The 66,208-nt window shown below is 32.9% G+C and overlaps 3 protein-coding genes across 3 annotated transcripts; all 3 read left to right on the top strand.

Annotated features, from left to right (window-relative positions):
- The first annotated feature begins 12,720 nt into the window (after nucleotides 1–12,720).
- On the top strand, nucleotides 12,721–16,115 carry LOC148788580 (beta-glucosidase 24-like). The gene is made up of 13 exons (XM_088878944.1): nucleotides 12,721–12,895; nucleotides 12,989–13,058; nucleotides 13,157–13,215; nucleotides 13,315–13,390; nucleotides 13,458–13,535; nucleotides 13,640–13,727; nucleotides 13,809–14,172; nucleotides 14,247–14,365; nucleotides 14,438–14,649; nucleotides 14,748–14,782; nucleotides 15,027–15,135; nucleotides 15,246–15,354; nucleotides 15,673–16,115. Exons 1-13 carry the CDS (start codon nucleotides 12,773–12,775, stop codon nucleotides 15,929–15,931), a joined length of 1,701 nt encoding a protein of 566 aa, XP_088735070.1. The 5' UTR covers nucleotides 12,721–12,772; the 3' UTR covers nucleotides 15,932–16,115.
- A 27,530-nt stretch (nucleotides 16,116–43,645) lies between these two features.
- LOC148788579 (oleuropein beta-glucosidase-like) lies at nucleotides 43,646–46,829 on the top strand. Its single transcript, XM_088878986.1, has 12 exons — nucleotides 43,646–43,789; nucleotides 43,891–43,960; nucleotides 44,068–44,126; nucleotides 44,226–44,301; nucleotides 44,399–44,476; nucleotides 44,582–44,669; nucleotides 44,751–44,866; nucleotides 44,918–45,111; nucleotides 45,197–45,315; nucleotides 45,389–45,588; nucleotides 46,237–46,345; nucleotides 46,568–46,829. Exons 1-12 carry the CDS (start codon nucleotides 43,667–43,669, stop codon nucleotides 46,827–46,829), a joined length of 1,494 nt encoding a protein of 497 aa, XP_088735112.1. The 5' UTR covers nucleotides 43,646–43,666.
- Nucleotides 46,830–61,018: 14,189 nt separating this feature from the next.
- On the top strand, nucleotides 61,019–64,413 carry LOC105155311 (beta-glucosidase 24-like). The gene is made up of 13 exons (XM_088878909.1): nucleotides 61,019–61,193; nucleotides 61,287–61,356; nucleotides 61,455–61,513; nucleotides 61,613–61,688; nucleotides 61,756–61,833; nucleotides 61,938–62,025; nucleotides 62,107–62,470; nucleotides 62,545–62,663; nucleotides 62,736–62,947; nucleotides 63,046–63,080; nucleotides 63,325–63,433; nucleotides 63,544–63,652; nucleotides 63,971–64,413. Exons 1-13 carry the CDS (start codon nucleotides 61,071–61,073, stop codon nucleotides 64,227–64,229), a joined length of 1,701 nt encoding a protein of 566 aa, XP_088735035.1. The 5' UTR covers nucleotides 61,019–61,070; the 3' UTR covers nucleotides 64,230–64,413.
- The last annotated feature ends 1,795 nt before the right edge of the window (nucleotides 64,414–66,208 follow it).

Here is a 66,208-nt window from a genome sequence, read left to right as displayed (position 1 = left end):
TTAATTTGACAAAAAAATTATATATACGATCCTAGCCGGATCTCCGTTAGCACCAAAGCGTTAGGGGAGGCGGCATAGCTGAGATAAGTTGCTTCTCCCCCTAGAGTGTAGCGGGAGAAGGAAGGAGTGATCCTCGGGTGAGGAGCACGACAGACTGATGAAGTAAGGCTGTTCCGCGCGCGCGCGTGTATTCCTTGAATTATAATCGCGGCCTCCCTCTTACCAGAATCCTAAAACAATACTAATTGCCTAGACCCTCCCTGTCTTATATGTAGCTATTGAGCTCTGAGCCCTGTAGCTATTGAGCCCTTGCTGCCCTTATCCCTGTTGTTGTCCTTGTTTTTCTCTACTATATCTCAAGAAGAAGCATGAATATCCCGTATGGAGCCATTTTCTTCATCCAACGTACCCTATCCTAGATAGAGCGATATGCAGCGAGCCCCTCACCCCTTACTATCATAGCTCCGTGAATACCAATCATAGCCGTCTCGTCAAGTATTGATGCTATCGTTTTATGGGGGATATACATAATTATAAAATAAAATTATTATTTTATAAAATTTCAATAAAAAAAAAACTCAACCTCCACCCCTTCCCGAGGCGCCCGCCCTTATAGAAGGTGGCAACGGCACCCCCTTTTGAGGGTAGAAAGGCGTCGTCAACGCCCTTTTCTTGGGAGGCGAGCGCGGACTAGGGTGGAGGTAGGAGGTATGGGGGTTAGTATTTTTATTATCAAATATATTATATAAAATATTAATTTAATTTTTTGAAATCTATAACTGTCCACAAAATAATAGTTTTGGTTTTTTATAATTAATATGTTTATATATATTTTTTGTTGTGTCTATAATATATTTAAATTGACTTTTTATCTGTGCTTTCTTTTGTTTCTTTTGAAATCCATATATTGAGCTATATATTTTAGTCTAATTTATAATATATTAGAAAGTGTATGAGATTATTAATTGGGAAAAGTATTATTTTAGTCTGCTAAATATGTCTAATTTTAATTTTAGTTGAATAATTATGTCCATTTTTGTTTAGGTCCAGTAACTTACGAAATTGCTTACTTTTAGTCCTCTGACAGATTTTCGGACAATTTTACCCCTATGAGTGCATATGGACTAAAACTGCCTTTCAAAAGTTGCATAGGGGTAAAATTGTCTGAAAATCTACCAGAGGATTAAAAGTAAGCAATTTCGTAAGTTACTGGATCTAAACAAAAATGGACATAGTTATCCAATTGAAATTAAAATTAGGCATACTTAACGGACTAAAATAATACTTTCCCCTTATTTATTATATGTATGCAAAATTGTCATGTTACAAAAACTAGTATAAGATAAATTTAAAGTCTGTTTTTATGTAATTTGATATTTTTTTATATATAAGTGGTTATGTGGTAGAGAAGAGATAAAATAATTGTCCAGTAAGTATAAAACCCTAAAACAAAAAAGTATTTTCTCCTTTTTTTCATGTCATTGATTATGTGCCAGGAATTTTTTCATATCAATGTTTATGTGGCAGATGAATGGTAAAAGAATGCTCAATGAACTTTTCGCCCAATTAGAAATCATAGATTTGGCCACTTCAGTAAAGTAGTCTGGCCATTTTTTAAGATTTGATTGACGCAGTCCTACAATCACCTAAAAAAATATAATTCCAAGGTATTAATTGTCACCCCTACCTTTACGGTCCTTATTTTGCTACTACCCCTCATATACGGGATATTGAATGCAATTAACTCCAAATTTAAATATCTATGTATGTATGAATATATAAAATCTGTTAATAATGCAAAGATGCCAATGAATATATGTGCTCTTAATTAATTGGCCACGTTTTAATTCATATGCATAAACTATTTAGTAACCTGCAATAATTAAAACACATGTAAAATAATGGGAGATTCTTAGACAACAAACTTTAAAATATTAGTCATATTATGGTCGAAAATAATTTTCATATGCAACTTTCTGCAAGTAGCAATTCTTTTTTGCTTAATATTGTTGGTGAGCTAATTATTTCATGTCTTTTGGCTATATTAATTAATGACAAAGTCAATGCGTTCTGAATTCTTGGCCTCATACATGAGGATTCCACAAGATTAAGATCTGAATTCACACTTAATATAAAAAGAAAGGGTGAATTGCAATTATCTATGTGTGATACAGAAAATAGGTAAATAGTTCCTTGTGAAAAAAATAACACAAATTTATCCCCCTCAATTTTAAGAAGATGTGCAAAACAGCCCCTTCATGTAGGCGTTGTGCATCACGTGTATTGGGTGCGATTCAGATCTAATAAACAAATAATACTTATTTACTTATCAATTTTCTCTTGTGCATGCAAACTGAGGAAGACCCTCCCCCCCCCCCCCGTTCACAGTTGAGGATGCTATGGGGTTCGCCGCCCAGTTCATCTTATTCTTGGAGGATTCGTGCTGGAGGTCCTCACTGGCCCAATACGCCTTGAGTAACAGTCAGATCTCGTTGACCAGTCATAGTGGCCTGACTAGGTTGGACCGGGCGAAGGAGAAGGTCTTCTGGATGTACTTCCCAGCCCACATGTGGAAGACCCAAAATATGGACTCATTGTCACAGTTCCACTAGTAGGTCATCTGCAGTAATAAGATTAAATAAAATATTAATAAAATAAATTAAACAATTAGATTATATATGAGATAAAAATAAATTAATTTAAAACTAATTACTTTCATGCTCTCGAACTAGAAATGCTGGTGTTCTGGCGGTACCTGCCTCAGACACGGTCATGGGTGGGGGAAATCTCCCCACACAACCGCATTGACCAGCTCGTGGAATCGCCGATCAGACCTTAATTTAATTTGATATTAAATAATTAATAATAAAATAATTAGTTAACAAACTTACCTCGCGTCATCGAGATTGATGTACTAACGTGTTGATGGTGGGGGGTTTGATGGTGGTGGTGGTGGAGCAGTCGCAGGTGTGGCAGTCTGCTGTATCGCATCATCCACAACCGTACATGTGGCTCCAAATGCATCAGCATCATTTGGCCGCGGGCGTGGGACGGTGCGGGTGGTCGAGGGGATGCTTCCCCAACCGTAGAAGCATCTGATGGTGCTACTAGACATTATCTACACAAATTAGTTAAAAGTATTAGTCTAAATTGTTAGGATTTTTACATTAATATGTTAATAAAAAAGAATATACTAATTCTTTTTATTATTATGTAAAAATGTTCATATTGAGAAAATTGGTCTAAATGTAATTATATACATTATTATGTAAAAATGTTAGTATATATTGGAAATATTGTTCTAATTTATTTTAATTTTTTTATTATTACGTAAAGATATTAATATTGACAAAATTTATCTAAATTTATTTTGTGATGATTAATTTAAAGTATTATGTAAAAATGTATTATTGAAAATATTGTTCTAATTTATTTTGTAGCAGTTGTCATTGCAAAAAATGGATTGCACTTTCGCAACGGATGTTTGTCGCAAATGTCGTTGCACTGAAATAAGATATTGCTCTGAAATTGCTACAAAATTTGCAAGAAAAATATTATCACCTAAAAAAATTAGAAATCATAGATTTGGCCACCTCAGCAAAGTAGTCTGGCCAATTTTTAAGATTTGGTGGCCGAAGTCCACCTAAAAAAATATAATTCTAAGGTATTAATTGTCACCCCTACATCTATTGTCCTTATTTTGCCACTATCCCTCATATACGGGATATTGAATGCAATTAACTCCAAATTTAAATATCTATGTATGTATGAATATATAAAATCTGTTAATAATGTAAAGATGCCAATCAATATATGTGCTCTTAATTAATTGGCCACGCTTTAATTCATATGCATAAACTATATAGGAACCTGCCATAATTAAAACACATGTAAGATAATGGGAGATTCTTAGACAAGAAACTTTAAAATATTAATCATATGATGGTCGAAAATATTGTTCATATGCAACTTTCTGCAAGTAGCAATTCTTTTTAGCTTAATATTGTTGTTGAGCTAATTATCACATGTCTTTGGCTATATTAATTAATGACAAAGTCAAAGCGTTCTGAATTCTTGGCCTCGTAGATGAGGATTCCACAAGATTAAGATCTGAATTCACACTTAATATAAAAAGGAAGGGTGAATTACAATTTATCTGTGTGATACAGAAAATAGGTAAATAATTCCTTGTGAAAAAAATAACACAAATTTATCCACCTCAATAATGGGAGATTCCTAGACAAGAAACTTTAAAATATTAATCATATGATGGTCGAAAATATTTTTCATATGCAACTTTCTGCAAGTAGCAATTCTTTTTTGCTAAATATAATTGAGCTATAATTATCACATGTCTTTTGGCTATATAGTTCATGAAAAAGTCAACGCGTTCTGAATTCTTGGCCTCGTAGATGAGGATTCCACGGGATTAAGATCTGAATTCACACTCTTTCATAATATAAAAAAAAAAAGGGCGAATTGCAATTTACCTATGTGTGTGATACAGAAAATAGGTAAATAGTTCCTGGTGAAAAAAATTACATCAATTTACCCTCTTCAATTTTAAGAAGATATGCAAAACATCCCCATTCATGCAGGCATTGTGCATCACGTGTATCGGTGTGATTTTGTTTTATATTTTTAGCTATAAAATGACTATTCAGATATAATAAATAGATCAATAGTATATATCTTTTCTAATTTAAACCAACTATTTATATTTGATATACAAATCAATTATGTTGTGTTACCACTAGTTATCGAACTAAACAAACAATTACGGATTTGAAAGTTCAATTGGCTAGGCAAATATTCTTGACAATAAATCAGATTATTTGTAATAAAAGCACAGAGAACAACACAAATACCAATATGAATAAAAGTAGAAAGCATAAATTAGATCTCACAACCCGTTGGATTTAAGCGTTCACCAAGTCTTCAACCGGAATGAGAGATTTAGCTAGACATGCTCATGGAAGAACGCATGAAAAGCAAAATAATATAAAAACGTAGAGAAATAGAAGAGTTCAAAAGTTGTCCTTTAAAGTGAATTACATCACCTATTTATAATAGCAAGATGCCTAGTTCTACTAGGATTAGAAGTAGATTCCTAGTTGAACTAAAAGACTTATAGAGATAAAATCCTAATCCTAGTTAAACTCTTCCTTCATCAGAGGTAGCCCAAGCAGCTCCAAACTCTTGCCAAAAATTGAGTTTGAGTCTTGTTTAAATTTCCATTTTGGTGCTTTTCTTCATTTTCCATTCCTTTTGTCCTAATGCTGCAAAATAATATTTAATTAGGAGCATTTGGTCACAAAATAGGATAAAATATTATATAAAATAAGCACAAAATGCGATCCTATCAATTAGCCTTAAGCCGATGACAGATGCTTCTAAGGTTAATAATAACGAAGCGATATTCTAAGCTAAAGTTCAAATCAGCGGCTCTAGAAACTACAGGAAAAGGGTCTCATACGGCAATCCATTTTATCAAGCTGTAAAGACCAGACATTATTCAAAATGAAATCAAAACAAATTGTTTAAATTATCTTGAAGTTTTTTGCTAATTATATCTGTCTATAATTGTATAGGAAAAAATTCAAAAGTTGAATGATGATTGTCTATTACTTCTGAACATCTGCCAGAGTCATCATTAAACACTTCGGTTAATGATCTAATGTTGTTGTTGGAGGCAATTGGAGGAGTAAAGAGAAGCAGAATTTGGGGTATGAGCTCCTAGACAAGATTATCCACTTCTCTTACATCGATTACCACTAGCACTCTCAATCTAGTGCCGGAACACGATGGATCAGAGTTAGTGCACAAGTAGCTTCTTGGAAACAAGATAACGGTCGGGAAATCAAGTACACACGAAAATAGTTGCAAATACTAAATATGAATTCGCAAATAAATATAATATGACGTTGTAAGATGCGAATGAATCAGAAGATGACTCCAGTGACAATGATCCACCATCCCGATCTGGTCAACAACCTTTAGATGATTGTAAAAATGATGATGACCCCCCATATTGAATATTGGATATTAAAAACAAAAAATTTATTTAGTGGACATGTATTGAATTATGTTTTTATATTTTATTCAGATTAAATATTTTGTTATGTTTGAATTTTATAAATTGTTAATTCTAAATTAAATATAATCTAAATTTAAAAAACTATGCATAAAAATTTTGAAACTAAAAATATTGTAAATGAAAATTATGAATTTTATTGCAAAATTTTATAATAAACATTTGCAACGGATTCTAGCAATAAATATCGTTGCAAAATCTGCAACGAACTGAAGTTTCTTAACATGTCGTTGCATAATTTGCAGCAGCTGTCGTTGCAAAAAATGCATTGCAGTTTTGCAACGGATGTTAGATGCAAATGTCGTTGCACTGAGATAACATTGCTCCGAAATTGCTGCAAATTTTGCAACAGAAATAATATCACAAAGTTGTTGCAAATATGTATTAAATTATGCTGCAAATATCATTGCAAAATTCGTTAAAAGTAAAATTTTGGATAATTTGCAATGAAATTTTGCAACAATCAATTATCTTGTGGCTAAATTTGCCACGGATGGAGAAACTGGTGCAACTATAGCTGTAGCTATAGCAAGGAAATCACCCATTTTATCGTTACTATATAATTTAATTAAGCAACAATACATATAATTACATATTTAGTTAAATATAACAAATCTAATGATTTAATTAACCAACTATATCATTTTCATATCAAATGTGATGTTTAATTGAACATTAATATAAATTGCCAAAAGCATAAAATATTTCGGTTAAATAATACATCGCTCAATATAAACTATATTTAATAAAAGGACTAATTAAATAATATAATTTTATAAATTATTCACAACGAGATGGATTGGGAACAAATGCGTGCAAGACAACAATCCTAACAAAGAAATTCTTCTATACAATCAGATGTGCCGGTATCGAGTTGTTAAGAATAATTGTATACTTTATGGTATTTTTTACAACTACAAAAAAATTGCGACTCGTTATATTATTATTAATATATTTAAAAAATTTATATTAATATAATTTTTTTATAATAAAAAAATTAATAACTCTAGAAAATGGCCATTGAATTTTTATTTTTTCTCAAATAAAAAAAAGCACCGCGAAACGAAATTGCGGTGCCTCTAAATTTTTTTTTTTTTAATAAAAATGGCAGGCACCGCGGTTGCAAATCGCGATTCCGCCTAATTTTTTAAGAAATTCACAGCAGCGTTACTTTTGTAATTTTGTTTTTTTTTTATATTATTTAAATAATTACCCCTTTTTTATTCTCTACATATATGACTAAGGGAGTTTATAAAATAGTCACAGAAGCTCATCAATAACTGTTGGTTTCAATATTTGCAATCCATCGTATCTCATTATTGGACTTGGATTTATACCATATCAAAATTGGTTTTGATTTAAATTTTGCATTTCTATATAAATATATAGGGGTTTAGTGTAATTTACCTCTATGATATTGTAAATAAACAAATAACTCCTATGAAAAAAAGGACAAAATGCATAAAACCCCCTTGTGTTTTAAAAAGTATGTAAAAAACAGTTTAAAATTTAATGGTTGAGATTAATAATAATAATATATTATTAAATATATAATATATTATTTTAACATATATATTAATTTTTTTTAAATATATAATAATAATATATTTTTAAAATTTTAAATTATTTATATATAATATAAGTTAAATAATTTGTTGAATCTAAATCTTTTATTTTTTTAAAATCTAATAGTTGAGATTAATTAATTAGATCTAACGATCAATATTTAATAAAAAAAGATCCAACGGTTATTAAAATAAAAAAATATATATATTAAATATAATAAAGCATTTGCCCTTTAGTCGTCAGGGTTTGCAAATATTGCTGGAAAAATATATATATTAAATATAATTTTTGACCTGTTAAGTTCTCCTAAACCATGGAATACTACTGCTGGAAAATAGCACCAATATGCTTACAAGACATTCCCACTTTTGGCATTTCGGGTAATGAAATTGACATATATGATGTCTAAACCTAATCTTTTCGAGTTATTATCATACTAATTAATTATCACGAATAATGTATTTAATATTGCAATTCAAAAAATGAATACAGAAGTTTGTGTCAGTCGTAGTGTTTTACAAATGAGCTATCTTTCTGTTTTCATCAAAAGATTTATTTTCAAGATCAATTTCCCCAATTTTAAAAAAACAATATATTTATATATATATACATATATAAGTAATTAGTTGTGGAAGGCCAAATTTTAATGATTGAAAATAATAATTACTATATGATTGTTTTTGAAATAGTTGTCATGCCACCCTAAATAATTAGTATATGTGCTATTAATTAACTGACGACGTTTTACATGAGCAGTGACTATATAGTAAAATATAATGACTAAAAAACAGATAAGATAATGGGAGATTCTTAGTCAAAACTCTTGAAATCCTCCCATAAAAATGACAGCCAACGAATTCCTGCCCCAGCCCATAAAAATAACAATTTTTTCTTGGCCTTGGAGATGAGGATTCCACGAAACGATGATCTGATCAATTCACACCTCTGTCATGTGATATATATAAAAAGTGTTTAGGGTTGTGTGTTTGCAGCAACAGTGTGATGATCATGTGATTATTTATGTAATATATTCTAATGAATTTATAGTAACAATTATGATGTATTTACAAAATCATGCATACATCAAGAATACATCTTCGATTTATGTGTCGTTGTGTTCTGTGTACAAGAATATGTATGTTGATTGGGGTTGAGTTTCTTACCCATTTTAGTTCTGATTTGATAATGATTTTATTATGGTCTGATGATGATCTGACAATTTCTTGGAGTATAGGTCCACATGATTACTTCGATCTAAATGAATAGATTGACCTGTACACAAAATGTTAGGCTCGCTAGGGTAGCCTTCAGCTAATATTGAGGTCAAGAATATTGGTCAAAGAGTACGATCTGATAGTAATAAGATGTATACCTTATGCAATGGATAAACTGAAATACTATGTGTCAAAATTATATGGGCCACGTATTGTTTAAATAGCCATCGATGGGTTGAAGATATATAATTAATAATTTGGGTCCTCGAGTCATGCAGGTCGGGTCGTTCAATAAGACGCGAACTTTTTCGGACTTATTTATATTATTTTTCCTATCATATGTTGATTAAATAGATAAAATGAAAAAATAGTGTTGTTCTGTGTTAATGGTGATAGAGGTTAAAATCTATACAAATTACATACCTCGTAAATTCTAGATTCAATTGTAACATATATATTACGGTTATATACTACAAAATATTGTTTCACAGTAAATTATTTAGCATAAATTAATCTACACATATCTCATATATATAAAAATATATGGCTTAAATGCAGTTTTTTGTGATATATTTTTTATTTTTTAACGTTTTAGTCATTTATCTTTTTAGATGGCATATAATTTTTGTTATTTTTTATTTTTCTCAATTTTATTCCTTTAGTCGCCAGGGTATGTAATATTATTGGGGTTTTTGTTTCCATTGGTCAGTCTACCATAATGTGAACAAATTTTCATCATGTATCTTTTGCATTTTGACATTTTAGTTCTTTATCTTTCTAGGTGTACAAGCAAATAGCTTTATAACTTTTAATTTATTGCGATTATGGTCCATTAAATTGACTAATGGGAACAAAAGTCCCAGATTTTTTTAAAAAGAAAAAACATGTGCAAAAAGGAGCTATTACTGTCCAGACAAAAGGAGGTAAGACCAATATCATCAAATATATTTTCTATGTACTAGAACTAACTCAAAATTTATTGAGTGTGGGGCAACTATTGAAGAAAAATTATAAGGTAAGTCCCAATTTTAAAGTTATGTGCTCAACACATGTACTTTTTAATAAAAAATAACCAAAAAAACCCTTCAAACTTTCTATGCCTAATAAAAAACAAATTCGAACATTTTTTAATTTTAAAAATAAAGCATTGTTCATATTATACATAAATGTACACTTTAAAATCAGATTAAAATTACAAATTATATTTTTTTTTAAATTGGACATTTTGCTGACTATATATGTTTTAAAAATATTTTGCCACCTAAACATTAACTTGACAAAAAAGATTGTATATAAATATATATAATTATAAAATAAAATTATTATATCATAAAATTTCAAAAAAGAAAAAAAAACCCAACTCCTACCCCCTCCCTTGACGCCGGTCCCCTCCGTCCCCGCATAGAAGGCGGCAACGGCGCCCCCTTTTAAGGATAGAAAGGTATCGTCGTCGCCCTTTTCTTGGAGGGCGAGCGTGGGCTAGGGTCGGGGGTGGCGGTGGGATTGTGGGTGGGGTAGGTGGTGTGGGGGTTTGTATTTTTATTTACATATATATTATATAAAATATTAATTTAATTTTTAAAATCTATAATTATCTATAATTTATAATAGAGATAAAAGTATGTGAGACGATTATTTATTATATGCATGCAAAATTATCATGTTACAAAAACTAGTATAAGATAAATTCAAAGTTTATTGTAATTTGACCTTTTTTTATATATAAGTGGTTATGTAGCAGAGAAGAGAAAAAATAATTATTCAATAAGTATAAAACCCTAAAATAAAAAAGTATTTTCTCGTTCTTTTTTTTTTTTTCTGTCATTGATTATGTGGTAGGAATTTTTCCATGTCAGTGTTTATGTGGCGGATAAATAGTAAAAGAATGCCCAATCAACTTTTCGCCCAATTAGAAAATTATAGATTGGCCACCTCAGCAAAGTCTGGCCACTTTTTAAGATTTGGTGGCCGAATATAATTGTCACCCCTACATCTACGATCCTTATTTTGCTACTACTCCTTATATGCAGGACGTGAAATGCAATTAACTCCAAATTTAAATATCAATGTATGTATGAATATATAAAATCTGTTAATAATGCAAAGATGCCAATCAATATATGTGCTCTTAATTAATTGGCAACGTTTTAATTCATATGCATAAACTATATATATAGTAACCTGCAATAATTAAAACAAATGTAAAATAATGGGAGATTCTTAGACAACAAACTTTAAAATATTAGTCATATGATGCACGAGAATATTTTTCAAAAAAACATTCTTAGTCAACACTCTTGAAATCCTCCCATAAAAATGACAATTTCTTGGCCTTGGAGATGAGGATTCCAGAAATGAAGATCTGATCAATTCACACCTCTGTCGTATAACATATATAAAAAGTGTTTAGGGCTGTGTGTTTGCAGCAACAGTGTGATGATCTTGTAATCATTTATGTAATATATTTTAATGAATTTATAGTAACAATTATGATGTATTTACAAAACCATGCATACATCAAGAATAAATCTTGGATTTAAGTGTCATTGTGTTTTGTGTACAAGAATATGTGTGCTGATTTGGGTGGAGGTTCTCAATGATTTTATGTGACTATATGTTAAAAAAGTCTAACAAATGGGATTAAATTGAAAATAAGCTTAATATATGGGACGAAAAATGCAATTCCATATGATTGGTTCAATCTGAATAAATAAGATTGGCCTGCACACAAAATATTAGACTCGTTAGGGTGGCCTCCAGCTAAGATCTTTAAATAGTTAAGTTAGTATTGAGGTCTAGAATAATAGTCGCAGAATGCGATTTGATAGTAATAAGATGCATACCTTGTGCAATGGCTAAATTAGTATTTATAGATACTTATGTTCAGAATCATATGGGCTATTGGATGGATTAAAGATCTATAATTAATAATTCGGATCACCGAGTTAAATAGGTTGAATCGCTGAAAAAGACTCGAACTCATTGACTGTTTAAACTTTTTCTCATTTCTGGGGACAAATGTATTGTTTCACACTTAATGTATTTACCCTATCATATGTAGATTAACAAATAGATAAAATGAAAAAAATAGTGAAGTCCTGTGTTAATGGTGATAGAGGTTAAAATCTATATACATTACATAATAGATTCAATTGTTACATATATATTACGAATATATATTACAAGATACTGTTTTACAATAAATTATTCAGCATAAAATAATCTACGCGTATCTCGCACATTTAAAATATATTGCTTAAATGCATTTTTTGTAATATATTTTGCGTTCTAATAATATTTTAGTCCTTTATCTTTCTAAAGCAGTAAATAGATTTTGTAATTTTTTTAATTTTTTGAAATTTTAATCCTTTAGTCGCCAAGGTTTGTAAATATTGCTGGAATTTTAATTTGGGACTTTTGTTTCCTTTGGTCAATCTAGTATAATGGAAACGAATTTTCATTATGTAAGTATTTGGCGTTTTAATCCTTTATCTTTCTAGGATATTAATAAAAAGGTTTTGTAACTTTTAATTTATTGCGATTATAGTCCATTAAATTGACCGACAGGAACAAAAGTCCCAAATTTACAAAAAAAAAAAAAAAAAAAAGAGTTTGATCCTCATCGTTACAGTAATAAAGAAACTTTTATTTCAAAAACTGGATACACATAAGGATTAAAAATAATAAGTTTCTTGAAGAAAGAGAGTACCTAAATTGTTAAAGATTCATATGGCAGCATATAATTAAACAACTCTAGCATGCAGGCGAGTTAAGTTCCTCTAGCATGCACCGGCTATAAATAGCAGCATCTGCTCTTCATTTTACATCAAGCCATACATAGTTCCTCCAGCTACCAGTAAAGAATTTCTCAGTCTCTTTGATTACTTTGAGAATCAGAATGCAGGCTAAAAACGGCACTGTTAACTCTGCACCAAACAAAAACCTTAAAGATAGCAGCTATATATCCCGCAATGATTTCCCTGAAGGTTTTATCTTTGGAATCGGTACATCTGCTTATCAGGTAGTTAATTTTCATGCAATTACAAGAATAATTACCTGTCGAACACTACTATCTTTAGTTAATCAATTTTGATGTTACATATTCATTTTTCAGGTCGAAGGAGCTGCAGCCGAAGGTGGTAGGGGTATAAGTGTGTGGGATGACATCGCTTTGAGGACTCCAGGTGATCCCCACTCTTTAATTTACTAAATTTTTTAAAATTTTAAGTATGTATATATTTCTGATTGCAATTACAATAATTGGATTTAATGTGGGCGGCAGGTATGATTGCGGATGGATCTAATGGAAATGTTGCTTGTGATGTGTACCATAAATATAAGGTAATAAAATGTTTATATTTTATCAATTTATTTTTGCAATTGTCTCTAGATAAATACATTAATGCATGTTTATTTTAATGTTGCATGCACATATTGCAGGATGATATTAGGTTGATGAAGCAAATGGGTTTTGATTCCTATAGATTTTCGATTTCATGGCCAAGAGTTTTGCCAGGTAAGTACTTTGGGTATGGTAGAGTTATACGTTTCTATTAACTCTATTAATTAATAATCTATAATAGGTGGAAGAACTTTCGCTGGAATCAATCAGGAAGGAATCGATTACTATAATGACGTTATCGACACTGTCATCGCCAATGGTTGAAATGCAACTCTACATATCTCCACGCTTTCTGTATCGTTTCTTATTTTCTCAAGTATTATAATGACGAAATATTAACATGAATTATATCACTTTGGTAAGGCATGACACCGTTTGTAACTCTCTTTCACTGGGATCTTCCAAATTGCTTACAACTGGAGTATGGTGGCATGTTAAGCGACCAAATAGTGTAAGTGACTATATTCGATTTTTGTTTCTTATGATGTTTTAAAAATGATATGTACTTAGTTTATATTTCAATGATGTGCAGGAAAGATTTTGTTGAGTTCGCAGAGCTATGCTTTCAAGAATTCGGTAATCGGGTGAAATTTTGGACAACATTCAACGAGCCATGGAGCTACGTAGTTCATGGATATACGCCTGGGGATGACTTCAGTGAAGACGACACTACAGGCGACAACTCAACAACCGTTCAACGTTCATCTCAAAGAGCTCGGATGCACCTTCCTCCTAATAGACTTTCTAGAAGAATAAGACGATTTGACTCCACAATCGAAACCACTAGGGACACTTGGTTCCCTGTGAATGATCCGGCCACAGATGCATATACTGCAGCAAGAAATTTGCTTCTTTGCCACTCAGCAGCAGTCCAATCGTATAGACAGAAATTTCAGGTATAAAACTTTTAATATGAATGAGAGTAATAGATAATTAGCCAACATTTTAATTTCAATTTCATTGTTTGCAGATGTATCAAAACGGCAAAATAGGAATAGTTCTCAACTCCAATTATCATTATGCTTTCGACAGTACTTCACAGGATGACCAAGATGCTGTTCAAAGAGCCTTTGATTTTATGTTAGGCTGGTAAGTCTGTATAAATCAAACATATATAGAGTCGTTGTGCACAAACACGTTGACTTCATTGTTTTGGTTCAGGTTTTTGGAACCTGTAATATATGGTCAATTTCCAGCAAGTATGTTGCAATACGCTGCGGGCAATATTGTGCCTTTCTCAGATGAGGAAAAGAAAGGGCTCGCGGGCTCGGTTGATTGGGTGGGTTTAAATTACTACACATCAGATTTTGTTGCAAATGAGCCGAACCCTCCAGGTGTAGGCTATCCTGCAGATCAACACTGTGTCTATAGTTGTAAGTTATTTATTCAAAACATTATATTTGAACCTCTTACATACATAAAATTGACGTACATCTTACTTATATAAAATATTCTTTTTATTTTCATGTAGATTATGATAAAAATGGTGAAGCAATCGGGATACCTGTAAGAGTTCTACTTCACTTATCTATGCAATTTTGAAATTAGGAATTATTATATATAGGCTATTATTTAGCCATCGCAAATATATTAGCTACCCTCGCAAAAATCACGGTCGACAACTGTTGCAGGGCCTTGATTAGATGACTATTTGCTACGACTATTTATTTGTTACCATGAGAATTAGCTATAATTAAATGTTATATTTCTTTTATTTATAATCTTACTTTTCTTTCTCATTTCTTAATAGACTGCTTCGTCATGGTTGTGGATAGTTCCAAAGGGACTATATGATCACTTGCAATATCTACAGAATAAATATCAGGAAGACATGCCTCCTCTATACATTACTGAAAATGGTAGTATTTCAGTTCATTATATGCTGATTTATGGATTATTTTGGTAGTTCAAGGGTTATAATTATGAGATTTCTTACAAATGTTCCCAACCGTTTGGCGCACATATATAGGGGTTGCTGAGAACAATAACTTCAGGCTCACAGCCAAACAGGCCTGCGTCGACCCAATAAGGATTCAGTATCATGCAGAACATCTTGCCTATCTTCTACTAGCAATAAAGTAAGTCTTAAGACAACCTCATTAACTTTACCTTAAATTCAGAAATTTACACCAATATTACACTTTGCTAATTAATGATTATGACATAGTAGTAGTGACTACGATAACAAACCAATTATTTTTGTTGTTACTTTGATTGTTACCGTATATGTATCACATATAATATACGTTAGTCTCAATTTTAATTAAGAGCAACGTTCTGTCACTAAACTTTGTTACTATTGAGACAATAAATTCGTTATTATGATAAAATAAAAATTTATCAGTGATACTATTAAAATTGGGTTTTTCTTTGTTGATCTTTCTCTTCTTTTGTAGGGAATTGAACTTTGATGTAAGGGGTTATTTTGCTTGGTCATATTGCGATAATTTCGAGTGGACCTCCGGATATCAATCAAGATTTGGTATAATCTACATTGACTATGTCAATAGCTTGACACGATACATGAAAAATTCAGCTTTCTGGTTTACCAAGTTTTTAAAGCCCAGCTCGGCGACACCAACTTCAGATAAGAGACAAGTTGAAACGGGTGTGGAGCGTGCATCTAAGAAAAGGAGAGCTACATCGAACGTTTGAAGATGTGGAATGATGCATTAAGTACTTTTCTTTTGGATTCGATGACTGAATAAATATAGAATGGAAGCGATGTTGCGCATCCATACCTGTAATGTTGTTAGTTTTGTGTGTCATTTGTATGGACTATGTGTTATTTCTCTTGCTACTTATCTTTTTTATCGGAAAAATGGAATAAGAATTTACTCTCAAATTGTTTTTTGAGTGTTTCATTTTAATTTTATAAGTACTTCTAGGAATGACTAATAAGGTGCACACGCATTGCACGTGGACAAGTAATATATATTTTAATTGTTTTTGTTGATTTTTTGAAAATGTAATTATAAAACTATAAACATATTACAATTTTTAATTGTTCTGAAAAATATAATTAAAAATAATTATTTATTGTGTATTATATATAATGATTATATGTCTTATAATTACTACAACTATTAGATTGTTATTTTAGGATATGTAATCTGTATTTTTTACTTCACATTTGACAGCACCTAACGGATTTCAGCACCTGCCGTTAAGTTTTAACGGAAATCCCCAATCGGTACTGAAATTGAAAAAAAAATCCACTTACGGGACCAAATGTGGGACTAAAATTAGAATCGGGTCCACTTATGGGACCAAAAATGTAATTTACCCTTCAAACATATATACAGTTAATTAACTGACCCTTGTAACTATGAAAATTTATACTAAATTCTTCCTTACTCCTACGATAAATAATTTTTGACCTATATTTGCAGGTATTACACTATCAATATATTCAAATAATATAATTATAATTTATACAAAAAATAAATATTTTTTCTCCATTGTTCAAGGAAAAGAAAGATAACTAATATGATGTCATTGATGCCACTAAAAGATGTATAAAACCTTAAATTTGTAAAAAGTCTTTAACTTACAACATAAGTGATTTATTTTGTTCTCATTTGTCAATAACCTATTTTACTCTTTAAATTGTTTGCTTTACATTTCTCTTTAATCGAATTTAACATGACAAGTGATCTAACTAATTATCATTTAATTTATATCTATGCTTAAACAACATGCTAGAAATCTTCTAAATGCACTGAATCCTTAATTTTCATGACTTTTTGTAGTTGTTTTGTATTATATCATGAGGGTATTTTTTGATCAAATAAGTAATTTATATTATGAACATAATATAAAAAAAAATTAATAAACAAGTATATTGTGAAAGGGATTAATAGCAGTAAATACGAATAATGTAAAAAATAATTAATAAGAACAAATATCTATGCTGTGAAAGTAATTAATAAAAGTAAATAAAATTGTAATGTGAAAGTAGTAGAAATTAATACTTTTACAGATATAGATATAGATATATATATAAAGACATACATATCAAAAGATTACATCTAACTCCTTTTCAAAATATTATTTAATCACACTTTTCTAGAAACTTTCAAAATTGAACCTCTTTTATAAATGCTCGATTCACAATTGCAATCCTGTTATTTGGATTTTACATCGAAAATATTAATATCTTCGAATTTTCAATGCTACAGCTCATTGTTTGATGGTCGTTATATTATATTGACCAATTTGTCATCAAAAACAATTTTGAAACTTGTAGGGGTAATCAAAACGGTGTAAGTATATTACTTGTCTTGGACTTATAACCATTTAAAATGGAAAAAAAATCATTTCTTAATATTTTAGTAATTACATACAAGGTGACAGCGCTGTCCAAATCAGAACGAGCAATTTCGGAATCAAGAAAATATTTGGCATCACCAATATCTTTAATGCTGGATAAGTCATCCAAGTGCTTCTTCACATCCTAGATCAAAGCAAGAAAAGTTCCAAAAATGAGAACATCGTGCACCCGATGGCTTTCTTCCCAAAGGGATATCAGGCAACTCCCAAGTTCCGTTGTGTTTCAGAGCATGAACTTCCACATTCATGGCTTGTTTCCACTCATCTTGTGTGAACACTTGAGCGTAGGTTCTGAGTTCCTATATTGTAGAAAAAACAGTCACAAAAGCAGTATCTGTAAGAGTAAAATATGAACTAGGAATGATATGTTTATCACTGGTGTTGGAGTTACAAATAAAATCAACCATCCAGGCTGTAGGATGAGATGTACTGTGAAACGTACGAGGAAAGCTGGGAAGTAGTGCAGGATCAAGTGAAGGAGAAGCCGGAGGAGGAAGTATAGTATTTGTCTCAAGAGAAGGAGCATCAGGAGCTGCACGAATCGTCAACAATTGGGACAATTAACAGCACAGGGCGAGGAGGAGTATTTGTAGTATGAATAGATTTGTAAGGAAATGTGTCTTCATGAAATTTGACGTCCCTAGATATAAGAACTGTTTTCCTGGAGAGATCATAGAGTTTATAGGCCTTTTAGCTTGGTGCATAACCAAGCATGATAAACTTAAAAGCTCGAACATCAAACTTGGACTTGTTGGGACTGACGTTGGAGGCAAAACAGAGACATCCAAAAACTCGCATATGAGCATAGGAAGGAGGCTTTCGATAGAGTAATTTATGGGGTGATTTCCAGACATAGACCGGGGATGGTGATCTATTGATGACGTATGTGGCTATAAGTCTGCCCAAAAACATCTAGGCAAGTGAGACTCAAACATGAGGGACCAAACCTGAAAAAGGTGTTCATGTTTCCGTACCACAACCCTATTCTGTTAGCGGGTGTAGACACATAAGTGTATAATTCCATGAGTTATGGAAAAGGATTGACAAGCATCACCAAGAACTTAGACCCTTTGTCTGTGCTAATAGTTTTAATTTTATTGAATTGAGATAGAACCTGTGAATGGAAGGAAGAAAGAATACATGTGGTTTGAGATTTATGCATCATAAGAAATATTCAAGTGGCTCTACAGAAATCATCCACTATAGTCAGTACAAAGTCACAACCAGATTGGGAGGGCTGTTTTAATGACTCTAGATATCAATATGCAAGAGAACATATATAGCAACCAAGTGCTTTGGCTTATTGCAAATGCTAGTCTTTGCATCTTAGGTAACAAACACGTTTGAGAAAAAGTCATCAATGAGCTATGATGATTCGTTCACTACGGGGTGAAGGGCCCTAGGTAGGTTGGTTTTCACTATTGTTGGACCGCTTTAAAATCCCTAGACATGCTAGTCTTTGCATTTTAGGTAACAAACACGTTTGTATACACTGAATTGTGTATACAATAGTGCAAGTCAATTGCATAAATGTGTTTTTTTACATCAGACAAAGCATATCCTAATCTCTTGTGAACAAGAGATGCAGTATTCATTATAGAAAAGCAAACCGAATTAAAGGAAATGCTAAGCCCGCATAATTGTGTTGTTGGAGAAAAAGAGTATTGACTATCTAAGATGTATAGCTTTCCTATTTTATTGTCTATTGTCAAGACGACTTTAGTCTTCAAGTCCTACAACAGGCACAAAGAGTCAAGAAATCTGAAAAAACATGCAAGGGCCTACAGAGTTGGCTGACAGAGAGTAAATTATGGTGCAAGTTGGGAAGGTATAGGACTTGAATGAGTGTGAGTGAGTCTGTGGAACTAAATAGAGCCACATTGAGTAATCTTATTTTTAGAAGATACTATGATCATACTTATCCTAAAATATGTATTTTCGTTAGTTAAATTTCTAGCAAAATTAATAAAAAATAAATCATGCTAAATTCATCGACGAGTTAAATAAAAATTTCTCACGTCTTTCTTGTGTTAAATTTCTAGCAAAATCAACAAAAAAGGAAATCATGCTAAAGTCATCAATGAGCTATGATGATTCGTTCACTACGGGGTGCAGGGCCTTACGTAGGTTGGTTTTCACTATTGTTGGGCCGCTTTTTAAAATCCATAGACATGCTTTTGTGTTATGGCTGGCGATTCTTGGTAGACTCTCTACTATGGATGAGCCTTGGTTGGCACATCTTAATAGTTCCTGCGTACTTTGTCCTGATGGTGCTGATGAGACCCATGATCATCTTTTTTTTTTCACTACACTTATTCGTGTGGCTACTTGAGGGTGATTCGACGCACACTTCAGTTTAATGGCCAAACCGAGCTTGGGCTACTGACGTCTTATGGGCTGCTCGTAGATGGAGAGGCAAACACTATGTTTTTACAGCCTACCGTGCTCTTTTGGCCTCGTGTGTGTACCATATTTGGTGTGAGCACAACATTAGGCGATTTGATGGAGTACATAGAGATACACGCACTGTGGGTGCACTGATGGTTCGAGATGTGCAGCAGAGAATTCTTAGTGTAGAATTACCTACTGCTATTAGTACTTGTGCGATTTATCACTTATGGCGGATTCCTTGACCTGTCGAGTAAAACCGCTTAAATTAGGCAAGTTGTATTGTACTATTATACTGTTTTTTTTATTTAATGAAAATTACCTTTAAAAAAAAATTAATTGCCAACGGAGATTAGGAACAAATTCTTCTATTTTACATGAAATTTTTATTGTTTCTAGTGACATTATTTCTTGTAGCGTCGAGTATGTTGTAGTGCTAAAATTACAAATGAGCTATGTTTCTTTCTTTTTGCATAACTGTAGTTCTTATTATTCTCGATAAAATATATTTTAAAAGAATCGTGTGATTTAGAAAATTGCAAAATATATATCTATATATATATTTATTGTGTTAATACAATCTTCCTTTACTACTTTTAAATTTTTAATTTTATTTTTTCGTCCCCCCCCCCCTCCCTCTCCATCCCACTGGCCACCATCATCTTCCTCTCTCCTCTCTCTTTCCAGATTAGAATTTTTAATTTTGGAAAATATAATTAATAAATAATTTTTTAGGAAACAAATTTAATAATTGAATCTTTTAGTAATTAAAAGATCCAAATCAGCATTTGTACTCCTAACTAACACCAAAGAGATCTAGTTTAATTGGTGAAATTGAGGTCCCATAATCCTAGAGGTCATGAGTCCAAACCCTATATGCGTGGGATATTGTCTACTGCATAATAAGAATTGTTGCTACTGTAATAATAGGTAGTATTTGTTAGATATTGATGTCGACAGAAATGATTGTAATTATAATCAATTTATTTTGATTAATAATAGTTCATCGCTCTTACTCCAAAAAAATAAATAAATAAATAAGAGACAATGTTTCAATCAATACGCATGAACTTTATAGTAATTAACATATAAAAATTAAAATACACATAAAATAATAGGAGATTCTTAGACAGCACTCTTGAAATTCTCCTAATTATACAGGTTATTCTTAGGGTTTAAATCCATTTTGACCCTCTGTGATATATAAAAATATCAACAATCTCCCTATAAAACTATTCATATAAAAAATCACCCCCATGTTACGAATAAATAATTACACCGCCTCCTGGTCAATTTGAGCCTATTTTTTTAGAAACAATGACTAAAATACCCCTTTTAGTCAAATGATCAAACTAGACCTATTAATATATAATTATTTTAATTTATAATATATATAATTTAATACTATTAAAATATATTTATAATATATATAATTAACATATAAAAATTAATAAGAGACAATGTTTCAATCAATACGCATGAACTTTATAGTAATTAACATATAAAAATTAAAATACACATAAAATAATAGGAGATTCTTAGACAGCACTCTTGAAATTCTCCTAATTATACAGGATATTCTTAGGGTTTAAATCCATTTTGACCCTCTGTGATATATAAAAATATCAACAATCTCCCTATAAAACTATTCATATAAAAAATCACCCCCATGTTACGAATAAATAATTACACCGCCTCCTGGTTAATTTGAGCCTATTTTTTTAGAAACAATGACTAAAATACCCCTTTTAGTCAAATGATCAAACTAGATCTATTAATATATAATTATTTTAATTTATAATATATATAATTTAATACTATTAAAATATATTTATAATATATATAATTATAATTTATAAAAAAAAAAAATAATAATTATAAACCCCAACCCCAAACTCACCCCCCCCCCCCCCAACCCTGTCTTCTTCCCCACTTTCCCCTCGCCCCCTTCTTCACCCCCACCACTCTCACCTCCAACCCCTCCCCCCTACCCCCTCCCCTACCCTCCCCCACCACCCTGAATGGTGGGGGACGCGGAAGATTTGGGCGACGGGCGCGGCACCCTCCTCTTCAGCAGTGAAGCCGCCGCCGCTGCAATTTTTTTTTATAATTTATTGTAAATAATATTTTATTAATAATAAAAATATATAATATTTTAATTAGATAATTATTTAAAAAATAATTAAATAATTATTAAAAAATAATATTTTAAATAGTTATTATAAAAATAATATTTTATTATTAATAAATATATAATATTATATATTAACTGTAAGAGAAGAACAAAATGTTAAAAGAAAAGGGTACTTTCATAGAAAAATCGCAGTCAAAGCGCGTGTGATCCAAATTTTGTACGGAGGGGTTATTTTAAACTTTATTTTATATCACAGGGGGTGGTATTTGATACTTTAATTTTCATATGGGGCTTTTTGAACATTTCTATTATCATAGGGGGTCTATGAATTTTTTCCTTATTCTTAGACATAAAACAATGATTTCTGCAAATGGCAATTAATTATTCATAATAAATCCGAATGACTGTTTGTGACTCATTTTTCGATGGGTAAATTTTTTTAAAACATAAATTTTAAATTTTATTAATAGTTTATAACTAAATTGTATTTTAAAATGTAAATGTTAGTCGCATTCAATTGGAAAATCTCAATTTTAAAGATTATGTGTTCGACACATTCATTTTTTCAATAAAAAAAGACCAAAATATCTTTAATACCCTTCACATTTTCTATGCCTGATAAAAAACAAATTCGAAAATTCTTCAATTTTCAAAAAATAAAGCATTGTTCGTATTATACATAAATGTACACTTTAAAATCAGATTAAAATTACAAATTACAAAATTTTTAAATTGGACATTTTGCCGACTAGATATGTTTTAAAAATATTTTTCCACCTAACCATTAATTTGATAAAAAAATTATATATAAATATATACATAATTATAAAACTAAATTATTATTTTATAAAAAAAATTTAAATAAAAAGCCCCAACCCCTACCCAGCACCCGTCCCCCATAGATGGTGGCGACGGCACCCCCTTTTGAAGGTAGAAAGGCGTCGTCAACTCCCTTTTCTTGGGAGGCGAGCATGGACTAGGATGGGGTAGGAGGAATATGGGGGTTAGTATTTTGATTTACATATATATTATATAAAATATTAATTTAATTTTTAAAATCTATAATTATTTATACAATAATAATTTTATTTTTTATAATTTATGGATTTATATATATTTTTTTGTTGTATCGATAATATATTTAAGTTCACCTTTTGTCTTTACTTTCTTTTGTTTCTTTCGAAGTTGATATATTGAGCTATATATTTTAGTCTAATTTATAATACATTAAAAAGTGTATGAGATTATTTATTATATGCATTCAAAGTTTGTTTTTATGTAATTTGACATTTTTTTAACTATAAGTGGTTATGTGGTAGACAAGAGATAAAATAATTGTCCAGTAAGTATAAAACCTTAAAACAAAAAAGTATTTTCTCCTTTTTTTCATGTGATTGATTATGTGCAAGGAATTTTTTCATATCAATCAACTTTTCGCCCAATTAGAAATCATAGATTTGGCCACCTCAGCAAAGTTGTCTGGCCATTTTTTAAGATTTGGTGGCCGAAGTCCTACAATCACCTAAAAAAATATAACTCTAAGGTATTAACTGTCACCCTACTTCTACGGTCCATATTTTGCCACTATCCGTCATATACGGGATATTGAATATAATTATCTCCAAATTTAAATATCTATGTATGTATGAATATATAAAATCTGTTAATAATGTAAAGATGCCAATCAATATATGCGCTCTTAATTAATTGGCCACGCTTTAATTCATATGCATAAACTATATAGTAACCTGCAATAATTAAAACACATGTACGATCACGGGAGATTCTTAGACAAGAAACTTTAAAATATTAATCATATGATGGTCGAAAATATTGTTCATATGCAACTTTCTGCAAGTGGCAATTCTTTTTAGCTTAATATTGTTGTTGAGCTAATTATCACATGTCTTTTGGCTATTTTAATTCATGACAAAGTCAACTTGTTCTGAATTCTTGGCCTCGTAGACGAGGATTCCACGAGATTAAGATCTGAATTCATACTTCTTTCATAATATATATAAAATTTACCCATGTGTGTGATACGAAAAATAGACAAATAATTTCTTGTAAAAAAAATACAAATCTACTCCCCTCAACTTTAAGAAGATGTGCAAAACACCCCCTTTCATGCAGGCGTTGTGCATCACGTGTATCGGTTGTGATTTTGCTTCATATTTTTAGCTATAAAATGACTATCCAGATCTAATAAACAGACCAATAATCTATATATTTTCTAATTTAAACCAGCTATCTATATTTGATATACAAATCAATGGCTTACATCCATTTGAATTAGATCAATACGTTAAATTTATCCAAGTTACAAAAATAAATTGATTAAAAGTGTTACAAAATCATTTTAAATTGTACTTCATGTTGTAATACATTTTCTAACTGTCATCTTTTCGACATTTTTTGTCACATATAGGTACGGTCAACTCAAGACGGTCCCTAATTCTAATATTGTATTCCATATAAAGTTCCAACTATTTATCGTTATTATTTTGGAACGGTATTTGGATCGAATTTTGTAACTGTTTGTTTGGAACTCATGTTGGAACGATTTGGCCATTCCAAAATTATAACCCAAAAAAAATATAAATCACGGCGTTACCTTTCGATATCCACTCCTTATGTGTTCCAAAGACCGTTCTAATATGGAACGGGTTTTGGAACGGTTGTCCCGACCATGCCAAAAATCCCACCTTTTTGTAGTAAATGAAGCAATTTACCTCCCTAGACAGGTAGGTAAATTATTTTATTGTAAGACCATAACGGGATAAATTGCTACATGTTAAAATATACAGAGGGAGAAATTGTTAATTTTTTTGCATAAAGGGATAATTTGCTCATTTCTAATATCATAGAGTTACTTGCATTTTTCTATATATATATTTAAGTAATTAGTTGTGACAGGCCAATTTTAATGATTTGAAAATAATAATTACTATATGATTATTTTTGAAATAGTTGTCATACCATATCAAATCTTTTAATAATTGAAAAATCCCTAATTAAGTAGTAACGTGCTATTAATTAACTGACAACGTTTTAAATGATCATTAACTATATAGTAAAACATAATAATTAAAAAACAGATAAGAAAATGGGAGATTCTTAGTCAGTACTCTTGAAATCCTCCCATAAAAATGACAGTCAACGAATTCCTGCCCCAGCCCATAAAAACGACAATTTATTGGCCTTGGAGATGAGGATTCCACGAAATGAAGATCTGATCAATTCACACCTCTGTCATATAATATATATACAATGTGTTTAGGGTTCTGTATTTGCAGCAACAGTGTGATGATCATTTATGTAATATATTTTAATGAACTTATAGTAACAATTATGATGTATTTACAAAATCATGCATAGATCAAGAATGAATCTTCGATTTATGTGTACAAGAATGTTTATGTCGATTTGGGTCGAGGTTGTTGACATGCAGATTCAGTCGTCATCTTCAAGTTCTTCACAGCTTGATTCTAGTTCTGAAAATAACATTCAAGGTGCTGCTGGAGTTGCCATTCAAGCTGCTGCCAATGTTGGAATTTTGGATAAAGGGTAGAAAATCGCATTTATGCGTTGAATGCGTGCCTACGTCTTTTGCTCTGTTTTCTGTTAAGTTTTGTACAGTCAGCGCTAGTCAGCGCTGACGTCATTTATTCGCAACACGATTGGGCCACACAAGCTGCCAAGTCGGTTGTTAGTTAGTTGGACAGTTAGGAAGCAGAACTGTATATTTAAACAGAGTTCCTCTTCTTCGTTAAGGACAGTAACAGAACAAAATTCAGAAATGAAACTCATGGCTCTGCTTCCGAATTTGTGCGATCAATTGTCCAAGTTTGTGTTTTTATCGATCTGTAAAATCTTCATGGTATCAGAGCCTGATGCCGGTCGTGGAAACGTTCCATCAATGAATGCAAGCTTCATCTTGCATCCAAGAGCTACATAGACAGCTCTACTCCACGTCAAGTAGTTAGTGCCATTCAGAGGCGATGAAGTGAGTACAAAACTTGAATTATCTGAGGGATGGAGATATAGAACTTCCCTCTCATACTGATCTGTTTCCACCGATGATGAATCTGCCATAACTTCGATTTGCAATTACGGCAAAATATAGAAATGTGATAGTACCTGTGATGTATCAAGAGACCTTCAAGAAGAAGAAGTCCGGCAATGAAGATTTTACAGATCGATAAAAACACAAACTTGGACAATTGATCGCACAAATTCGGAAGCAGAGCCATGAGTTTCATTTCTGAATTTTGTTCTGTTACAGTCCTTAACGAAGAAGAGAAACTCTGTTTAAATATACAGTTCTGCTTCCTAACTGTCCAACTAACTAACAACCGACTTGGCAGCTTGTGTGGCCCAATCGTGTTGCGAATAAATGACGTCAGCGCTGACTAGCGCTGACTGTACAAAACTTAACAGAAAACAGAGCAAAAGACGTAGGCACGCCTTCAACGCATAAATGCGATTTTCTACCCTTTATCCAAAATTCCAACATTGGCAGCAGCTTGAATGGCAACTCCAGCAGCACCTTGAATGTTATTTTCAGAACTAGAATCAAGCTGTGAAGAACTTGAAGATGACGACTGAATCTGCATGTCAACAGCCCCCCCACAAGTGGGACTGGGGGCAAAGCACACAAGGCCCAACTTGGAGACAAACGAGCCAAAAAGTTTAAGGGAAACAGCTTTAGTAAAAACATCTGCAACTTGATCGAGACTTCGAACCAGAACTGGATTGATGAATCCATCCTTATAAGCATCGCGCACAATGTGACAATCAATCTCGATGTGCTTCGTTCGCTCGTGAAACACCGGATTAGCCAAGATATGAACGGCGGCCTTATTGTCACAAAAAAGAGAAACAGGTAAGTTAAGTGAAACACCAAAATCAGCAAGCAGATAAGATATCCAACGTAATTCACAGACTGTTGCAGCCAAACTCCGATATTCAGCTTCCGCAGTTGATCGGGACACTGTTGATTGTTTCTTGGTCTTCCAAGAAATAAGAGCCGGTCCAAGAAAGACGCAGAAGCCAGTTAAAGAGCGTCTAGAGTCGGGACATGAGGCCCAATCCGCATCGCAAAAAGCTTGAAGGTCAAGAGAGTTAGCAGCGGGAAGAAATAAACCGAGGGAGGGGCAACCCTTCAAGTAGCGTACCACATGGATTGCAGCCTTCCAATGAGCTTCGCAAGGTTGATGGAGATACTGACTCAATTGCTGGACAGAGTAGGATATGTCCGGCCTCGTGAAGCTGAGGTAAAGCAAGCGACCAATCAACCTCCTGTACGAGTCAGAAGTAGGAAGCAAGGGACCAGTGTCCGAGCTCAATTTTAGGCCCGGTGGCAGAGGCGTAGGAGCAGCCTTGGCATCCATTAAACCAGTGTCAGCTAGTATGTCCATAACATACTTGGTTTGAGCCAGATAAATCCCTTGAGAGCTGCGTGCAATTTCTAAACCCAGAAAATAACGAGCACGGCCAATGTCCTTTATAGTGAAAAGTTTATGCAGGTAAGCCTTCACTTTCTGAATTTCATCTATGTCGGCTCCTGCAAGAAGTATGTCATCGACATACACAAGAAGCGAGATCATACCATTAGCAGAGTGTAAGAAGAACAAACAATGGTCATGTGCGCTTTGTTTAAAGCCAAATTGCTGCAATTTAAGTGTCAGTTCAACATTCCACTGGCGTGAAGCCTGCTTCAAGCCATACAAGGACCGTTCAAGTTTACAAACAACACCCGGATTCACCTTATACCCGGCAGGAGGTATCATGTAAATATCCTCTTCTAAATACCCGTGAAGGAAGGCGTTATTAACGTCTAGTTGTTCAAGAGCCCATCCACGAGCTGCAGCCAAAGTAAAAAACAGACGCACAGTTACCGCCTTTGCCACAGGCGAAAAACTCTCCGTATAGTCAATCCCCTCGATTTGATTGAATCCTTTGGCGACGAGACGTGCCTTATACCTTTCAATACTACCATCAGCCCTCAATTTAATTTTGTAAACCCATTTAGACCCTATAGGTCGTTTCCCAGCCGGTAAACTTGTTAATTTCCACGTCTGATTCTGCTCCAGAGCTTGCAGTTCGGCATCCATTGCTGCTTTCCACTCTGGATGCTTGACAGCCTCAGCAAAGGAATGAGGCTCACGTATAGTAGTTAGTGCAGCTACAAATGAAGTGTAACTGGGAGAAGTTGGCTGCAAGGAAGAGGAATCATGCTGACATACGAAATCATCGAGCCATAAAGGTTTTCGAATGGCTCTAGTAGACCTGCGAAGAGAAATGCGAGTGTTTGAAGAAGTACCAGCCTGTTGAAGTTCACTGGTTGTTGCAGGTGCTGTACTAGAGGATGTAGGCGAAGCAACTGGGCTTGGAATGAGAAGTTCAGTATCTTTATCATCAACTCCAGCAGTGACTGTGGGAAGAGGGCAGTGTACATCATCTGCAGCTTGTTCTTGAGCAAAAGGAAAGCTGAATTCATTGAAGATAACATCTCTGGATGTAAATAAAGTGTGGTCCTCCAAATCGTATACTTTATACCCTTTCTGTGTTAGTGAATAACCCAGAAACACGCATCTATGAGCCCTCTTATCGAACTTTGTTTTGTGTGGATTGGTGTTTGTAGCGAAGCAGAGACAACCGAAGACTTTCAGATGACTGTATGTAGGTACACGCCCAAATAGTACTTCAAAAGGAGTCCGCCAATTTAAGACATGTGTAGGAGTTCTATTCATAATGTAGGTCGCGGCCAACACGGATTCTCCCCAAAACCGAAGGGGAAGAGCAGACTGAAACATCAATGCTCGGGCAATGTTAAGCATTTGTCTATGTTTTCGCTCGATTCTGCCGTTTTGTTGGGGTGTGTAGACACAAGACGTCTGATGTATAATGCCCAATTTTTGACATAAGGTTTGACAGTGTATGTTCAAGAACTCTGACCCATTATCCGAACGAAACACTTTGATCTTGGCTCCAAATTGCGTTTCAACCATCGCTGCAAAAGTCTGTAAGTTAGAGACAACTTGATCCTTGTGTTTGATAAGGTACGTCCACAAGGATCGACTGTAATCATCAAGAACAGTCAAGACATAATGGCATCCTGTCAAACTAGGCGTCTTGTATGGACCCCAAACATCCAAATGCACCAATTCAAAAAGTGAAGTAGTGTGCGAGTCACTAGACTTGAAGGAAATTCTGCATTGCTTTGCTTTTGGACAAATTCCACACTTCAATTCCAATGGAACATTTGAAAGTTTACATTCAGGAATGTGCTTAATAGCATCCATAGAGGCATGCCCCAATCTAGCATGCCACAATTCATCATTACATCCACCAAGAGTAGTACAAGAAGTGTGAAAATTCTTGCTGAAAACATTTAAAGTTGCAGAAACAGAGGTTCTCAGAATGTACAACCTCTTGTTCAAAAATCCTTTAGCCAGCACCTTCTTAGTCACCTGGTCCTGCAATACGCGTCCAAATTGATTGAACGTACACATGCAGTGATTCTCATTGCAAAGTTGACTCATAGAAAGAAGATTGACAGAAAAATTGGGAATATAAAGCACTGACTGAAGCTTAATCTCATCTGTCAACTTCACCGTCCCAACATAAGCAGCTGCCTTTTTTGATCCATCAGGAAGATGGATGAAATGTGTATGAGTAGGAGCAGAGTATGATTCAAAGTTTGACAAGTGTGCGCATATATGATTCGTAGCACCGGAATCAAGTATCCAATCATTCACGCATAGTGCATTAGAAACAAATGTGTTACCTGCGAATTCCTCGTCATAGTGAGCGTAGTTCACAAAATTGGAAATAGGATCTGATGGTGTGTCTTTATTCCTCATGAGTTTCAGTATTTCTGCCATCATTCCAACCATATCTGCTTGTGAATTATTCTTAACAGAGGATGCATCCATTTTGTTCACCTCTTTAGAATCAATGTTTCCTGCGAAATTATAAGCTGCAGCAGGTTGTTTCTTCTTCTCACCTAATGCCTTATACCACTCCGGCGTGCCGTATATCTGGAAACAAGTCTCCTTCAAGTGTCCTTGTTTATGGCAGTGGCTGCAAACCATACTCCGTTTATCCTTTTCCAGCATTGTTCTGCGCCTTTGCATTTGTCTTTGTGAACCTCTACTTTCTCTCAGTGATATCTGATAAGCTGTGTTATTGACATTATCGGCAAGATGCGTTTGTATACTGCGTTGTTGCTCCACTGCAAATATCATGGAAAATGCTCTCTCCAAGTCCGGCAATGGATCTAACATGAGTAATTGGCTTTTTTCTTTATCAAAACTCTCATGGAGTCCCATGAGGAATTGCATAAGTTGTGTGGCAGTATTCATTTCTTCAATAGCTTTGTTTATTCCACACGAGCACCCTCCACAAGTACATTTAGGAGACGGTGCTAAACAGAAAAGTTCGTTCCACAATTTCTTCAGCTTCGTCAAGTAGTTTGTTAACGTCATGTCTCCTTGCGATATCGAGGAGATCTCTCGCTGCAAGTGATAAATTGTTGGACCAGTGCTGCGTCCATATCTCGCTTCTATCTCCAGCCATAGCTCACGAGATGAGCTTACATACATAAAGCCTTCTACGATTTCTTTAGAAATCGAATTCCAAATCCACGAAGTTACCATGAGGTCTTCCCTTCTCCACTGTTCGAACAAAGCAGAGCCTGATGCCGGTCGTGGAAACGTTCCATCAATGAATGCAAGCTTCATCTTGCATCCAAGAGCTACATAGACAGCTCTACTCCACGTCAAGTAGTTAGTGCCATTCAGAGGCGATGAAGTGAGTACAAAACTTGAATTATCTGAGGGATGGAGATATAGAACTTCCCTCTCATACTGATCTGTTTCCACCGATGATGAATCTGCCATAACTTCGATTTGCAATTACGGCAAAATATAGAAATGTGATAGTACCTGTGATGTATCAAGAGACCTTCAAGAAGAAGGCTCTGATACCATGAAGATTTTACAGATCGATAAAAACACAAACTTGGACAATTGATCGCACAAATTCGGAAGCAGAGCCATGAGTTTCATTTCTGAATTTTGTTCTGTTACAGTCCTTAACGAAGAAGAGGAACTCTGTTTAAATATACAGTTCTGCTTCCTAACTGTCCAACTAACTAACAACCGACTTGGCAGCTTGTGTGGCCCAATCGTGTTGCGAATAAATGACGTCAGCGCTGACTAGCGCTGACTGTACAAAACTTAACAGAAAACAGAGCAAAAGACGTAGGCACGCCTTCAACGCATAAATGCGATTTTCTACCCTTTATCCAAAATTCCAACATTGGCAGAAGCTTGAATGGCAACTCCAGCAGCACCTTGAATGTTATTTTCAGAACTAGAATCAAGCTGTGAAGAACTTGAAGATGACGACTGAATCTGCATGTCAACAGCCCCCCCACAAGTGGGACTGGGGGCAAAGCACACAAGGCCCAACTTGGAGACAAACGAGCCAAAAAGTTTAAGGGAAACAGCTTTAGTAAAAACATCTGCAACTTGATCGAGACTTCGAACCAGAACTGGATTGATGAATCCATCCTTATAAGCATCGCGCACAATGTGACAATCAATCTCGATGTGCTTCGTTCGCTCGTGAAACACCGGATTAGCCAAGATATGAACGGCGGCCTTATTGTCACAAAAAAGAGAAACAGGTAAGTTAAGTGAAACACCAAAATCAGCAAGCAGATAAGATATCCAACGTAATTCACAGACTGTTGCAGCCAAACTCCGATATTCAGCTTCCGCAGTTGATCGGGACACTGTTGATTGTTTCTTGGTCTTCCAAGAAATAAGAGCCGGTCCAAGAAAGACGCAGAAGCCAGTTAAAGAGCGTCTAGAGTCGGGACATGAGGCCCAATCCGCATCGCAAAAAGCTTGAAGGTCAAGAGAGTTAGCAGCGGGAAGAAATAAACCGAGGGAGGGGCAACCCTTCAAGTAGCGTACCACATGGATTGCAGCCTTCCAATGAGCTTCGCAAGGTTGATGGAGATACTGACTCAATTGCTGGACAGAGTAGGATATGTCCGGCCTCGTGAAGCTGAGGTAAAGCAAGCGACCAATCAACCTCCTGTACGAGTCAGAAGTAGGAAGCAAGGGACCAGTGTCCGAGCTCAATTTTAGGCCCGGTGGCAGAGGCGTAGGAGCAGCCTTGGCATCCATTAAACCAGTGTCAGCTAGTATGTCCATAACATACTTGGTTTGAGCCAGATAAATCCCTTGAGAGCTGCGTGCAATTTCTAAACCCAGAAAATAACGAGCACGGCCAATGTCCTTTATAGTGAAAAGTTTATGCAGGTAAGCCTTCACTTTCTGAATTTCATCTATGTCGGCTCCTGCAAGAAGTATGTCATCGACATACACAAGAAGCGAGATCATACCATTAGCAGAGTGTAAGAAGAACAAACAATGGTCATGTGCGCTTTGTTTAAAGCCAAATTGCTGCAATTTAAGTGTCAGTTCAACATTCCACTGGCGTGAAGCCTGCTTCAAGCCATACAAGGACCGTTCAAGTTTACAAACAACACCCGGATTCACCTTATACCCGGCAGGAGGTATCATGTAAATATCCTCTTCTAAATACCCGTGAAGGAAGGCGTTATTAACGTCTAGTTGTTCAAGAGCCCATCCACGAGCTGCAGCCAAAGTAAAAAACAGACGCACAGTTACCGCCTTTGCCACAGGCGAAAAACTCTCCGTATAGTCAATCCCCTCGATTTGATTGAATCCTTTGGCGACGAGACGTGCCTTATACCTTTCAATACTACCATCAGCCCTCAATTTAATTTTGTAAACCCATTTAGACCCTATAGGTCGTTTCCCAGCCGGTAAACTTGTTAATTTCCACGTCTGATTCTGCTCCAGAGCTTGCAGTTCGGCATCCATTGCTGCTTTCCACTCTGGATGCTTGACAGCCTCAGCAAAGGAATGAGGCTCACGTATAGTAGTTAGTGCAGCTACAAATGAAGTGTAACTGGGAGAAGTTGGCTGCAAGGAAGAGGAATCATGCTGACATACGAAATCATCGAGCCATAAAGGTTTTCGAATGGCTCTAGTAGACCTGCGAAGAGAAATGCGAGTGTCTGAAGAAGTACCAGCCTGTTGAAGTTCACTGGTTGTTGCAGGTGCTGTACTAGAGGATGTAGGCGAAGCAACTGGGCTTGGAATGAGAAGTTCAGTATCTTTATCATCAACTCCAGCAGTGACTGTGGGAAGAGGGCAGTGTACATCATCTGCAGCTTGTTCTTGAGCAAAAGGAAAGCTGAATTCATTGAAGATAACATCTCTGGATGTAAATAAAGTGTGGTCCTCCAAATCGTATACTTTATACCCTTTCTGTGTTAGTGAATAACCCAGAAACACGCATCTATGAGCCCTCTTATCGAACTTTGTTTTGTGTGGATTGGTGTTTGTAGCGAAGCAGAGACAACCGAAGACTTTCAGATGACTGTATGTAGGTACACGCCCAAATAGTACTTCAAAAGGAGTCCGCCAATTTAAGACATGTGTAGGAGTTCTATTCATAATGTAGGTCGCGGCCAACACGGATTCTCCCCAAAACCGAAGGGGAAGAGCAGACTGAAACATCAATGCTCGGGCAATGTTAAGCATTTGTCTATGTTTTCGCTCGATTCTGCCGTTTTGTTGGGGTGTGTAGACACAAGACGTCTGATGTATAATGCCCAATTTTTGACATAAGGTTTGACAGTGTATGTTCAAGAACTCTGACCCATTATCCGAACGAAACACTTTGATCTTGGCTCCAAATTGCGTTTCAACCATCGCTGCAAAAGTCTGTAAGTTAGAGACAACTTGATCCTTGTGTTTGATAAGGTACGTCCACAAGGATCGACTGTAATCATCAAGAACAGTCAAGACATAATGGCATCCTGTCAAACTAGGCGTCTTGTATGGACCCCAAACATCCAAATGCACCAATTCAAAAAGTGAAGTAGTGTGCGAGTCACTAGACTTGAAGGAAATTCTGCATTGCTTTGCTTTTGGACAAATTCCACACTTCAATTCCAATGGAACATTTGAAAGTTTACATTCAGGAATGTGCTTAATAGCATCCATAGAGGCATGCCCCAATCTAGCATGCCACAATTCATCATTACATCCACCAAGAGTAGTACAAGAAGTGTGAAAATTCTTGCTGAAAACATTTAAAGTTGCAGAAACAGAGGTTCTCAGAATGTACAACCTCTTGTTCAAAAATCCTTTAGCCAGCACCTTCTTAGTCACCTGGTCCTGCAATACGCGTCCAAATTGATTGAACGTACACATGCAGTGATTCTCATTGCAAAGTTGACTCATAGAAAGAAGATTGACAGAAAAATTGGGAATATAAAGCACTGACTGAAGCTTAATCTCATCTGTCAACTTCACCGTCCCAACATAAGCAGCTGCCTTTTTTGATCCATCAGGAAGATGGATGAAATGTGTATGAGTAGGAGCAGAGTATGATTCAAAGTTTGACAAGTGTGCGCATATATGATTCGTAGCACCGGAATCAAGTATCCAATCATTCACGCATAGTGCATTAGAAACAAATGTGTTACCTGCGAATTCCTCGTCATAGTGAGCGTAGTTCACAAAATTGGAAATAGGATCTGATGGTGTGTCTTTATTCCTCATGAGTTTCAGTATTTCTGCCATCATTCCAACCATATCTGCTTGTGAATTATTCTTAACAGAGGATGCATCCATTTTGTTCACCTCTTTAGAATCAATGTTTCCTGCGAAATTATAAGCTGCAGCAGGTTGTTTCTTCTTCTCACCTAATGCCTTATACCACTCCGGCGTGCCGTATATCTGGAAACAAGTCTCCTTCAAGTGTCCTTGTTTATGGCAGTGGCTGCAAACCATACTCCGTTTATCCTTTTCCAGCATTGTTCTGCGCCTTTGCATTTGTCTTTGTGAACCTCTACTTTCTCTCAGTGATATCTGATAAGCTGTGTTATTGACATTATCGGCAAGATGCGTTTGTATACTGCGTTGTTGCTCCACTGCAAATATCATGGAAAATGCTCTCTCCAAGTCCGGCAATGGATCTAACATGAGTAATTGGCTTTTTTCTTTATCAAAACTCTCATGGAGTCCCATGAGGAATTGCATAAGTTGTGTGGCAGTATTCATTTCTTCAATAGCTTTGTTTATTCCACACGAGCACCCTCCACAAGTACATTTAGGAGACGGTGCTAAACAGAAAAGTTCGTTCCACAATTTCTTCAGCTTCGTCAAGTAGTTTGTTAACGTCATGTCTCCTTGCGAAATCGAGGAGATCTCTCGCTGCAAGTGATAAATTGTTGGACCAGTGCTGCGTCCATATCTCGCTTCTATCTCCAGCCATAGCTCACGAGATGAGCTTACATACATAAAGCCTTCTACGATTTCTTTAGAAATCGAATTCCAAATCCACGAAGTTACCATGAGGTCTGCCCTTCTCCACTGTTCGAACAAAGCAGAGCCTGATGCCGGTCGTGGAAACGTTCCATCAATGAATGCAAGCTTCATCTTGCATCCAAGAGCTACATAGACAGCTCTACTCCACGTCAAGTAGTTAGTGCCATTCAGAGGCGATGAAGTGAGTACAAAACTTGAATTATCTGAGGGATGGAGATATAGAACTTCCCTCTCATACTGATCTGTTTCCACCGATGATGAATCTGCCATAACTTCGATTTGCAATTACGGCAAAATATAGAAATGTGATAGTACCTGTGATGTATCAAGAGACCTTCAAGAAGAAGGCTCTGATACCATGAAGATTTTACAGATCGATAAAAACACAAACTTGGACAATTGATCGCACAAATTCGGAAGCAGAGCCATGAGTTTCATTTCTGAATTTTGTTCTGTTACAGTCCTTAACGAAGAAGAGGAACTCTGTTTAAATATACAGTTCTGCTTCCTAACTGTCCAACTAACTAACAACCGACTTGGCAGCTTGTGTGGCCCAATCGTGTTGCGAATAAATGACGTCAGCGCTGACTAGCGCTGACTGTACAAAACTTAACAGAAAACAGAGCAAAAGACGTAGGCACGCCTTCAACGCATAAATGCGATTTTCTACCCTTTATCCAAAATTCCAACATTGGCAGCAGCTTGAATGGCAACGGGAGGCGGCATAGCTGAGATAAGTTGCTTCTCCCCCTAGAGTGTAGCGGGAGAAGGAAGGAGTGATCCTCGGGTGAGGAGCACGACAGACTGATGAAGTAAGGCTGTTCCGCGCGCGCGCGTGTATTCCTTGAATTATAATCGCGGCCTCCCTCTTACCAGAATCCTAAAACAATACTAATTGCCTAGACCCTCCCTGTCTTATATGTAGCTATTGAGCTCTGAGCCCTGTAGCTATTGAGCCCTTGCTGCCCTTATCCCTGTTGTTGTCCTTGTTTTTCTCTACTATATCTCAAGAAGAAGCATGAATATCCCGTATGGAGCCATTTTCTTCATCCAACGTACCCTATCCTAGATAGAGCGATATGCAGCGAGCCCCTCACCCCTTACTATCATAGCTCCGTGAATACCAATCATAGCCGTCTCGTCAAGTATTGATGCTATCGTTTTATGGGGGATATACATAATTATAAAATAAAATTATTATTTTATAAAATTTCAATAAAAAAAAACTCAACCTCCACCCCTTCCCCGGCGCCCGCCCTTATAGAAGGTGGCAACGGCACCCCCTTTTGAGGGTAGAAAGGCGTCGTCAACGCCCTTTTCTTGGGAGGCGAGCGCGGACTAGGGTGGAGGTAGGAGGTATGGGGGTTAGTATTTTTATTATCAAATATATTATATAAAATATTAATTTAATTTTTTGAAATCTATAACTGTCCACAAAATAATAGTTTTGGTTTTTTATAATTAATATGTTTATATATATTTTTTGTTGTGTCTATAATATATTTAAATTGACTTTTTATCTGTGCTTTCTTTTGTTTCTTTTGAAACCGATATATTGAGCTATATATTTTAGTCTAATTTATAATATATTAGAAAGTGTATGAGATTATTAATTGAGAAAAGTATTATTTTAGTCTGCTAAATATGTCTAATTTTAATTTTAGTTGAATAATTATGTCCATTTTTGTTTAGGTCCAGTAACTTACGAAATTGCTTACTTTTAGTCCTCTGACAGATTTTCGGACAATTTTACCCCTATGAGTGCATATGGACTAAAACTGCCTTTCAAAAGTTGCATAGGGGTAAAATTGTCTGAAAATCTACCAGAGGATTAAAAGTAAGCAATTTCGTAAGTTACTGGATCTAAACAAAACTGGACATAGTTATCCAATTGAAATTAAAATTAGGCATACTTAACGGACTAAAATAATACTTTCCCCTTATTTATTATATGTATGCAAAATTGTCATCTTACAAAAACTAGTATAAGATAAATTTAAAGTCTGTTTTTATGTAATTTGATATTTTTTTATATAAAAGTGGTTATGTGGTAGAGAAGAGATAAAATAATTGTCCAGTAAGTATAAAAACCCTAAAACAAAAAAGTATTTTCTCCTTTTTTTCATGTCATTGATTATGTGCCAGGAATTTTTTCATATCAATGTTTATGTGGCAGATGAATGGTAAAAGAATGCTCAATGAACTTTTCGCCCAATTAGAAATCATAGATTTGGCCACTTCAGCAAAGTAGTCTGGCCATTTTTTAAGATTTGATTGACGAAGTCTTACAATCACCTAAAAAAATATAATTCCAAGGTATTAATTGTCACCCATACCTTTACGGTCCTTATTTTGCCACTACCGCTCATATACAGGACATTGAATGCAATTAACTCCAAATTTAAATATCTATGTATGTATGAATATATCAAATCTGTTAATAATGCAAAGATGCCAATCAATATATGTGCTCTTAATTAATTGGCCACGTTTTAATTCATATGCATAAACTATTTAGTAACCTGCAATAATTAAAACACATGTAAAATAATGGGAGATTCTTAGACAACAAACTTTAAAATATTAGTCATATTATGGTCGAAAATAATTTTCATATGCAACTTTCTGCAAGTAGCAATTCTTTTTTGCTTAATATTGTTGGTGAGCTAATTATCTCATGTCTTTTGGCTATATTAATTAATGACAAAGTCAACTCGTTCTGAATTCTTGGCTCGTAGATGAGGATTCCACAAGATTAAGATCTGAATTCACACTTAATATAAAAAAGAAAGGGTGAATTGTAATTTATCTATGTGTGATACAGAAAATAGGTAAATAGTTCCTTGTGAAAAAAATAACACAAATTTATCCCCCTCAATTTTAAGAAGATGTGCAAAACAGCCCCTTCATGTAGGCGTTGTGCATCACGTGTATTGGGTGCGATTCAGATCTAATAAACAAATAATACTTATTTACTTATCAATTTTCTCTTGTGCATGCAAACTGAGGAAGAGCCCTCCCCCTCGGTTCACAGTCGAGGATGCTATGGGGTTCGCCGCCCAGTTCATCTTATTCTTGGAGGACTCCTGCTGGAGGTCCTCACTGGCCCAATACGCCTTGAGTAACAGTCAGATCTCGTTGATCAGTCATAGTGGCCTGACTAGGTTGGATCGGGCGAAGGAGAAGGTCTTCTGGATGTACTTCCCAGCCCACATGTGGAAGACCCAAAATATGGACTCATTGTCACAGTTCCACTAGTAGGTCATCTGCAGTAATAAGATTAAATAAAATATTAATAAAATAAATTAAACAATTAGATTATATATGAGATAAAAATAAATTAATTTTAAACTAATTAGTTTCATGCTCTCGAACTAGAAATGCTGGTGCTCTGGCGGTACCTGCCTCAGACACGGTCATAGGTGGGGGAAATGTCCCCACACAACCGCATTGACCAGCTCGTGGAACCGCCGATCAGACCTTAATTTAATTTGATATTAAATAATTAATTAATATTTTTAAGATAAAATAATTAATAATAAAATAATTAGTTAACAAACTTACCTCTCGTCATCGAGATTGATGTACTAACGTGTCGATGGTGGGGGGTTTGATGGTGGTGGTGGTGGAGCGGTCGCCGGTGTGGCAGTCTGCTGTATCGCATCATCCACAACCGTACATGTGGCTCCAAATGCATCAGCATCATTTGGCTGCGGGGCGTGGGACGGTGCGGGTGGTCGAGGGGATGCTTCCCCAACCTGCGAAGCATCTGATGGTGCTACTAGACATTATCTACACAAATTAATTAAAAGTATTAGTCTAAATTGTTAGATTTTTAACATTAATATGTTAATAAAAAAGAATATACTAATTTTTTTTATTATTATGTAAAAATGATCATATTGAGAAAATTGGTCTAAATGTAATTATATACATTATTATGTAAAAATGTTAGTATATATTGGAAATATTGTTCTAATTTATTTTAATTTTTTTATTATTATGTAAAGATATTAATATCGACAAAATTTATCTAAATTTATTTTGTGATGATTAATTTAAAGTATTATGTAAAAATGTATTATTGGAAGTATTGTTCTAATTTATTTTAATTTTTTTTATTATTATGTAAAAATATTAATATCGACAAAATTTATCTAAATTTATTTTGTGATGATTAATTTAAAGTATTATGTAAAAATGTATTACTGGGAATATTGTTCTAATTTATTTTGCAGCAGTTGTCGTTGCAAAAAATGCATTGCACGTTCGCAACGGATGTTTGTTGCAAATGTCGTTGCACTGAAATAAGATATTGCTCTGAAATTGCTGCAAAATTTGCAAGAAAAATATTATCACAAAGTCACTACAAATATGTAGTAAATTTTGCTGTAAATATCATTGCATAATTTGTTGCAAAATTCGTTAAAAGTCAGAAACTTAGCAGTGTAATTTGCAATGGAATTTTGCAACAATCAATTATTTGTGGCTGAATTTGCCACGGATGGAAAAATTAATGCAACTATGGCATTAGTACCTATAGCAACAGAAACTTTCATTGCAAATTTATGTGGCAATACTATTTTATAAAGGATTTTATGCAAATTTACGTCTTTTTTTTCATATCAATCAACTTTTCGCACAATTAGAAATAATAGATTTGGCCTCCTCAGCAAAGTAGTCTGGCCATTTTTTAAGATTTGGTGGCCGAAGTCCACCTAAAAAAATATAATTCTGAGGTATTAATTGTCACCCCTACATCTACGGTCCTTATTTTGCCAGTATCCCTCATATACGGGATATTGAACGTAATTAACTCCAAATTTAAATATCTATATATGTATAAATATATAAAATCTGTTAATAATGTAAAGATGCTAATCAATATATGTGCTCTTAATTAATTGGCCACGCTTTAATTCATATGCATAAACTATATAGTAACCTGCAATATTTAAAACAAATGTAAGATAATGGGAGATTCTTAGACAACAAACTTTAAAATATTAATCATATGATGGTCGAAAATATTGTTCATATGCAACTTTCTGCAAGTAGCAATTCTTTTTAGCTTAATATTGTTGTTGAGCTAATTATCACATGTCTTTTGGCTATTTTAATTCATGACAAAGTCAACTTGTTCTCAATTCTTGACCTCGTAGATGAGGATTCCACGAGATTAAGATCTGAATTCATACTTCTTTCATAATATAAAAGAACGAAAGGGCGAATTGCAATTTACCTATGTGTGTGATACGGAAAATAGACAAATAGTTTCTTGTAAAAAGAAATACAAATTTACTCCCCTCAACTTTAAGAAGATGTGCAAAACACCCCCTTTCATGCAGGCGTTGTGCATCACGTGTATCGATTGCGATTTTCCTTCATATTTATAACTATAAAATGACTATTCAGATCAACAAATCAATAATCTATATATTTTCTAATTTAAACCAGCTATCTATATTTGATATACAAACCAATTGCTTAAATCCATTTGAATTAGATCAATACGTTAAATTTATTCAAGTTACAAAAATAAATTGATTAAAAGTGTTATAAAATCATTTTAAATTGTACTTCATGTTGTAAATACATTTTCTAACTGTCATCTTTTCGACATTTTTTGTCACACATATAGGTACGGTCAACTCAAGACGGTCCCTAATTCTAATATTGTATTCCATATAAAGTTCCGACTATTTATCGTTATTATTTTGGAACGGTATTTGGATCGGATTTTGTGACTGTTTGTTTGGAACTCATGTTCGAACGGTTTGACCATTCCAAAACTATAACCCAAAAAAAATATAGATCACGGCGTTACCTTTCGATATCCACTCCTTATGTGTTCCACAGACCGTTCCAATATGGAGCAGGTTTTGGAACGGTTGTCCCGACCATGCCAAAAATCCCACCTTTTTGCAGTAAATCAAGCAATTTACCTCTCTAGAAAGGTAGGTAAATTATTTTATTGTAAAATACATAACGGGATAAATGGCTACATTTTAAAATATACAAAGGGAGAAATTGTTAATTTTTTTTATAAAGGGATAATTTGCTCATGTGTAATTTCATAGAGTTACTTGCATTTCTCTATATATATATTTAAGTAATTAGTTGTGACAGGCCAATTTTAATGATTTGAAAATAATAATTACTATATGATTATTTTTGAAATAGTTGTCCTACCATATCAAATCTTTTAATAATTGAAAAATCCATAAGTAAGTAGTGTACGTGCTATTAATTAACTGACAACGTTTTAAATGATCATTAACTATATAGTAAAATATAATAATTCACAGCTGTCATATAATATATATAAAATGTGTTTAGGGTTCTGTATTTGCAGCAACAGTGTGATGATCATTTATGTAATATATTTTAATGAATTTATAGTAAAAATTATGATGTATTTACAAAATAATGCATACATCAAGAATAAATCTTCGATTTGTGTGTACAAGAATGTGTATGTCGATTTGGGTCGAGGTTTTCGGTGATTTTAGAGCCAATCCGACAGTGACTTTGCTATGATTTGATGATGATCTGACAACTTCTTGGAGCACAGGTCCACATGGGGAAAATCACATTTTTGGTCCCATAATAAGCTTAATTTTAATTTAGTCACATTTATTAGATTTTTCTCAAACTTAGTCCCATACTGTAAATGTTAGTCTGAAATCACTTTTTCATCCATTTTTTTACAGGAAAAATCTCTTTTCTATCCAATTCATGTCACTTTTCCGTTAAAAATTGGATAGAAAAGTGATTTGGGACTAACATTTAGAAATTTATAGAACAAATGGGACTAAATGTGAAAAAATATCTAATAAATGGGACTAAATTAAAAATAAACTTAATATATAAGACAAAAAATGCAATTTTTCCGTCCACATGATTGGTTTGATCTGAATAAATAAGGTTGCCCCGCACACAAAATATTAGACTCGTAGAGTAGCCCCCGGCTAAGACCCTTAAATACTTAGGTTAGTATTGAGGTTTAGAATAATGGTTGCACAGTGCGATCTAATAGCAATAAGATGCATACCTTGTGCAATGGCTAAATTAGCATTTATAGATACTTATGTTCAGAATCATATGGGCTATCGGATAGATTAGAGATCTGTAATTAATAATTCGGACTGCCGAGTCAAGTAGATCGCGGTGCTAAAAAAGACTCGAACTCATTGACTGTTTGGACTTTTTCTCATTTCTGGAGGACAAAGGTATTGTTTCAGACTTATTCATTGTATTTACCCTATCATATGTAGATTAACAAATAGATAAAATGAAAAAAGATAGTGAAGTTGTATGTTAATGGTGATAGAGGTTAAAATCTATATATATACATTACATATTGCGTAAAATTATTACATATATATTATGAATATATACTACAAGATACTGTTTTACAATAAATTATTCAGCATAAAATAACCTATAAATATCTCACACATATAAAATATATGGCTTAAATGAATTTTTTGTATTACATCTTTTGCGTTCTAATGTTTTAGTCCTTTATCTTTCTAAAGTAGTAAATAGATTTTGTAATTTTTTTAATTTTTTGGAATTTTAATCCTTTAGTCGTCAAGGTTTGTAAACATTGCTGGAATTTTAATTTGGGACTTTTGTATCCTTTGGTCAATCTAGTATAATGGGAACGAATTTTCATTATGTAAGTATTTTGGCATTTTAATCCTTTATCTTTCTAGGACATTAATAAATAGGTTTTGTAACTTTTAATTTATTGCAACTATAGTGCATTAAATTGACCGACGGGAACAAAAGCCCCAAATTTAAAAAAAAAAAAAAAAAAGTTTGATCCTCATCGTTACAGTAATAAAGAAACTTTTATTTCAAAAACTGGATACACATAAGGATTAAAAATAATAAATTTCTTGAAGAAAGAGAGTAGCTAAATTGTTAAAGAACTCAAGCATGCAGGCGAGTTAAGTTCCTCAAGCATGCAGCGACTATAAATAGTAGCATCTGCCCTTCATTTTACATCAAGCCATACATAGTTCCTCCAGCTACCAGTAAAGAATTTACTCAGTCTCTTTGATTACTTTGACAATCAGAATGGAGGATAAAAATGGCACTGTTAACTCTGCACCAAAGGAAAACCTTAAAGACAGCAGCGATATATCCCGCGATGATTTCCCTAAAGGTTTTATCTTTGGAACCGGTACATCTGCGTATCAGGTAAGTGATTTAAATGTAATTACAAGAATAATTACCTATCGAACACTACTATGTTTAGTTAATCAATTTTGATGTTTGTGTTTTACATATTCATTTTTCAGGTCGAAGGAGCTGCAGCCGAAGGTGGTAGGAGTATAAGTGTGTGGGATGACATCACTTTGAGGACTCCAAGTGATTCCCGCTCTTTAATTTACTAAATTTTTTAAAATTTTCAGAAATTTGAAGTATGTATATATTATGATTGCAATTACAATAATTGGATTTAATATGGGCGGCAGGTATGATTAAGGATGGATCTAATGGAAATGTTGCTTGTGATGTGTACCATAAATATAAGGTAATAAAATTTCTATGTTTTATCAGTTTATTTTTGCAATTGTCTCTAGATAAATAGATTAATGCATGTTTATTTTATTGTTGCATGCACATATTGCAGGATGATATTAGGTTGATGAAGCAAATGGGTTTTGATTCCTATAGATTTTCGATTTCATGGCCAAGAGTTTTGCCAGGTAAGTAATTTGGGTATGGTAGAATTATAAGGATCAATATTTTGCAATAATCAACGATACGTTTGAATTAAGTCTACTAATTAATAATCTATAATAGGTGGAAGAACTTTCGCTGGAATCAATAAGGAAGGAATCGATTACTATAATGACGTTATCAACACTGTTAAAGCCAATGGTTGAAATCCAACTCTACATATCTCAACGCTTTCTATATCGTTTCTTATTTTCTCAAGTATTATAATGATGAAATATTAACTTGAATTATATCACTTTGGGAAAGACATGATACCATTCGTAACTCTCTTTCACTGGGATCTTCCCAATTGCTTACAACTGGAGTATGGTGGCATGTTAAGCGACCAAATAGTGTAAGTGACTATATTGGATATTTGCTTCTTATGATGTTTTAGTAGTGATATGTACTCAGTTTGTGTTTCAATGATATGCAGGAAGGATTTTGTTGAGTTCGCAGAGCTATGCTTTCAAGAATTTGGTGACCGGGTGAAATTTTGGACAACATTTAACGAGCCATGGAGCTACATAGTTCATGGATATACGCCTGGGGATGAGTTCCGTAAAGACGACCCTACAGACAACAACTCAACAATCAATCAACGTTCATGTCAAAGTGGTCAGATGTACTTCCCTCATAATAGAGTTTATAGAACAATAAGACGATGTGAGATAACCAAAACCATTAGGGACACTTGGTTCCATGTGAATGATCCGGCCAAAGATGCATATACTGCAGCAAGAAATATGCTTCTTTGCCACTCAGCAGCAGTCCAATCGTATAGACAGAAATTTCAGGTACAAAACTTTTAATATGAATAAGAGTAATAGATAATTAGCCAGCATTTGGCAAACATTTCATTTTCAATTTCATTGTTTGCAGATGTATCAAGACGGGCAAATAGGAATAGTTCTCAACTCCAGTTGTCATTATCCTTATGATAGTACTTTACAGGATGACAAGGATGCTGTCGAAAGAGCCTTCGATTTTATGTTGGGATGGTAAGTTTATTTAAACATACATAGAGTCGTTGTGCAGAAACACATTGACTTGATTGTTTACTACTTGGTTCAGGTTTTTGGAACCTGTAATATATGGTCAATTTCCAAAAAGTATGTTGCAATTCGCTGCGGGCAATATTGTGCCTTTCTCAGATGAGGAAAAGAAAGGACTCAAGGGTTCGGTTGATTGGGTGGGTTTAAATTACTACACGTCAGATTATGTTGCATATAAGGAGAACCCTCAAGGTGTAGGCTATCCTGCAAATCAACATTGTATCTATAGTTGTAAGTTATTTATTCACAACATTATATATGAACCTCTTACTTTTATTTTCAATTTTTTATTTTCATGTACCTCTCACTTATATAAAATATTCCTTTTATTTTCATGCAGATTATAACAAAACTAAGAAACCAATCGGGGAACCTGTAAGATTTCTACTTAACTTATCTATGCAATTTTGAAATATGTATATATATAGTCTATTATTTAGCCATGGCAAATATATCAGCCACTCACGCAAAAATCATGATCGACAACTATTGGGTGGCCTTGGTTAGACGACTATTTGCTATGACTATTTATTTTTTACCATGAGAATTAGCTATAATTAAATATTATATTTCTTTTAGTATTGGTAGAAACGAACCAAATTCTTTATTTTTTTTTTTAAATTTATTTCTAATCTTTCTTTTCTTTCTCATTTCTTAATAGACTGCTTCGTCATGGTTGTGGATAGTTCCAAAGGGACTATATGATCACTTGCAATATCTACAGGATAAATATAAAGAAGACATGCCTCCTCTATACATTACTGAAAATGGTAGTATTTTAGTTAATTATATGGATCATTTTGTAGTTCAAGGGTTATAATTATGAGATTTCTTACAAATGTTCCCAACCGTTTGGTATATATATAGGGGTTGCTGATAACAATGACGTCAAGCTCACAGCCAAACAGGCTTGCGTCGACAAAACAAGGGTTCAGTATCATCAGGAACATCTTGCCTATCTTCTACTAGCAATAAGGTACAGTCTTAAGACAAACCAATTATTTCTCGTCCTCATTTGATTGTCACCGTATATGTATCACATATAATATACATTAGTTCATTAAATTTTGCTAATAACAACTTTTACAAAATAATAGCCACTATTGAGATTGTAAATTCATTACTGTGATGAAATTAAAAATTTTCAGTGATATTATTAAAATTGCGCTTTCTTCGTCGATCTTCTCTTCTTTTGTAGGAAATTGAAGTTTGATGTAAGGGGTTATTTTGCTTGGTCATATTGTGATAATTTCGAGTGGACCGCCGGATACAAATCAAGATTTGGTATAATCTACACTGACTATGTCAATAACTTGACACGATACATGAAAAGTTCAGCTTTCTGGTTTGCCAAGTTTTTAAAGCCCAGCTTGCCGACGTCACCAACTTCAGATAAGAGACAAGATGAAAGGGGTCGGAAGTGTGAATCTAGGAAAAGGAAAGCTCCAGAGAATGTTTGAAGATGTGGAATGATGCATTAAGTACTTTTGCTTTGGATTCGATGACTGAATAAAATGGAATGGAAGCGTTGTTGCGCATCTATACCTGTAATGCTGTTATTTTTATGTGTCATTTGTATGGACTATGTGTTGTTTCTCTTGCTACTTATTTTCTTTATCGGAACAATTGAATAAAAATTTACGCTCAAATTGTTTTTTTGAGTGCTTCCTTTTAATTTACTCTTGCTTTTAATTTGTGTCATTTGTATAGACTAATGAATATTTTTAAATGATTCTTTTACTTTAATTTACTCAAATATCTTGAGAAAATAATTATAAAAATTATAAACATATTATAATTTTTAATTGTTCTGAAAAATAAAATTAAAAATAATTATTTATTGTGAATTATATATATTGATTATATGTCTTATAATAACTAGAACTATCAGGTTTTTTATGAAATGCTATATAATTTCATTGCATTGTTTGTGAGTTTTGGTGAAATTTTCTTTAAACCTCTCATGGATTGTGCTCTATGTAATTTCAACTTAAACTTGACTATTAAATGATAATTCTTCTCTAAGTTTGAGTGGATGAGAAATTAAAAAAATCTCATTTTATCATCGTTCTTCATTAACCAATAACTATATATAATAGGCCTATTAATTTAACTACACAAAAATATTTATATTTTTTGTTTATTAATCACTGTGTTTTGACCATGTATAAAGTCCTTTTTTTTTTTTTGGCATGATTGCATTTACAATTAAGTCATAAATTGATGAAATAATAAATTTATTAATTTCTTGAGTTTCTTCCAAAAATATTTAAGAGAAGACAATCGAAAATACTAAATTATGGGCATTGTTTGTAAAAAAAAAAAGGTGAACAATCATTACTTACACTAAATATTTTCTGACTCCTGCTATAAATTTTTTGACCTATGTTTGCAGGTATTATACCATCAATATATTCAAATAATATAATTATAATTTATACAAAAAAATGAATATTTTTTCATTGTTCAAGAGAAAACAAAAGATAATTCATATGATGTCATTAATATGTATAAAATTTTGCTAATGCCACTAAAAGATGTATAAAACTTTCAATTTGTATTTTTTCTTTTGTAATTTATTATATTTTTAGTTAATCGTCAATTTCTTTCTTAGATGACTTTTTAAACTATACCAAAACCATATACTAAGTTAATTTGTCATATTTAATTAAAATAAGCATACAATTAAGTAATTTTTTCATAACTAATGTGAGAAATAGAAAGTAAAATTACTTGAAATATGCAAAATATACGAAATCATAACTCATGTGTATTTATCATTTTTTAATTTTCAAAAAATAAAGCATTGTTCATATTATACAAAAATGTACACTTTAAAATCAGATTAAAATTACAAATTACAAAATCTTTTAAATTGGACATTTTGTTGACTAGAGATGTTTTAAAAAAATATTTTTGCCACCTAAGCATTAATTTGACAAAAAAATTATATATACGATCCTAGCCGGATCTCCGTTAGCACCAAAGCGTTAGGGGAGGCGGCATAGCTGAGATAAGTTGCTTCTCCCCCTAGAGTGTAGCGGGAGAAGGAAGGAGTGATCCTCGGGTGAGGAGCACGACAGACTGATGAAGTAAGGCTGTTCCGCGCGCGCGCGTGTATTCCTTGAATTATAATCGCGGCCTCCCTCTTACCAGAATCCTAAAACAATACTAATTGCCTAGACCCTCCCTGTCTTATATGTAGCTATTGAGCTCTGAGCCCTGTAGCTATTGAGCCCTTGCTGCCCTTATCCCTGTTGTTGTCCTTGTTTTTCTCTACTATATCTCAAGAAGAAGCATGAATATCCCGTATGGAGCCATTTTCTTCATCCAACGTACCCTATCCTAGATAGAGCGATATGCAGCGAGCCCCTCACCCCTTACTATCATAGCTCCGTGAATACCAATCATAGCCGTCTCGTCAAGTATTGATGCTATCGTTTTATGGGGGATATACATAATTATAAAATAAAATTATTATTTTATAAAATTTCAATAAAAAAAAACTCAACCTCCACCCCTTCCCGAGGCGCCCGCCCTTATAGAAGGTGGCAACGGCACCCCCTTTTGAGGGTAGAAAGGCGTCGTCAACGCCCTTTTCTTGGGAGGCGAGCGCGGACTAGGGTGGAGGTAGGAGGTATGGGGGTTAGTATTTTTATTATCAAATATATTATATAAAATATTAATTTAATTTTTTGAAATCTATAACTGTCCACAAAATAATAGTTTTGGTTTTTTATAATTAATATGTTTATATATATTTTTTGTTGTGTCTATAATATATTTAAATTGACTTTTTATCTGTGCTTTCTTTTGTTTCTTTTGAAATCCATATATTGAGCTATATATTTTAGTCTAATTTATAATATATTAGAAAGTGTATGAGATTATTAATTGGGAAAAGTATTATTTTAGTCTGCTAAATATGTCTAATTTTAATTTTAGTTGAATAATTATGTCCATTTTTGTTTAGGTCCAGTAACTTACGAAATTGCTTACTTTTAGTCCTCTGACAGATTTTCGGACAATTTTACCCCTATGAGTGCATATGGACTAAAACTGCCTTTCAAAAGTTGCATAGGGGTAAAATTGTCTGAAAATCTACCAGAGGATTAAAAGTAAGCAATTTCGTAAGTTACTGGATCTAAACAAAAATGGACATAGTTATCCAATTGAAATTAAAATTAGGCATACTTAACGGACTAAAATAATACTTTCCCCTTATTTATTATATGTATGCAAAATTGTCATGTTACAAAAACTAGTATAAGATAAATTTAAAGTCTGTTTTTATGTAATTTGATATTTTTTTATATATAAGTGGTTATGTGGTAGAGAAGAGATAAAATAATTGTCCAGTAAGTATAAAACCCTAAAACAAAAAAGTATTTTCTCCTTTTTTTCATGTCATTGATTATGTGCCAGGAATTTTTTCATATCAATGTTTATGTGGCAGATGAATGGTAAAAGAATGCTCAATGAACTTTTCGCCCAATTAGAAATCATAGATTTGGCCACTTCAGTAAAGTAGTCTGGCCATTTTTTAAGATTTGATTGACGCAGTCCTACAATCACCTAAAAAAATATAATTCCAAGGTATTAATTGTCACCCCTACCTTTACGGTCCTTATTTTGCTACTACCCCTCATATACGGGATATTGAATGCAATTAACTCCAAATTTAAATATCTATGTATGTATGAATATATAAAATCTGTTAATAATGCAAAGATGCCAATGAATATATGTGCTCTTAATTAATTGGCCACGTTTTAATTCATATGCATAAACTATTTAGTAACCTGCAATAATTAAAACACATGTAAAATAATGGGAGATTCTTAGACAACAAACTTTAAAATATTAGTCATATTATGGTCGAAAATAATTTTCATATGCAACTTTCTGCAAGTAGCAATTCTTTTTTGCTTAATATTGTTGGTGAGCTAATTATTTCATGTCTTTTGGCTATATTAATTAATGACAAAGTCAATGCGTTCTGAATTCTTGGCCTCATACATGAGGATTCCACAAGATTAAGATCTGAATTCACACTTAATATAAAAAGAAAGGGTGAATTGCAATTATCTATGTGTGATACAGAAAATAGGTAAATAGTTCCTTGTGAAAAAAATAACACAAATTTATCCCCCTCAATTTTAAGAAGATGTGCAAAACAGCCCCTTCATGTAGGCGTTGTGCATCACGTGTATTGGGTGCGATTCAGATCTAATAAACAAATAATACTTATTTACTTATCAATTTTCTCTTGTGCATGCAAACTGAGGAAGACCCTCCCCCCCCCCCCCGTTCACAGTTGAGGATGCTATGGGGTTCGCCGCCCAGTTCATCTTATTCTTGGAGGATTCGTGCTGGAGGTCCTCACTGGCCCAATACGCCTTGAGTAACAGTCAGATCTCGTTGACCAGTCATAGTGGCCTGACTAGGTTGGACCGGGCGAAGGAGAAGGTCTTCTGGATGTACTTCCCAGCCCACATGTGGAAGACCCAAAATATGGACTCATTGTCACAGTTCCACTAGTAGGTCATCTGCAGTAATAAGATTAAATAAAATATTAATAAAATAAATTAAACAATTAGATTATATATGAGATAAAAATAAATTAATTTAAAACTAATTACTTTCATGCTCTCGAACTAGAAATGCTGGTGTTCTGGCGGTACCTGCCTCAGACACGGTCATGGGTGGGGGAAATCTCCCCACACAACCGCATTGACCAGCTCGTGGAATCGCCGATCAGACCTTAATTTAATTTGATATTAAATAATTAATAATAAAATAATTAGTTAACAAACTTACCTCGCGTCATCGAGATTGATGTACTAACGTGTTGATGGTGGGGGGTTTGATGGTGGTGGTGGTGGAGCAGTCGCAGGTGTGGCAGTCTGCTGTATCGCATCATCCACAACCGTACATGTGGCTCCAAATGCATCAGCATCATTTGGCCGCGGGCGTGGGACGGTGCGGGTGGTCGAGGGGATGCTTCCCCAACCGTAGAAGCATCTGATGGTGCTACTAGACATTATCTACACAAATTAGTTAAAAGTATTAGTCTAAATTGTTAGGATTTTTACATTAATATGTTAATAAAAAAGAATATACTAATTCTTTTTATTATTATGTAAAAATGTTCATATTGAGAAAATTGGTCTAAATGTAATTATATACATTATTATGTAAAAATGTTAGTATATATTGGAAATATTGTTCTAATTTATTTTAATTTTTTTATTATTACGTAAAGATATTAATATTGACAAAATTTATCTAAATTTATTTTGTGATGATTAATTTAAAGTATTATGTAAAAATGTATTATTGAAAATATTGTTCTAATTTATTTTGTAGCAGTTGTCATTGCAAAAAATGGATTGCACTTTCGCAACGGATGTTTGTCGCAAATGTCGTTGCACTGAAATAAGATATTGCTCTGAAATTGCTACAAAATTTGCAAGAAAAATATTATCACCTAAAAAAATTAGAAATCATAGATTTGGCCACCTCAGCAAAGTAGTCTGGCCAATTTTTAAGATTTGGTGGCCGAAGTCCACCTAAAAAAATATAATTCTAAGGTATTAATTGTCACCCCTACATCTATTGTCCTTATTTTGCCACTATCCCTCATATACGGGATATTGAATGCAATTAACTCCAAATTTAAATATCTATGTATGTATGAATATATAAAATCTGTTAATAATGTAAAGATGCCAATCAATATATGTGCTCTTAATTAATTGGCCACGCTTTAATTCATATGCATAAACTATATAGGAACCTGCCATAATTAAAACACATGTAAGATAATGGGAGATTCTTAGACAAGAAACTTTAAAATATTAATCATATGATGGTCGAAAATATTGTTCATATGCAACTTTCTGCAAGTAGCAATTCTTTTTAGCTTAATATTGTTGTTGAGCTAATTATCACATGTCTTTGGCTATATTAATTAATGACAAAGTCAAAGCGTTCTGAATTCTTGGCCTCGTAGATGAGGATTCCACAAGATTAAGATCTGAATTCACACTTAATATAAAAAGGAAGGGTGAATTACAATTTATCTGTGTGATACAGAAAATAGGTAAATAATTCCTTGTGAAAAAAATAACACAAATTTATCCACCTCAATAATGGGAGATTCCTAGACAAGAAACTTTAAAATATTAATCATATGATGGTCGAAAATATTTTTCATATGCAACTTTCTGCAAGTAGCAATTCTTTTTTGCTAAATATAATTGAGCTATAATTATCACATGTCTTTTGGCTATATAGTTCATGAAAAAGTCAACGCGTTCTGAATTCTTGGCCTCGTAGATGAGGATTCCACGGGATTAAGATCTGAATTCACACTCTTTCATAATATAAAAAAAAAAAGGGCGAATTGCAATTTACCTATGTGTGTGATACAGAAAATAGGTAAATAGTTCCTGGTGAAAAAAATTACATCAATTTACCCTCTTCAATTTTAAGAAGATATGCAAAACATCCCCATTCATGCAGGCATTGTGCATCACGTGTATCGGTGTGATTTTGTTTTATATTTTTAGCTATAAAATGACTATTCAGATATAATAAATAGATCAATAGTATATATCTTTTCTAATTTAAACCAACTATTTATATTTGATATACAAATCAATTATGTTGTGTTACCACTAGTTATCGAACTAAACAAACAATTACGGATTTGAAAGTTCAATTGGCTAGGCAAATATTCTTGACAATAAATCAGATTATTTGTAATAAAAGCACAGAGAACAACACAAATACCAATATGAATAAAAGTAGAAAGCATAAATTAGATCTCACAACCCGTTGGATTTAAGCGTTCACCAAGTCTTCAACCGGAATGAGAGATTTAGCTAGACATGCTCATGGAAGAACGCATGAAAAGCAAAATAATATAAAAACGTAGAGAAATAGAAGAGTTCAAAAGTTGTCCTTTAAAGTGAATTACATCACCTATTTATAATAGCAAGATGCCTAGTTCTACTAGGATTAGAAGTAGATTCCTAGTTGAACTAAAAGACTTATAGAGATAAAATCCTAATCCTAGTTAAACTCTTCCTTCATCAGAGGTAGCCCAAGCAGCTCCAAACTCTTGCCAAAAATTGAGTTTGAGTCTTGTTTAAATTTCCATTTTGGTGCTTTTCTTCATTTTCCATTCCTTTTGTCCTAATGCTGCAAAATAATATTTAATTAGGAGCATTTGGTCACAAAATAGGATAAAATATTATATAAAATAAGCACAAAATGCGATCCTATCAATTAGCCTTAAGCCGATGACAGATGCTTCTAAGGTTAATAATAACGAAGCGATATTCTAAGCTAAAGTTCAAATCAGCGGCTCTAGAAACTACAGGAAAAGGGTCTCATACGGCAATCCATTTTATCAAGCTGTAAAGACCAGACATTATTCAAAATGAAATCAAAACAAATTGTTTAAATTATCTTGAAGTTTTTTGCTAATTATATCTGTCTATAATTGTATAGGAAAAAATTCAAAAGTTGAATGATGATTGTCTATTACTTCTGAACATCTGCCAGAGTCATCATTAAACACTTCGGTTAATGATCTAATGTTGTTGTTGGAGGCAATTGGAGGAGTAAAGAGAAGCAGAATTTGGGGTATGAGCTCCTAGACAAGATTATCCACTTCTCTTACATCGATTACCACTAGCACTCTCAATCTAGTGCCGGAACACGATGGATCAGAGTTAGTGCACAAGTAGCTTCTTGGAAACAAGATAACGGTCGGGAAATCAAGTACACACGAAAATAGTTGCAAATACTAAATATGAATTCGCAAATAAATATAATATGACGTTGTAAGATGCGAATGAATCAGAAGATGACTCCAGTGACAATGATCCACCATCCCGATCTGGTCAACAACCTTTAGATGATTGTAAAAATGATGATGACCCCCCATATTGAATATTGGATATTAAAAACAAAAAATTTATTTAGTGGACATGTATTGAATTATGTTTTTATATTTTATTCAGATTAAATATTTTGTTATGTTTGAATTTTATAAATTGTTAATTCTAAATTAAATATAATCTAAATTTAAAAAACTATGCATAAAAATTTTGAAACTAAAAATATTGTAAATGAAAATTATGAATTTTATTGCAAAATTTTATAATAAACATTTGCAACGGATTCTAGCAATAAATATCGTTGCAAAATCTGCAACGAACTGAAGTTTCTTAACATGTCGTTGCATAATTTGCAGCAGCTGTCGTTGCAAAAAATGCATTGCAGTTTTGCAACGGATGTTAGATGCAAATGTCGTTGCACTGAGATAACATTGCTCCGAAATTGCTGCAAATTTTGCAACAGAAATAATATCACAAAGTTGTTGCAAATATGTATTAAATTATGCTGCAAATATCATTGCAAAATTCGTTAAAAGTAAAATTTTGGATAATTTGCAATGAAATTTTGCAACAATCAATTATCTTGTGGCTAAATTTGCCACGGATGGAGAAACTGGTGCAACTATAGCTGTAGCTATAGCAAGGAAATCACCCATTTTATCGTTACTATATAATTTAATTAAGCAACAATACATATAATTACATATTTAGTTAAATATAACAAATCTAATGATTTAATTAACCAACTATATCATTTTCATATCAAATGTGATGTTTAATTGAACATTAATATAAATTGCCAAAAGCATAAAATATTTCGGTTAAATAATACATCGCTCAATATAAACTATATTTAATAAAAGGACTAATTAAATAATATAATTTTATAAATTATTCACAACGAGATGGATTGGGAACAAATGCGTGCAAGACAACAATCCTAACAAAGAAATTCTTCTATACAATCAGATGTGCCGGTATCGAGTTGTTAAGAATAATTGTATACTTTATGGTATTTTTTACAACTACAAAAAAATTGCGACTCGTTATATTATTATTAATATATTTAAAAAATTTATATTAATATAATTTTTTTATAATAAAAAAATTAATAACTCTAGAAAATGGCCATTGAATTTTTATTTTTTCTCAAATAAAAAAAAGCACCGCGAAACGAAATTGCGGTGCCTCTAAATTTTTTTTTTTTTAATAAAAATGGCAGGCACCGCGGTTGCAAATCGCGATTCCGCCTAATTTTTTAAGAAATTCACAGCAGCGTTACTTTTGTAATTTTGTTTTTTTTTTATATTATTTAAATAATTACCCCTTTTTTATTCTCTACATATATGACTAAGGGAGTTTATAAAATAGTCACAGAAGCTCATCAATAACTGTTGGTTTCAATATTTGCAATCCATCGTATCTCATTATTGGACTTGGATTTATACCATATCAAAATTGGTTTTGATTTAAATTTTGCATTTCTATATAAATATATAGGGGTTTAGTGTAATTTACCTCTATGATATTGTAAATAAACAAATAACTCCTATGAAAAAAAGGACAAAATGCATAAAACCCCCTTGTGTTTTAAAAAGTATGTAAAAAACAGTTTAAAATTTAATGGTTGAGATTAATAATAATAATATATTATTAAATATATAATATATTATTTTAACATATATATTAATTTTTTTTAAATATATAATAATAATATATTTTTAAAATTTTAAATTATTTATATATAATATAAGTTAAATAATTTGTTGAATCTAAATCTTTTATTTTTTTAAAATCTAATAGTTGAGATTAATTAATTAGATCTAACGATCAATATTTAATAAAAAAAGATCCAACGGTTATTAAAATAAAAAAATATATATATTAAATATAATAAAGCATTTGCCCTTTAGTCGTCAGGGTTTGCAAATATTGCTGGAAAAATATATATATTAAATATAATTTTTGACCTGTTAAGTTCTCCTAAACCATGGAATACTACTGCTGGAAAATAGCACCAATATGCTTACAAGACATTCCCACTTTTGGCATTTCGGGTAATGAAATTGACATATATGATGTCTAAACCTAATCTTTTCGAGTTATTATCATACTAATTAATTATCACGAATAATGTATTTAATATTGCAATTCAAAAAATGAATACAGAAGTTTGTGTCAGTCGTAGTGTTTTACAAATGAGCTATCTTTCTGTTTTCATCAAAAGATTTATTTTCAAGATCAATTTCCCCAATTTTAAAAAAACAATATATTTATATATATATACATATATAAGTAATTAGTTGTGGAAGGCCAAATTTTAATGATTGAAAATAATAATTACTATATGATTGTTTTTGAAATAGTTGTCATGCCACCCTAAATAATTAGTATATGTGCTATTAATTAACTGACGACGTTTTACATGAGCAGTGACTATATAGTAAAATATAATGACTAAAAAACAGATAAGATAATGGGAGATTCTTAGTCAAAACTCTTGAAATCCTCCCATAAAAATGACAGCCAACGAATTCCTGCCCCAGCCCATAAAAATAACAATTTTTTCTTGGCCTTGGAGATGAGGATTCCACGAAACGATGATCTGATCAATTCACACCTCTGTCATGTGATATATATAAAAAGTGTTTAGGGTTGTGTGTTTGCAGCAACAGTGTGATGATCATGTGATTATTTATGTAATATATTCTAATGAATTTATAGTAACAATTATGATGTATTTACAAAATCATGCATACATCAAGAATACATCTTCGATTTATGTGTCGTTGTGTTCTGTGTACAAGAATATGTATGTTGATTGGGGTTGAGTTTCTTACCCATTTTAGTTCTGATTTGATAATGATTTTATTATGGTCTGATGATGATCTGACAATTTCTTGGAGTATAGGTCCACATGATTACTTCGATCTAAATGAATAGATTGACCTGTACACAAAATGTTAGGCTCGCTAGGGTAGCCTTCAGCTAATATTGAGGTCAAGAATATTGGTCAAAGAGTACGATCTGATAGTAATAAGATGTATACCTTATGCAATGGATAAACTGAAATACTATGTGTCAAAATTATATGGGCCACGTATTGTTTAAATAGCCATCGATGGGTTGAAGATATATAATTAATAATTTGGGTCCTCGAGTCATGCAGGTCGGGTCGTTCAATAAGACGCGAACTTTTTCGGACTTATTTATATTATTTTTCCTATCATATGTTGATTAAATAGATAAAATGAAAAAATAGTGTTGTTCTGTGTTAATGGTGATAGAGGTTAAAATCTATACAAATTACATACCTCGTAAATTCTAGATTCAATTGTAACATATATATTACGGTTATATACTACAAAATATTGTTTCACAGTAAATTATTTAGCATAAATTAATCTACACATATCTCATATATATAAAAATATATGGCTTAAATGCAGTTTTTTGTGATATATTTTTTATTTTTTAACGTTTTAGTCATTTATCTTTTTAGATGGCATATAATTTTTGTTATTTTTTATTTTTCTCAATTTTATTCCTTTAGTCGCCAGGGTATGTAATATTATTGGGGTTTTTGTTTCCATTGGTCAGTCTACCATAATGTGAACAAATTTTCATCATGTATCTTTTGCATTTTGACATTTTAGTTCTTTATCTTTCTAGGTGTACAAGCAAATAGCTTTATAACTTTTAATTTATTGCGATTATGGTCCATTAAATTGACTAATGGGAACAAAAGTCCCAGATTTTTTTAAAAAGAAAAAACATGTGCAAAAAGGAGCTATTACTGTCCAGACAAAAGGAGGTAAGACCAATATCATCAAATATATTTTCTATGTACTAGAACTAACTCAAAATTTATTGAGTGTGGGGCAACTATTGAAGAAAAATTATAAGGTAAGTCCCAATTTTAAAGTTATGTGCTCAACACATGTACTTTTTAATAAAAAATAACCAAAAAAACCCTTCAAACTTTCTATGCCTAATAAAAAACAAATTCGAACATTTTTTAATTTTAAAAATAAAGCATTGTTCATATTATACATAAATGTACACTTTAAAATCAGATTAAAATTACAAATTATATTTTTTTTTAAATTGGACATTTTGCTGACTATATATGTTTTAAAAATATTTTGCCACCTAAACATTAACTTGACAAAAAAGATTGTATATAAATATATATAATTATAAAATAAAATTATTATATCATAAAATTTCAAAAAAGAAAAAAAAACCCAACTCCTACCCCCTCCCTTGACGCCGGTCCCCTCCGTCCCCGCATAGAAGGCGGCAACGGCGCCCCCTTTTAAGGATAGAAAGGTATCGTCGTCGCCCTTTTCTTGGAGGGCGAGCGTGGGCTAGGGTCGGGGGTGGCGGTGGGATTGTGGGTGGGGTAGGTGGTGTGGGGGTTTGTATTTTTATTTACATATATATTATATAAAATATTAATTTAATTTTTAAAATCTATAATTATCTATAATTTATAATAGAGATAAAAGTATGTGAGACGATTATTTATTATATGCATGCAAAATTATCATGTTACAAAAACTAGTATAAGATAAATTCAAAGTTTATTGTAATTTGACCTTTTTTTATATATAAGTGGTTATGTAGCAGAGAAGAGAAAAAATAATTATTCAATAAGTATAAAACCCTAAAATAAAAAAGTATTTTCTCGTTCTTTTTTTTTTTTTCTGTCATTGATTATGTGGTAGGAATTTTTCCATGTCAGTGTTTATGTGGCGGATAAATAGTAAAAGAATGCCCAATCAACTTTTCGCCCAATTAGAAAATTATAGATTGGCCACCTCAGCAAAGTCTGGCCACTTTTTAAGATTTGGTGGCCGAATATAATTGTCACCCCTACATCTACGATCCTTATTTTGCTACTACTCCTTATATGCAGGACGTGAAATGCAATTAACTCCAAATTTAAATATCAATGTATGTATGAATATATAAAATCTGTTAATAATGCAAAGATGCCAATCAATATATGTGCTCTTAATTAATTGGCAACGTTTTAATTCATATGCATAAACTATATATATAGTAACCTGCAATAATTAAAACAAATGTAAAATAATGGGAGATTCTTAGACAACAAACTTTAAAATATTAGTCATATGATGCACGAGAATATTTTTCAAAAAAACATTCTTAGTCAACACTCTTGAAATCCTCCCATAAAAATGACAATTTCTTGGCCTTGGAGATGAGGATTCCAGAAATGAAGATCTGATCAATTCACACCTCTGTCGTATAACATATATAAAAAGTGTTTAGGGCTGTGTGTTTGCAGCAACAGTGTGATGATCTTGTAATCATTTATGTAATATATTTTAATGAATTTATAGTAACAATTATGATGTATTTACAAAACCATGCATACATCAAGAATAAATCTTGGATTTAAGTGTCATTGTGTTTTGTGTACAAGAATATGTGTGCTGATTTGGGTGGAGGTTCTCAATGATTTTATGTGACTATATGTTAAAAAAGTCTAACAAATGGGATTAAATTGAAAATAAGCTTAATATATGGGACGAAAAATGCAATTCCATATGATTGGTTCAATCTGAATAAATAAGATTGGCCTGCACACAAAATATTAGACTCGTTAGGGTGGCCTCCAGCTAAGATCTTTAAATAGTTAAGTTAGTATTGAGGTCTAGAATAATAGTCGCAGAATGCGATTTGATAGTAATAAGATGCATACCTTGTGCAATGGCTAAATTAGTATTTATAGATACTTATGTTCAGAATCATATGGGCTATTGGATGGATTAAAGATCTATAATTAATAATTCGGATCACCGAGTTAAATAGGTTGAATCGCTGAAAAAGACTCGAACTCATTGACTGTTTAAACTTTTTCTCATTTCTGGGGACAAATGTATTGTTTCACACTTAATGTATTTACCCTATCATATGTAGATTAACAAATAGATAAAATGAAAAAAATAGTGAAGTCCTGTGTTAATGGTGATAGAGGTTAAAATCTATATACATTACATAATAGATTCAATTGTTACATATATATTACGAATATATATTACAAGATACTGTTTTACAATAAATTATTCAGCATAAAATAATCTACGCGTATCTCGCACATTTAAAATATATTGCTTAAATGCATTTTTTGTAATATATTTTGCGTTCTAATAATATTTTAGTCCTTTATCTTTCTAAAGCAGTAAATAGATTTTGTAATTTTTTTAATTTTTTGAAATTTTAATCCTTTAGTCGCCAAGGTTTGTAAATATTGCTGGAATTTTAATTTGGGACTTTTGTTTCCTTTGGTCAATCTAGTATAATGGAAACGAATTTTCATTATGTAAGTATTTGGCGTTTTAATCCTTTATCTTTCTAGGATATTAATAAAAAGGTTTTGTAACTTTTAATTTATTGCGATTATAGTCCATTAAATTGACCGACAGGAACAAAAGTCCCAAATTTACAAAAAAAAAAAAAAAAAAAAGAGTTTGATCCTCATCGTTACAGTAATAAAGAAACTTTTATTTCAAAAACTGGATACACATAAGGATTAAAAATAATAAGTTTCTTGAAGAAAGAGAGTACCTAAATTGTTAAAGATTCATATGGCAGCATATAATTAAACAACTCTAGCATGCAGGCGAGTTAAGTTCCTCTAGCATGCACCGGCTATAAATAGCAGCATCTGCTCTTCATTTTACATCAAGCCATACATAGTTCCTCCAGCTACCAGTAAAGAATTTCTCAGTCTCTTTGATTACTTTGAGAATCAGAATGCAGGCTAAAAACGGCACTGTTAACTCTGCACCAAACAAAAACCTTAAAGATAGCAGCTATATATCCCGCAATGATTTCCCTGAAGGTTTTATCTTTGGAATCGGTACATCTGCTTATCAGGTAGTTAATTTTCATGCAATTACAAGAATAATTACCTGTCGAACACTACTATCTTTAGTTAATCAATTTTGATGTTACATATTCATTTTTCAGGTCGAAGGAGCTGCAGCCGAAGGTGGTAGGGGTATAAGTGTGTGGGATGACATCGCTTTGAGGACTCCAGGTGATCCCCACTCTTTAATTTACTAAATTTTTTAAAATTTTAAGTATGTATATATTTCTGATTGCAATTACAATAATTGGATTTAATGTGGGCGGCAGGTATGATTGCGGATGGATCTAATGGAAATGTTGCTTGTGATGTGTACCATAAATATAAGGTAATAAAATGTTTATATTTTATCAATTTATTTTTGCAATTGTCTCTAGATAAATACATTAATGCATGTTTATTTTAATGTTGCATGCACATATTGCAGGATGATATTAGGTTGATGAAGCAAATGGGTTTTGATTCCTATAGATTTTCGATTTCATGGCCAAGAGTTTTGCCAGGTAAGTACTTTGGGTATGGTAGAGTTATACGTTTCTATTAACTCTATTAATTAATAATCTATAATAGGTGGAAGAACTTTCGCTGGAATCAATCAGGAAGGAATCGATTACTATAATGACGTTATCGACACTGTCATCGCCAATGGTTGAAATGCAACTCTACATATCTCCACGCTTTCTGTATCGTTTGTTATTTTCTCAAGTATTATAATGACGAAATATTAACATGAATTATATCACTTTGGTAAGGCATGACACCGTTTGTAACTCTCTTTCACTGGGATCTTCCAAATTGCTTACAACTGGAGTATGGTGGCATGTTAAGCGACCAAATAGTGTAAGTGACTATATTCGATTTTTGTTTCTTATGATGTTTTAAAAATGATATGTACTTAGTTTATATTTCAATGATGTGCAGGAAAGATTTTGTTGAGTTCGCAGAGCTATGCTTTCAAGAATTCGGTAATCGGGTGAAATTTTGGACAACATTCAACGAGCCATGGAGCTACGTAGTTCATGGATATACGCCTGGGGATGACTTCAGTGAAGACGACACTACAGGCGACAACTCAACAACCGTTCAACGTTCATCTCAAAGAGCTCGGATGCACCTTCCTCCTAATAGACTTTCTAGAAGAATAAGACGATTTGACTCCACAATCGAAACCACTAGGGACACTTGGTTCCCTGTGAATGATCCGGCCACAGATGCATATACTGCAGCAAGAAATTTGCTTCTTTGCCACTCAGCAGCAGTCCAATCGTATAGACAGAAATTTCAGGTATAAAACTTTTAATATGAATGAGAGTAATAGATAATTAGCCAACATTTTAATTTCAATTTCATTGTTTGCAGATGTATCAAAACGGCAAAATAGGAATAGTTCTCAACTCCAATTATCATTATGCTTTCGACAGTACTTCACAGGATGACCAAGATGCTGTTCAAAGAGCCTTTGATTTTATGTTAGGCTGGTAAGTCTGTATAAATCAAACATATATAGAGTCGTTGTGCACAAACACGTTGACTTCATTGTTTTGGTTCAGGTTTTTGGAACCTGTAATATATGGTCAATTTCCAGCAAGTATGTTGCAATACGCTGCGGGCAATATTGTGCCTTTCTCAGATGAGGAAAAGAAAGGGCTCGCGGGCTCGGTTGATTGGGTGGGTTTAAATTACTACACATCCGATTTTGTTGCAAATGAGCCGAACCCTCCAGGTGTAGGCTATCCTGCAGATCAACACTGTGTCTATAGTTGTAAGTTATTTATTCAAAACATTATATTTGAACCTCTTACATACATAAAATTGACGTACATCTTACTTATATAAAATATTCTTTTTATTTTCATGTAGATTATGATAAAAATGGTGAAGCAATCGGGATACCTGTAAGAGTTCTACTTCACTTATCTATGCAATTTTGAAATTAGGAATTATTATATATAGGCTATTATTTAGCCATCGCAAATATATTAGCTACCCTCGCAAAAATCACGGTCGACAACTGTTGCAGGGCCTTGATTAGATGACTATTTGCTACGACTATTTATTTGTTACCATGAGAATTAGCTATAATTAAATGTTATATTTCTTTTATTTATAATCTTACTTTTCTTTCTCATTTCTTAATAGACTGCTTCGTCATGGTTGTGGATAGTTCCAAAGGGACTATATGATCACTTGCAATATCTACAGAATAAATATCAGGAAGACATGCCTCCTCTATACATTACTGAAAATGGTAGTATTTCAGTTCATTATATGCTGATTTATGGATTATTTTGGTAGTTCAAGGGTTATAATTATGAGATTTCTTACAAATGTTCCCAACCGTTTGGCGCACATATATAGGGGTTGCTGAGAACAATAACTTCAGGCTCACAGCCAAACAGGCCTGCGTCGACCCAATAAGGATTCAGTATCATGCAGAACATCTTGCCTATCTTCTACTAGCAATAAAGTAAGTCTTAAGACAACCTCATTAACTTTACCTTAAATTCAGAAATTTACACCAATATTACACTTTGCTAATTAATGATTATGACATAGTAGTAGTGACTACGATAACAAACCAATTATTTTTGTTGTTACTTTGATTGTTACCGTATATGTATCACATATAATATACGTTAGTCTCAATTTTAATTAAGAGCAACGTTCTGTCACTAAACTTTGTTACTATTGAGACAATAAATTCGTTATTATGATAAAATAAAAATTTATCAGTGATACTATTAAAATTGGGTTTTTCTTTGTTGATCTTTCTCTTCTTTTGTAGGGAATTGAACTTTGATGTAAGGGGTTATTTTGCTTGGTCATATTGCGATAATTTCGAGTGGACCTCCGGATATCAATCAAGATTTGGTATAATCTACATTGACTATGTCAATAGCTTGACACGATACATGAAAAATTCAGCTTTCTGGTTTACCAAGTTTTTAAAGCCCAGCTCGGCGACACCAACTTCAGATAAGAGACAAGTTGAAACGGGTGTGGAGCGTGCATCTAAGAAAAGGAGAGCTACATCGAACGTTTGAAGATGTGGAATGATGCATTAAGTACTTTTCTTTTGGATTCGATGACTGAATAAATATAGAATGGAAGCGATGTTGCGCATCCATACCTGTAATGTTGTTAGTTTTGTGTGTCATTTGTATGGACTATGTGTTATTTCTCTTGCTACTTATCTTTTTTATCGGAAAAATGGAATAAGAATTTACTCTCAAATTGTTTTTTGAGTGTTTCATTTTAATTTTATAAGTACTTCTAGGAATGACTAATAAGGTGCACACGCATTGCACGTGGACAAGTAATATATATTTTAATTGTTTTTGTTGATTTTTTGAAAATGTAATTATAAAACTATAAACATATTACAATTTTTAATTGTTCTGAAAAATATAATTAAAAATAATTATTTATTGTGTATTATATATAATGATTATATGTCTTATAATTACTACAACTATTAGATTGTTATTTTAGGATATGTAATCTGTATTTTTTACTTCACATTTGACAGCACCTAACGGATTTCAGCACCTGCCGTTAAGTTTTAACGGAAATCCCCAATCGGTACTGAAATTGAAAAAAAAATCCACTTACGGGACCAAATGTGGGACTAAAATTAGAATCGGGTCCACTTATGGGACCAAAAATGTAATTTACCCTTCAAACATATATACAGTTAATTAACTGACCCTTGTAACTATGAAAATTTATACTAAATTCTTCCTTACTCCTACGATAAATAATTTTTGACCTATATTTGCAGGTATTACACTATCAATATATTCAAATAATATAATTATAATTTATACAAAAAATAAATATTTTTTCTCCATTGTTCAAGGAAAAGAAAGATAACTAATATGATGTCATTGATGCCACTAAAAGATGTATAAAACCTTAAATTTGTAAAAAGTCTTTAACTTACAACATAAGTGATTTATTTTGTTCTCATTTGTCAATAACCTATTTTACTCTTTAAATTGTTTGCTTTACATTTCTCTTTAATCGAATTTAACATGACAAGTGATCTAACTAATTATCATTTAATTTATATCTATGCTTAAACAACATGCTAGAAATCTTCTAAATGCACTGAATCCTTAATTTTCATGACTTTTTGTAGTTGTTTTGTATTATATCATGAGGGTATTTTTTGATCAAATAAGTAATTTATATTATGAACATAATATAAAAAAAAATTAATAAACAAGTATATTGTGAAAGGGATTAATAGCAGTAAATACGAATAATGTAAAAAATAATTAATAAGAACAAATATCTATGCTGTGAAAGTAATTAATAAAAGTAAATAAAATTGTAATGTGAAAGTAGTAGAAATTAATACTTTTACAGATATAGATATAGATATATATATAAAGACATACATATCAAAAGATTACATCTAACTCCTTTTCAAAATATTATTTAATCACACTTTTCTAGAAACTTTCAAAATTGAACCTCTTTTATAAATGCTCGATTCACAATTGCAATCCTGTTATTTGGATTTTACATCGAAAATATTAATATCTTCGAATTTTCAATGCTACAGCTCATTGTTTGATGGTCGTTATATTATATTGACCAATTTGTCATCAAAAACAATTTTGAAACTTGTAGGGGTAATCAAAACGGTGTAAGTATATTACTTGTCTTGGACTTATAACCATTTAAAATGGAAAAAAAATCATTTCTTAATATTTTAGTAATTACATACAAGGTGACAGCGCTGTCCAAATCAGAACGAGCAATTTCGGAATCAAGAAAATATTTGGCATCACCAATATCTTTAATGCTGGATAAGTCATCCAAGTGCTTCTTCACATCCTAGATCAAAGCAAGAAAAGTTCCAAAAATGAGAACATCGTGCACCCGATGGCTTTCTTCCCAAAGGGATATCAGGCAACTCCCAAGTTCCGTTGTGTTTCAGAGCATGAACTTCCACATTCATGGCTTGTTTCCACTCATCTTGTGTGAACACTTGAGCGTAGGTTCTGAGTTCCTA

The sequence above is a fragment of the Sesamum indicum genome, linkage group LG3 (assembly GCF_026168435.1).
Source record: "Sesamum indicum cultivar Baizhima isolate 11 linkage group LG3, ASM2616843v1, whole genome shotgun sequence".
In the NCBI taxonomy this organism is placed as follows: Eukaryota; Viridiplantae; Streptophyta; class Magnoliopsida; order Lamiales; family Pedaliaceae; genus Sesamum; species Sesamum indicum.
This window is presented reverse-complemented; position numbering and strand designations above follow the sequence as displayed.

What these genes read in the sequence shown, in the direction of transcription:
- LOC148788580 (XM_088878944.1), top strand. Translation starts at nt 12,773, where the DNA reads ATGCAGGCTAAAAACGGCACTGTTAACTCTGCACCAAACAAAAACCTT. An exon ending in CATCGCTTTGAGGACTCCAG is followed by an intron (nt 13,059 to 13,156) that starts GTGATCCCCACT and finishes TGTGGGCGGCAG; the next exon opens with GTATGATTGCGGATGGATCT. An exon ending in CGACACTGTCATCGCCAATG is followed by an intron (nt 13,536 to 13,639) that starts GTTGAAATGCAA and finishes CACTTTGGTAAG; the next exon opens with GCATGACACCGTTTGTAACT.
- LOC148788579 (XM_088878986.1), top strand. Translation starts at nt 43,667, where the DNA reads ATGGAGGATAAAAATGGCACTGTTAACTCTGCACCAAAGGAAAACCTT. An exon ending in CATCACTTTGAGGACTCCAA is followed by an intron (nt 43,961 to 44,067) that starts GTGATTCCCGCT and finishes TATGGGCGGCAG; the next exon opens with GTATGATTAAGGATGGATCT. An exon ending in TATCTTCTACTAGCAATAAG is followed by an intron (nt 46,346 to 46,567) that starts GTACAGTCTTAA and finishes CTTCTTTTGTAG; the next exon opens with GAAATTGAAGTTTGATGTAA.
- LOC105155311 (XM_088878909.1), top strand. Translation starts at nt 61,071, where the DNA reads ATGCAGGCTAAAAACGGCACTGTTAACTCTGCACCAAACAAAAACCTT. An exon ending in TTTGATTTTATGTTAGGCTG is followed by an intron (nt 62,664 to 62,735) that starts GTAAGTCTGTAT and finishes GTTTTGGTTCAG; the next exon opens with GTTTTTGGAACCTGTAATAT. An exon ending in TATCTTCTACTAGCAATAAA is followed by an intron (nt 63,653 to 63,970) that starts GTAAGTCTTAAG and finishes CTTCTTTTGTAG; the next exon opens with GGAATTGAACTTTGATGTAA.